Below are 72089 nucleotides of genomic sequence, written 5' to 3' on the forward strand. Positions count from 1 at the left end.
CTCTTTGAGTCTTAGCTGGGTTAGTGGTCAGAATCCTGGTAAGAAGCTGACAGAAAACTGATGATTAGAGGATGTGGGGAGAGGCAGGTGAATATGCATCATTGAGTGCGGATGAAGGGTCCCTGTGAAAGCTCCTGGAGGGTGAGCCAGGTGGGCGGGCTGGTCCAGTGGTCCTCCTTCTAGACCCACTTTTATCTTTACCCAGTGAGCTTGTGAACAATGTCACCATGGAGACAAGGATGGAAGCTCTGCCTTGGCTCACTCTTAGGCTTCCACTCCTCAGAGCTGACCCAGCTATAACCGCTACTGGGTGCCTAATCTGCCTACAGCCCTTGAGCTCCTATGTTGTTGGCACAGCTCCCAGAGAGGTCAGCCAGCTACTTGCAGACAAGTTGATTGCTCCGGGACTGCTTCTGTAATGGCTCTTTGTTCTTATTAGAATGGCCGCTTACCTTTCTCGCCTTCCTTCTTATAATGCTTCTAAGTGACTATGTGTGCCTTAGAGAATGGCACATCCTCTCTGGGACATTCTATACAGCAGTGTGTCTGACCAAAGAATTCATTGCATAGCCAATGTGGCTGCAGAAATGGGGAGCTTGTTGCATGGCAGGCAAGCACTCTACCAACTGAGCTATAAGCTAAGCCCTATGATTTGGCTTTCTGACGGGACCCTGTCTGATACTGCGGCTTTACAAACTAAGGAGTTTATTTCTTTCCCATAGTTTGAAAGAGAACAATCCAGGTGGCCAACACCACCCTGCTCCATCTTCATGGACTCAAGTTTCCTTTGCTGGGATGTAACATTATCCCAGGATACTGCCATTACCCACCTGGTCAAAGCTGAGTCTGCACACCTGCATTTCAGCCAGCTGAAAGAAACAAGAAGGATATAGAGGGTAGACCCCCAAGTCTAGACCCAGGCCTGGAAATGACATGTCACTTCTGTTCACATTCTAGAGGTTTAAAAAAAAAAATCACAGGAAAGACTTAGAGATAAATTCTCATGAGGTAGGCATCTTCTTGTTCCATCCAGGAACAAAGACCCTTTGAATATCTACTTACTTCTAGGATGTGTGTGTGTGTGTGTGTGTGTGTGTGTGTGTGTGTGTGTGTGTATGCATATATGTGTGTATATATACTTAATATATAATTATACTTAATATATAAAATATTTGCATGTATGGGGATAGATAGTCTAGGGTTTTGGTTTGTTTGCTTGCTTGTTTAAGTGTAAGTGTGTGTGCAAGAATGTATGTACACACCATATGCATGTAGGTGCTTACAGGGACCAGCAGAGGGCATTGGATGCCCTGGGAGTGGAGTTACAAGTGGTTGTAAGCTGGCTGGGAACTGAACCCAGGTCCTCTGCAAGAGTAGAAAGTACTCTTAACCACTGAGAATCTCTCCAGCCCTGAGAGTAGTTTCACTAGTATGAATATTATTCTATGTGGTATGTAATAGTAAAGCATATACATTATCTAGCTGCATACAACCATATGTAACATTCTATTATAGGATATTTACAGAATTAAAGCTAGTCTATAAATCATATATATAAGTATACACATTACATAGACATAGTACACACACTCTTAAATGCTATATTACTGACAGCAAGTCCTAAAAAATAACTCAAGAGAACTACTGAGTGTGAGCATGGTTACTCTGCAAACCAGAGTTAGAGCAGACCTGGGCTATGGAAAGTTTAATTGAATGCTTCCAGATTTGAGATGCTTTGTGCACATAAATAAATAAATAAACCACTCCTAAAACAACAAGCCCAGAAACTTTCCCAATGAAAAAAAAAACATAATTGATCACAAGCTGTTGCCTCCTGTATCCAGTTACGCTCTGCCTTTACCAAATGAATGCCTCGGTAGTAAGAGAGATTGCGTTTGAGATTAGCGTGGTTTAAATAGCCTAGGACACACCCACCCAAGACTGAACCCAAGAGAGGAGATTTGGTTCAACTGCTCCTTCTCAGCATGTCAGGAAATGTTTGCTCCAATTAAGTAATCTCATTTTAGAGTTAAGCCTGTGCCAAGGAAATAAACAATGTATCTTTCATGCACACATCCACTCTGTTGTATAAAAACTTCTATTTTCTGGGAGGCTGCTCTTGGAATTTGTACATCTAATGAGATCAGAGCTGGAAAAATCCTGGCTTTTTTTTTTTTAAGCATCTAGCAGCTTTGGGAACTATAGGGAAGCCATGTGACACAGTATAATGAGTTCTGTGATACGTAGATAGCAAAGATCTAGAGATCACACCCCCAAAGCTCCCGTTCTACAGGGAGACTGCATTAAAGACAGTAGGAGGTTTCAACTCAGCCTCGAGCTGTGCAAAATTGACTTGCAAGAGACTCTGTTGCCCGTCGCGAAGCGAGCACTATTATGCTTTCAACACATACAAGATCAGGTGGGACGATCCAAATTGCTGGCGGGCTGACGGATGGCAGTGAAGAAGACTGGTGGACCCCACCTCGGAAGACTCCACCCTACCCTACTCCCAGGTGCAGCGCTGGGGTAGAAGTTAGGTTGTCCTGCGCTGCCTCTCACTGTGCCAACACCCTCACCGTGCTCCAGCCACACCAATGGCTCCACTTCCAAAGACCCAAGCAAAGCTGCTTCCCTTGTAACGTTGTTTGCCCATAATCCTGGGCATTTGAATGCTTGGTTCTCAGATGCAGGTGCTGTTTGGGGAGCTGCAGGTGCTGTTTGGGGAACTGCAGGGAGTGTGTGCTTCATGGGGAAGTGTGAACCCTGGGGGGGTTGGCTTTGAGAGTGTAAGGTCTCCCCCTCCCTTCAGTTTGAGCTCTCTGCTTTGGCCTCGGAGCTCAAGACCTGAGCTCTCAGGATCCTGCTGTGCTGTCCTATCGTTATGGACTCTAACTCTCTGTAACTGTAAACCAAATAAACCCTATCTTCTCTAAGCTGCTTTTGGCTATGACATCTCATCACAGCCACAAAGTACTAATTTATGCTCTTCTTCTCTCCCAGATGTTACATGTGCTGTCCACCCCCAAGTCCTCTGCTGTCCCCGAGGCCCAATTCCAGGACCCATCGTTCCTTCCTTAAAGATCAGAGAGGTTTTTGTTTGATTGGTTTTATTTCTTGCTCTTTCTCCTACTGGGATTTTTTTTTTTCTCTGAGACATGGTTTCTCTGTGTAGCCTTGGCTGTCCTGGACTCTCTTTGTAGACCAGGCTGGCTTCAAACTCACAATGATCCACCTGCCTCTGCCTCCCTAGTTGCTGGGATTAAAGGCATGCGCCACCGCCGCCTGGCTTGCTGGGATTCTTAAAAGCAAAACTTTTTCCTGTTATTTTTTTTTTCTTACCCTCTTATTACCTCACACAGATCAAGACATGAATATGTGCATGCTATGTGTCTGTGAGATGAACAAATAAGTGTAAGATCCAAAGAAGGCATTGCGTGGAAATACGGTTGGCCAACGTGAGGCTTCCTTTCAGTCAAGGGAAGTTCGCTAGGAAAGGAGGCATGGGAAACTGTTGGCTCTCCTTTCCGGGTGCCCCTGAAATCTGGGTCTGGGACAACGAAGATGCAGTTAGTTAGTTAGATCTCAGCTGACAGAAGAGTGTATTGACTTCCCTTGCTCGCCAGTGGGATACACCATCATCCCCACAACTGCCCTATGGCCTCTCCACCATGCAGAGACCAAGACCCACGTCCAGAAGCAAAGAACACTGTGGTCAGAACCAGGAGGCCTGTGCCAAAGTCCTGGCTTTGCCACTATTTGTGTGACCTTCTGCCTTCCCCTTCATCAGCTTGGGCCTGTCTCATCACCCACTTCCCATCAGTCTGCCGTGTGCACTGCTGGGCTCGGAAGACAACGGTTCCTACAGGATCTTTTATGAGAGTACAAGCACCACTCCAACCCGTGGCTTTCCTCACACCACTCCCTTGCAGAGTACCCTTCCTGTTGGTTCGCTGCGTTTTAACTGGTCTCTGAACTCTCCCTGTACCCTACAGCTTCTATACACGGACCGTTCAGCTCAGTAGCAGCAGTGACGGACGTGGGGCGTGGGGCCCCTGACATGCAATAAGAAGGACAGAAGCGATGATCTTCTCCAAACCCGGAACTGCAGTTGAGCCATGAGAAGACATCAGATGACTCCAGGTGAAGGAACATTTTACAGTATATCTGGCCCCCAAGACAGTCAACACCACCGAAATAAGACAAAAAACTGTCGTAGACAAGAGACTACAGAGCCATGGCAACGGATGGTGTTACAGTTGCTTGTACTGGATCCAGGAAGAGAGATGGGAAAACTGAACAGCACTGGCAAAACTACTTTTCCTGTGGTGACACCGGAAAAGCCAATAGAGCGCTAGAGAGATAGCTCAGCAGTTAAGAGCACTGGCTGCTCTTCCAGAGGACCAGGGTTTAATTCCCAGCACCCGCATGGCACCTCACAACCATCTGTAGATCCAGCCCCAGATGGTCTTCTGCCCTCTTCTGGTATTCAAGACCACCAGGTACACACGTGGTGTAGACATACAGACAGACATATAGTACATACAAATTAACAAAATAAAATTAAAAAAATTTTAAATGAAAAGGGTCAGAGTGTAAGTTATAAAACCGAGCCGATGTTGGTTTCTTTGCTTTGACAAATGTGCAGTGAAAATGTAAGATGGTAAGAAACAGGGGTGGAGGGGGCAGTGAGTAAGGCAAACACAGCTAGCCAGCACTTGGAAGGCAGAGGCAGGAAGATCAGGAGTTCAAGGTCATCCTTTACCCCTGGTGAGTTCAAGGCTGGTTGTGTGAGAGCCTGTCTTAAGCAAAAACAAAAACCGCATTAAGTTAGGGGATATGTGGTGTCCTTTACAATAGTCTTATAAGTTGCTGTCTATTTAAACTTGCTCCAATTTTTAAAAATTATTTTTGTTTTTACTTATTAAGAATTTCATATATTTTGATTGTAGTCTTCTCAAGAGGTAGAAGAGACTACCTCCCTACTCACCCAACCTCATGTTCTTCCTCTCTCTTCTCTCTCTCTAAAAAAAAAAAAAAAAAAAAGCACACAAGCCGGGTGTTGTGGCGCACACCTGTAATCCCAGCACTTGGGAGGCAGAGGCAGGTGGATGTCTGTGAGTTCGAGGCCAGCCAGCTCTCCAAAGTGAGTCCAGGACAGGCCGAACTATAAGCGAAACCCATGCCTCAAAAAAAAAAAAAATCAAAAATAAATAAATAAATAAAATAATTTTCTGCTTCCCCTTCAAGCTTCATCGAAACGTGCCTCTCGTGGCAGGAGATTGAGGTGTCCACCAGGTTCTGAGCTTGCTTTCTCCCAGGCTTTCCCAGCTCTTCGCTTCCTCCTCCTCCTCCTCCTCCTCCTCCTCCTCCTCCTCCTCCTCCTCCTCCGCCATCTACCACTTCATCCCCCAGCCGCAGATGTTAGCAGCCCAGAAGTGAGAGGATTTTTTTTTTTAAATCTACAGGACCTAGCAGAGTTCCTGGCACCTGATAAATATCTAGCAATGCTTCCGAACCAATGGATGGATAAATTGCAGCAGCCCGGGCTGTCAAGTATGGAATCGGTACAGCGTGTTCAGTCTATCCAGGCTTAGCTAGAGAAGACAGCTCCCCCGAAGAAAATTTATTCTGTGGGCTAACACAACGTCTGTTACTAAAAGCACGGTCATATATTTGAAAAACGCTTTCCATTCGAGGACATATAAAGCTATTTAGAAACCACAGCTTATTAATCTGCAGACGCCATCCCCATCACATAAAGTGTTCCTGATAAAACTTACTAAACCAAACTATACATACCACAGGGGCTTTGGGGCTACCTAATTAAAGATACAGTGCTCTGCTCACCGCACCCCAGGCTTATGGCCGCTGACGTTAGTGAGCATCTGGACGCAGGAGGGAAAGAGTCGAGGCATTTTTATAGCTGAGGATTGTAAGGGATTTGGGATATCAGTGCTTTAGGCTTCCATGAGGAAAAACAGGTTGAAAAATCAGGGGTAAATCAGACACTGGGAACCCAACCAGAACATCAGAGTTAGCAAAGAAAGTGGGAGAAACCGCCTATTTAAGGGTGAGAGGAGGCTACTTGGGGTACTAGTGTTATTAAGTGTTATTGCCTTAGCCTCATGTTCCTTAAAAAGCAGAGCTGAGAGTTGGGATCGCATGCAGCCAGGTGTCTCAGCTCCTTTTCTGTTACTGTGATAAAACACCGTGACCAAAGCAACTTATAGAAGGGGGGGAAAAAAGGGCAAGGTTTATTTGGGCTTACAGTTCTAGTGGGATATGAGTCCACTGTGCCTGGCACAACAGTATGTTTGTAACTGACATTATTTTCATTCTTAAGCCAACTGAGAGGGACCCTCAGAAACACAGTAATGATGGCTTAGCACCTTGTCCGTGGGCAGCATTCTTTGTCCTCCCAGACTCCTGTCAAGCTGCTGCCTCAAGGAAGCTGAAATGCAGCAGAGCTGTTCCCTGAGGTACGGCCCCTTCCTCTGGGTTTCATCCCAGACAGAAACATACTAAGGAACGTGTGGCTCCTTCGACCAACAGGAAGTCCAGCAGCAGAAACAGAACTTGCGGAGAGAGCAAGTCTGGGCCTCGGGTAGGCCCTGTGAGGCTACTATCTGTGTCTCCGGTTATGAAGCCCTGGCCTCTCTAAGTGGCTCAGGGTCAACAACTCTGTCCCTCTTTCACCTCCACCCTCATGAACCAATGTGCGGACCATTTGAGACAGGTACTTGGGGTGAGTCCTCTGTTGCTTTCATGTCAGCCAAAGCCCAAGCCAACTTAAACACGTAATCCCAATATATGTGCCTTGACCACCGATGCCCTAGGTCAAGGTCACTGTACCTCAGTGTTCAACACAAACTGACCTCATCTTCCCAGAAGTTCTGCTCAGTGATCATATTCCCAGACTCCATATTCCATGAAAGAAAAAAACAAACAAAAACAAAAAAACAAGCGAAACACCAACTTGGATTCCAGAGGCCCACTTTTGCTTCCAACTGGCCAACTGACCACCACAGCCTGCTTAGCCCTCAGTTTCTTCACATGTAAACTTTAGGTGAAGCTGGGGGTGGCAGTACGTGCCTCCAGAGCCAGCACTTGGGAGGCTGAGGCAGGGGAGACCCTAAGTTCAAGACAAAGATAGGTGAACAGTGATTAGTGTCTCTGAGCTCCGCCATGCTGAGATATGAAACGCTGCCAAGATCAATGTCTCAAGAGGGTTTCCTTGTATTATTTCTACTCTCTGCTTATCTCTGCCTGACCCTCACGTGTCAAACATCCGATGCCTCACCCTTCCACACCCTCGCCAGGTACTTAAGAAAATCCCAAATATCTCTTATACAGAAGAGTGTGAGCCCCATTCTCCACGCATTGTCTCCTCCTGACTAGGAGATCCCTGTCACCCCCTCAAACAGGAAGGCATGAGCAGGGCACCAGGAAGACAGAGGATGTTTTCCAGGCTCCTTGAGTGTGACAGTGCATTTCTTTGTCCCAGATATCTTTTACTTTGTGAACCAGCTAACAGTGATTTAGCTATTCACCTCTGGCTCGAACTAAGGAAATTGCTAGTTAAATATTACTCATAGGAAGAAATGTGGGGGGAGGGGAGGGCTCCCTGGATTTTTCTGATCCTCCAGAATTTCAGTGTGCTGTGTATGCATGGAATTGTGGACTTACTTATTAATACGTATTTTTTAAATGTTGTTTATCATCAGAGAACTTCGGCAAGTGTGCTGAGGTATAGTGGTTAAAGGCAGACTTTCTATTCCCATCTTAAAGTTAAACTGTTTAATATGCTTTGCTCCATCTATGGTCCACCAAAAATTGAGCCCTGACAATACTGTGCCTAAAGACACAGTAGACTGAAAATGATTAGCTGTGCGTTTGGCTCCTTTCAGAAACCATAGGCAGCCACATGATTCAGGTCTAGCATGTAGTATTGCTTGTTGTACAGCTGAACAGGACTGGCCTTCGTTGTCTTTCTGACTTTGCAAAAAAAAGAACACACACCATTCTCAAAATTAACCCATTTCCCCTGGGGCAGCAGTGGTCAGGAACAGAGTGGGACAGTCAGCTGTCCATGGTGTTAGAAGAACCATTCAGCTTGCCCCTCCGCTCAGCGATCCTGACCACAGGGCTCTTTGGGTGACATGATGATGGGACAACGCCAACATTCCCAAACCTCTGGGACCAAGGAAACTCAATATGACGGCCCATGGTTTTTAGATGTGTCCTAAAAATAAATCAGTGTGAGGTCTGCTTCAAATCCAGTTATGTCCAGAAGTTTCTTCCAAATGCTTTCCTTGGCTCATTTGTGATGCTGTAAATGTTCCTGTTCGGTGTGTGTGGGAAGGCATTTTCTCCTTGTTCAGACCCTTTAAACTTGATCCCGGTTGCAATTTTGACCTAGAGGATCCAGACTCTGTCCTTGGCTGGGCTTCTGCAGGCAAGTTCTTTATTCTCCCCGGACCTTATTTTTCTCATCTAAAAGAAGTAAGTTTAGAACTGATCATGTTTGCAGAACTGTCACATAATATGCAGGCCCCAGGGCCAAATAAAATGATATGGCCTGATTAAAAGAAAATGTCAAGAATTTTTAAGACAGCAACATTAGGTTCCAGGTGTGGGGGAGACCGTCTGAGTTCAGTTCCCTGCTCAACAGCACAGGCCACAGGTACAGGTGGCGTGATGGCCTGGTCTCCACCCTTTGTCTATCACAAACAGGCTTCTTCTTGCTCTCACATAACCAGTTCTCGTGCAAAAAGCAAGCACAAACAAAAGCAAACACTAGAGTTCTGTTTTCTGCACAGAATCTCTCCCTCTCCCTGGCCCTTTGACCACAGACTGCGCCTTCGCCCTTCCTGACTCGGATCCTCTAAGATGGATTTTCTTCTTTTTCTCTCTGAAACATCCAAGTGACCTTTGCTTAGGGCTTTCTCTAAATCGCCATATGTTAGATAATTGTGCCCTAAGGAATTGCTTCCAGAGTGGTCCAAACACAAAAGAAAAACACACAGCCAACTCTCTCTCTCTAGAGGACTGCAAACGTTTCCTTAAGCCCAAGTGTCTCAAGAGGGGAAAACGACAGAATAAACCTTTCACCCAGAGAGTCCATCCTGTGTGCCTTTTTTTTACATCCCTGATTTATCTACTGTTTGACAATAAAAACAGTCATGGTCTTTGATTTAGGTTTTTCCACATTGGAAAAGTGGCCAGAAAAATGACTCAGTTGAGTGTTTTATTAACGTAAAAAAAGTGATGTGCATATAACGCTGCGAGCTCACTGCCCTTTCTCTGCTGTGTTATGTCGTTCTATGGCACCCACCTGAGGAGCAGGGGCCTGCAGCTCAATGCCAGAGAATTGACAGCCTTCTAGAAGTCTAGCTCTCTAAAGACTGAACAATCAAAACAAAAGTTTATTAGTTGTACCTTAGCAATAACAACTGGTACCCGCCCCCCTCCCAGAAGAATGGGATTTTTCGCCAGATGTGGTGGCGCATGTCTATAATCCCAGCACGGGGGAGGCAGAGGCAGTGGAATCGCTGTGAGTTCAAGGCCAGCCTGGTCTACAAAGTGAGTCCAGGACAGCCAAGGCTACACAGAGAGACCCTGTCTCAAAAAGACCAAAAAAGAAAAACTTATATAAATAAATAAATAAATAAAAGAATGGGATCTTCTCTTACAATGCTTTATAAGGAATTTCATCTATGAAATTTTCACCTGGGTCTAATTTTAGGAGATAAACTTCCTGTACAAAAACATCACAATCACTCCAAACCAATGGAAAAACTATTTACATTTTAAGAGGAAAGAGTGACTGCAAATGAATTCACAATTAACAACAAATTTATGTTCAGTTATTTTAAAAAATTGTATGTTCTGTTTAATATTAAAAATAAGTATACTTACTTTTATAATCTCATGAAAGTTAAATTCCCATCTGAGTCAAATATTTGGAAACAGACATGATTTGGTTATATTTTGTATATATGTATGAGAGTGGGATCCTAGCACCTCATGCATGCTAAACAGGTGCTGTACGTCTGTACAGGCCACATGTGATCAATTTTTAGGGACATTTTAAGAAAAGGATATTATGAATAGTAATAAACCACTTATCTAGTTTAATACCCACATTCTTTAAAAAATAAGGAAATAACAGCCAGGGATGGTGGCACATGTTTTTAATCTCAGCACTCGGGAGGCAGAGGCAGACAGCTCTCTGAATTAGAGGTCAGCCTGGCCTACAGAGTAAATTCCAAGACAGCCAGGGCTACAGAGAGAAATCCTGTCTCAGGAAAAAAAAAATAAGTTAAGCACATGGACCTATAGAAGAATAGAAGCTGACACTGAGACCTTAGGCACTTCTTTGTTGCAGGATCATAGCGAAAGACCAAGAATTAGTTTCCTAAAGCTGCCATAACAGAGCACCATAAACTGGATGGTGCCAGGTGAAATGCATTCTGTCACGGCTCTGGAAGCTGCAAGCCTCTAATCAAGCTGTCAGCAAGGCTGTGATCCTCTCCGAATGCTCAAGGGGAGAATCTTTCCTTGATTCTCCACAGCTCCCTATGGCCGCCAGCACTCCTTGGTTCATAAGATGCATCTCACAGCCTCAGCTGTCACGTGGCCCATCCTACCCCAGTATGACTTCATTTTAACTAGGTGGTGTGGAATTGTGTCCTCCAGGCATGTCATGGCTACTGCCATCTTGAAAACCAGAAGCAGCCGTGCATCCCTTTGCAGAACCTTCCCAAATCTGGGCCCACTATAATCCCTGACGGAAGGAATGGGACCAGAGTCATCAAACCCACACCTGTGGTTACAGCCAAAGTGACATCCAAGACAGGGCTGGGGTTTCCAAGAAACAATTTCTTTGGGGGAGGGGGGGTCACCCACACTCCCCATAACCTATGTACCAGTAATTAAAATCAGCAAACTCATTGGCTCAACGCCCGGACTTGAACTCTCTTCTTTGGTCCGCCATATTGGTGCTATATCTGGGGTGACTAGGCATTTGCTCACATCTCCCCGAGAAAAGTTCTGCAACACGGAGTCTATCGCCAATGACCTGTTTCCAAGTGGTATCATTGTATGAGGTTCTGGGGAAGCTGTGAATTTGAATGCATCGCTCCATGATGCTATTCAGTCCAATACGTTGACGGGTTCTCCTATGGTAAAATGAAATAGAATGAAAGTCATGATGAAATCTAGAGAAGAGAAGCGCGGTCGATCCTGGGAGGGTCCAATCCAGTCCATTTACTTCAGTGGTTCTCACTGATGGATCTAGGAACCCATCAATGGGGGATTTGGGGCTAGAACTCCAGATGCACTGGGTCAAAACCACTAAGTTGAGAAGCCAGGAACCTGCATTTCAAACATGCATGGGGGGAGCCGATACACACGGAAATTTGAGAAGCACTGGTCTGCAGTGTCAGGCAGGTCTGCCTTATAGCTCCCTACGGGGCCTCTCAAATCCATTGCTCATTTTCCCTTCTTTACAGGTGAAATTGAGAACAGCTGGTCAACAAATTTCCCCATAGTTGAGCCTGATTATAGAGGTGCTCCACATTTCTTTTCTCCCTCTAGGCCCAGGCCACATAAATTCAGATAATATTAATTCTTTAGTCCCGACAGGATATATTTTCTAATCAGTAAATCGTTTACCCACTCGGTTAAACGCTCATCTCCAAGACTATAGACAACCCTTTAGTCACGGAAAGGGGTGGCCCTGTGTCACACTGCAGGTTAGAAACGCCTGAGTCCTGAAGAGGTCACATGGAAGCCGGCTACATCAGAACAGCCCAGAGACCAAGATCAGGAGCGTGCAGACTGGGAAGTCCCATGGTCTGAAGTTAGAAGCCCAGAAAAACTGGCAAGACAGAATACAGTCTCAGATTAAAGAACCAAGAACTGGGGTGTGTGGGGGGCGATAAAGCTCAAGGAAGAAAAATATTAACACCCCAGCTCGTGAACGCAGACAAGAAAAGGTACGTTTTTCCTTCCACCTACTGCTCTATTCAGGCCCCCAAGACAGGACGATGCCCACCCCGCTTTCCTGAGAGTCCACCAATTCCAATACAAATCTCCTCCAGTAACATCCTCAAAGACACACCTCAAAGCACCCTTAATCCGACACCCCCTCAGGTCAAATTGATACGGAATTAGCCATAATCCCATCCTCAGTGAGGTTCCTTACAGCCCTGACAAAAGCACACATGCTTCTGTGTTGACAGCTTACCAGCCAGTGGCTGCCTCTCCTGCCTCCTTCCTTCCTGTCAGCCCTTTGTGTAAAATGTTATCAGTGAGGAAACTAACCTGCCACTTCCTGGCTGGGGTGTGATCCCTGTTGAACCACAGTGGGACATGAAGGAGATAGCTCAGGGGTGTGGGATATTTATGGGCAAGCCAAGACTTCTTTTCATCTGAACTGAAGTTTTTTGCAAGTCTGAGATCCAGCTGTCTCCTTCTGAGCAATTTTTAAATGACAGTGAGTGAGACCCTACACTAGGCATCACACTGCTCAAGCCAGAGGATATGAAAAACCTGCTGCTGCTGCTGCTGCTGCTATTTCTCAGCCTTTACTCTTGCGTGCTTTCTCGCTCTTGTTCTCTCTCTCTCTCTCTCTCTCTCTCTCTCTCTCTCTCTCTCTCTCTCTCTCTCTCTCTCTCTCTCTCTCGTCATGCCTGTCAGTTACATATAGTCACCATACATTCCTGCCAATATCTTTTGAGTACTCACAATCTAACCACAGAAGTAACCATAAGAAATAAAACCACTATGAATGAGAGAATTCTTGAACAGAAGGCTTTGATGAGGTGGGAAAGGACAAAAACAGGAAGACCTGTTTTGTTGATGCTCTTTTTTCAGACCTCTATTTTATTTGAGGTACTTGCTGCCTCCACCAAGCCCTTAACCCTGGGTAAGAGAAAAAAGGTTGGTGGGCAGAAAGGGCACAGATCTTTTTACCTCCCCAGGCTGTGTGGGTCAATGGGTTCTTTTGGGGCAATACCAGTCTCTGTCAACAGCAAATGCAGCAAGCAGTCTCCTCTGATCCGCTGTGTTGAACTGTTTAGCGGCTGGCTGATACCAGCTGGCAAAGGCCACGGCCCGCATGAGACAACTATCAGCTGTGGACAAACTAAAGCCCAAACTAAAACCCCACATAACTTATATAACACAACTGAATTTGCAAAGAAACCAAAACTTCCATTACACTGTTTAGTTCTAGAAACATGTGAAGAAAAATGACTCAAGGAAGCCACTTTGTGTGCAAATGCAAGGGAGAGTAACAGAGTGTAAGAGTTAGGTTGGCTGGACCAGGCCCATCATGCTTTTCTCACAGGTAAACAAGCAAGCTAGCAAGGAGTCACACATTCGTGGTAGCTCCCACTCTCGACACAACTGGGTGGTTTTACTGCCTGCCTTTTAAAAATTCAGACAAGGAAAAGATAACTATTCTGATGGTTTCTTCAAGTCAGAAGCCATCAATCTAATAGCCACTATTAGCAGAACTTTAAACACTGTTATTAAGAGTTAGGAGTCTGAGGAGATAACTCCGCCAGGGAAGTTCTTACTGTACAAACATGAGGACCTGAGTTCGGTCCCCAGCACCCACGTAAAAAGCTGGGCATTCCTCAGCAGTTAAGAGCCATCTTTGCTCTTGCAGAGGACTTGGGCTCAATTCCCAGCACTCACCTGGTGGCTCACCACTCTTTCTAACTCTAGTTCCAGAAGATCTGGCATCCTCCTCTGGCCTCCACAGGCGCTTTACACACATGGTGCCCAGACACACATGCAGGCGAAACACCCATACGCGGTGCAATAAAAGAAATCTTAAAAAAAAGAAAAGGCTAAGTACGGAGGCACATGCTGTAAACCCAGGTCTGGGAAGAGTGAGACAGGAGGATCCTGGGAACTTGCTGGGCCACCAGACCAGCCAAGTAGGTGAGCCTCAGGTGTCAGTGAGACACTCTGTCCCCCAAAATGAAATAAATAGCATTCATGAGGGACAACACTCAAGACTGGCTTCAACATGCATGCACATACATGCATTCATACATGCATGCACGTACACACACACACACACACACACACACACACACGCATGCACACTCATCCATCTACATACACATAATAATCACCCTTGTTTTCACCCCTGTGGAAATTTTTACAATTTATTTAGGAAAGACATTTGTACTGTTAGATAATGCAGTACAGTTGATCAGTGAGTAAAGAAGAGTCTAGAATTGAGTCTTGAATATAGGATAACATTGATAAAAGGCAGCGACAAGACTTAATAGAGGGGGAAATGTGTGTGTTAAATTGTATACATATCTTTACACACACACATATGTGTATATATATATATATATATATATACATGTATATATATATTCTTCTGAGTCCACCAATTCCAATATTAATCTCCTCTAGTATCATCCTCAAAGACACACCTCAAATCATCCTTAATCTGACACCCCCTTAGGCCCATCAAGTTGATAGGAAATTAGCCATAATCCCATCTTCTTGTGGGTTGAGCTGCAAATATAATAATCACAGAGCTGTTGGCTTCCCCTGTGACAGTTTACGCCCCTATTGTACCAACAGGCCAATCTTGCCTGGGAGGTTGCTACTGCAGTTTATAAGGTTCGTAGCTGGGTAAGACCACTGATGCCTTTTACCCTCAGAAGGCTAATCTACGCCCTCCCCTGCTGTGAGAGCTAGAAGGAGGGAGAAAGCTTCCTGCTCAGTTACAGCTGGATTTCTCTATATTCTGCAACCACAGTGTGTGGTGTCTCCAAGAACTCAGGGTTTATCATCTAACCCTGGGGGGTAAGCAGGATGAATAGCACTAGCCTTATCGGTTTAGGAGCCTCTCTGACTGGGACTTTTTGTTCAAGAATTCGTGGCTTTTAGGAACAACCTTGCCTAGCCTGACAATATCTATTTTCTAACTTTTTTAAAGCTACATTTTTTTTAAAGTTGGCTTATAGAGTAGATTTTTCATTATGTATTTTAAATTTTTATTTATTTTTATTTTATGTGCATTGGTGTTTTGCCTGCATGTGTGTCTGTGTGAGGGTGTCAGGACCCCTGGAACTGGAGTTACAGACAGCTGTGAGTTGCAGTGTGGGTGCTGGGAATTGAACCAGGGTCCTCTGGAAGAGCAGCTGGAGTTCTTAACTGCTGAGCCAGCCCTCTATGCCTTCATATGGCTTTTTCACACACTGCTTGTTTTGGTTACCCCTCCCCCCTTGCCCCTTCATCTTCCTATCTCTCTACCCCTTTCCTGCTTCAACCTTTTCACTTCTAGTAATCCCTTTCTGTCTTGTCTTGTCACCTATACTGTGCTATCCCCTTTCCGTTAAGACATCCCTCGGTGTTTTTGTTTTCTTTTATTTCAATAGAAACTGGGATATGCACGTATATTTATTAATATTTGTATTTTAAATTATTCTTTATTGTATGCTATGATTCATAAAGTCTCTCTCTCAGTTTTTTGAGACAAGGTTTCTCTGTGGAGCCTTGGCTGTCCTGGACTCACTTTGTAGACCAGGCTGGCCTCGAATGCACAGCTATCAGCCTGCTTCTGTCTCCCGAGTGCTGGGATTACAGATGTGCATCACCACGCCCGGCCAGGCATGCCTTATGGAAAAGATGCATAAGAGCAGGGCAGAACTTCCTCTACTGATTTGCTCTGGCATCCTTACAATGTCACCTTCACTACTGTGTACCCTTGTGCCAACACACACAGACACACACACACACACTGCCAAGAATGGCAGCATCTATGTAAGCATTCGTTTAGAAGACTTACACATTTCCACTTATCTCCAATTGACCAAATCTTGGCCACTTAACCAAACCTACCTGCAAAGGACCCTGGAAAATGTAGTTTGTAGAGGCAGACTTAAGCTCAGCTAATAAATTTCACTATTAGAAGGAAGCAAAGAACAGTAGCTATGAGGCAAACAACAGTCTCTGTCCTAATTGGATTCAGTGAGAAAGTCTTTTATGAAATTGTTTTGGAAAAGAAAGAAAACCCGTATTTTAAAATATCGGGTTTTCCAGAACTGCTGTTTATTTGTAAAGAGGGAGCATACAAGAAAATACCAAAACCCTTCTCCAAAACTGTGGTCCAGGCTCTGGATTGTGAACTAATAAATGCTCCTGGAAAGCCCTGAGTAATTATGTGAGCATATTAATTATCAAACCTTCGAACTGAACTACGTCTTTCCCTAAAGGGACCCACACTCACATCCTATCAGGCACTGCCATGGTTAGCCCCCCGAGAGGACCCAGCTCTTACTGGAAGCTTCAGGCCAGGCACTCATACCCCAACTTGATTTCACTTCCCTTTGTGCAGTAAATTTAAAAATGGCCTAAGAAAATATGAAAGAACACACACACACACACACACACACACACACACACACACACACGCCACACCGCAGCAGCCAGGTTTCGATGCACTGCATGGAGAGACGTCTGAGCTAGTGCTGACAACAGCAGTTGAATGTGGTGGCACACTCTCATCCTCAGACCCCTAATCTTCCTTGCCAAGTGGTCTCTGGCCACAGCTTGCCTCTCAGAGTATGGCCTGGACAATTCTGCCCCTAAATTAAGAGCAGACGTTCGACTACCAAATTGGGGTTCCTAGCAACTAACCCAAAGACAACAGAATCCTAAATCAGGAACTGGCTGTTCTTCCGTGTTGCTCCCACTCAGAGCTGGCATAGCAACTACCCAGGCTGAAGCACAGTACAGTATGTCTTAAGTCAAAATCCAAAATGCGGGGCTGGAGACGTGACTCAGCAGTTAAGAACACACGCTGCTCTTCCAGAGTATCAGAGTGCAGTCTTAGCAACAGGCAGCTCAGAAACTGTTGGAACTCCAGCTCCGGGAGACCCAACGCCCTCCTCTGGCCTGGGCATGCACACACACAGGCACGTACGCATGCACTCACGCACGTAAGTCTTTAAAACCCAAAGCTTTTCCCTATTCACATGATCTGAGCGATTCAAAATTTCCCCCACTTCATTCTGATTTGGGACCTGAAGCCCTTGCTCTCTTCAACCTGTTACGAATAGCATTATGAACACCCTGACTCATAGGTGCGAAAAGGCTCAGGTTATTTTCGCCACCCAACCCGTGGACGCGGAGATCAGCAGACCAACGACTTCATTTTGAAAGGAGAAGGTTGAAAGCCAGATAACCAGGTGATTTACCCAGGATCTTAGTAGCTTAGCAGCTGAGATGCACCTAGAGCCCCAAGCATCCCCTGGCCTCTCCCCTGGGTTTTGTCTCTTTGCAGCTGTCCCCGTGAGCTCGAAGAAGGTACAGGTGACTTGTGGCACTAACGGTTCCCTCCTGTCCCTTTCTTCAGAGTCTGTGGGGGGGTTGTCTTAGCCTCTTGAGACCCAAAAGATTTAGAAACAGAGACTTCTTGCTGTGATTTGAATGCCTGTCCCCTCAAAGGTCTACATACCAAGGGGTGCTTCTTGTAAGTGGCCGCCTATGCGAGGCAAGCCTGCAGGAGGTCCTTGGAGCGTGCCCTCACTGGGGACTTTGGGACCCTGGCCTCTTAGTCTCCTCCTTCCTGGCTTTAGATGTGACTGCTAGGTTTGACACATTCTCCCAGGATGATAGGCAGCTCGCATCAGACTCCCAAGTCCAGGGGTTCCCTAATCTCAAACTTGAGCCTCCCAGACCCATGAATTAAAATAAACCTCTTTGGTTTTGTAGTAACCCATGTCAGATATTATTGTTTTGTTTAGTTTAATTGTAAGCATTTTTATCAAATATTTGTTTCTCTGTTTAATGTATATATGTGTGTACCTGTGTAAGTTTATGTTCACCATGTGCATGTAGGTGTCCTTAGTGGCCAGAAGAGGGCATCAGAACCCACAGAACTGCCACTGCAGACAGTTGTGAGCTAGCTGCCTGACATGGGTACTGGGAATCAAGCTCAGATCCTTGTAACCACTGAACCATCTCTCCATTTTTATTTTTTTTTGGGGGGGGATAGGGTTTCACACTTGCTGGCCTAGAACTGTCTATGTAGAACAAGCCAGCTGTGAACTTGGCCATCCTCTGTTCTTAGCCTCCTGCACACTAGGGTCACCTGCAGGCACAGCAGGCCAGGGTTTAACTATCTTTTCTTTGGTCATGTTGTGGATTGGATCGAGGACCAAGCTATAAAACCCTAATCCTTAGGTGTTTCATTGTCTTGGCAAACAGCTGAGACATATAGTGCTCAAGCCTGGGCTCATATGTGGGGACCTATAGGAACCCGGAGAAGGCAGGTTTGTTTCCCTGGGGTCACAAATTGGACCATAGATAGGGAACCAGTCTGTTGAATAGAACATCGCACTGTTCTTTTTCAACCTGGTTTTTATGTGCGCACCCTGTTTGTCCTTTATCTATCTGCCTACCTATCTCTCTTTGTGTTTCTTTGTTTTGTTTTGTTTTGGGTTTGAGACAGAGTTTCTCTGTGTAGCCTTGACTGTCCTGGTCTTGCTTTGTAGACCAGGCTGGCCTCGAACTAACAGCGATCCACCTGCCTCTGCCTCCTAAGTGCTGGGATTAAAGGTATGCGCCACCATGTCCAGCAACCTATCTCTCTTTGAATAAACTGCAGACCAACTCTGAGTTCTAGGGATCCCTGACCCCCAGTTTCAGGCAGATAAGTAGAAAATGCCTGTGCTCCACACTCCAAGTCTTGAGGTTTCCTTCACTCAGTGTGAGTCCCAATAAGTCGAAACTGAAACATTCCACAAGAGGGAAAGCTTATTCAAAAATAACCTTTTATTTTTCAAGACAGGGTTTCTCTGTGTAGCCTCAGCTGTCCTGAACTCGATTTGTAGGCCATGCTGGCCCTGAACTCACATTGATCCAATCTGCCTGCCTCTGCCTCTTGAGTGTTGGGATTAAAGGCATGTGCCACCATGCCCGGCTCTCAAAAACCTTTTAAACATTTACTTTACTTGGCTCTAGGAATAGCATACATTCTTAGACTAAAATTTGAAGTGAAAAGCAGAGGCATGTAAAGAACATTTTATTTATTTATTTATTTGGATTTTTCCGAGACAGGGTTGCTTTGTGTAGCCTTGGCTGTCCTGGACTCGCTTTGTAGATCAGGCTGGCCTCGAACTCATAGCAATCCACCTACTTCTGCCTCCCGAGTGCTGGGATTAAAGGTGTGAGCCACCACCGCCTGGCCATAAAGAACCTTTTAGGAGTACAATTTCCTCATCATTAATAATGATATTTTGGGTATATTTCTTTTCTGCCATTTTTTTCAGTATATACACAGCGAATTACACATATCATTCATGTAGGAAATCAAAATAATGAGTTTTGTTTGAGAGAGGGGGAGGGAGAAAGTGTGTGTCGGAGGGGTGTACACTATGGATGTGAGGCGTGTATGTATGTGAATGTCAGAGTACAACTTTGGATGCTGGTCCTTGGGACCCATCCCCCTTTGTCTTGAGACATGTACAATATGCACATTATAGACTGAGTTACCTTTGCATCCCTTTTTAAAATGTTTGGTTTTTCAATGAAGTCTTAGGTCTGAGCAAATAAAGAAAAGTCTTACATATCCCAGGAACTGTTACAGATGGCACACTTACAGTAAGAGAATCAAGGAACGCTTCACTTTTAAATATGGCAATCACACGTGTTATTGTGGTTACAACTCTTTCCAGTAAGGAAAATGTAAGAATTAAAAATGATTTGTGTGTTTTGCCACATGGTAACTCTACACACATAGACATACACATAGTATGGCATTTCAGTGTGTGCATTCAATGGGAAAGATAACAAACATTAAGCACTCTCCTGGTCAGAATTTGACTGTCTGCTGCAGCCCTCCCTACAGTCCGTGTTTTCTCGTGTCCGAAGCAGAAAGAACTAGCATGCCTGTGGAATGGGGCTGTGGCAAATCGGAAAGGCAGTGTGCTCTCTCTGTAGCAACAGCAGCCTGGACAACCCGAGCACAGGAATCACATTGCAAGGGGAAGTGGCTGGCAGAAGTGTGTTAACCTTCCCTCCGTGTCATTGGGTTTAATATGTTAACTCTGTAGTCAAAGCTGCTCCTTTGAGCCGCCTCCCCCCACCCCCGCCCCGGGTTCATAAAAAAGTGTTACTGGTTCTTGCTGTTCCCAGTTGACGACGGTAAGAAAAACAGAACCCTGAAAGCTCATATTGATGGGAGCAAAGCTGGAGCTGGGGGTCAGCCCAGCACCCCAGCTCCTCCCCAGCCTGACAGAACTGAACAGCTATTCATGGCTGCTGGAAGAGTTCCAAACTGGGGGGTGGGGGTGGGGGGGGTGTAAATTTGCGTGTATCATCTTTGCAGAGAGGAACTGCGTAGTCCCCAGTGCCTCCTGCTTGATTCGGATCGACTGTTTATTTGTTTAGTCCTGTAATGATATTATCCACAGGGCTAGAGCCACACAGGGAGGATGAGGAATTCCTGAAGGAGAGGGCCTGGGAGTGTTTATTGCCCTGTCAGCCCTTCACGACAAAAGACAAAAGTTGCTGTGATGTGTGTTCCCACACAGGCATCCACATGGACAAGATTTGACTATAGGTGCTGATGAAGAAAAAAGGCTCCCCCAGAATTCAGGGTGCCAGCTGCCTGGCTGAGAACGTGGAGATAGGCTCTCCTGGGGAGCCTCTGATTAAACCCCACCATGCAGAGCTGGCAGGAATTCTGAGATGTTATCCACACCAGAGGTAACAGGAAAGCCCAGTTCTGGCTGCTTCAGGCCTTCTGCTTCTTTGGGCCTTGTGCCTCTTTTTTTTTTTTTTTTTTTTTTCCCTTTCAGACCCAGTGGTTTCTGTTGCCTTAGCAGAAGAATCTAGGTTTCTGGTGGCAGTGCATAGTTGGAGGGGAGTCCTGATTTCCTTTCTCCTCGGCACGTCTATTTATAACTCCGTTTTGAGGTTGTTCTTAACTATGCCTGTATTAGGTTCTAGCTCATCTCCTCAGAATCTGCTACCAGCTAAAATGTGCTGCCAATTGGTTTCTGATTATTTTTCTGGAAGCTTGCACCCTGGAAGCATTTTTCTAGCTCAGGAACATACCATCCATCCAAGAAATACACAGCTGGAAAGAACCAGCCGAGCCAAAGGAACCAACAGAGCCGGCATGTCACTCCAATGGCTGGGACACGGGGTTCTCTACCCATAGACAGTTGTGCCCCTGACTGTAGGTCTGCTATGGGTGTACCCCCATGAATGCTGCCATCACACAGCTTGATCAGTGCCACCTGCAAGTCTCACACAGTTCACCAACGCCAAGGCAGCAAAGGGCACTGGAAAGTAAATATGAGCCGGTTGGATAGCTCCTATGGGCTTTGAGAAACAGCACTGGGGGCACACCCAAACCACCCCCAACAACATAAGAGCGCGGTGCCAGAAGCCAAGGAAGAAAGATAGGCTAGCCAGGAACTTCAAATGCCCTGGGCTTATTTTGAGTAGTGAGTCAAGGTGACCATGGTGGGGCCGAGAATAGCATTATCTCAGAAAACAGCCACTCCTGGTTCCCAGACAATGGCGGTGTCTTGAGGATGAGGGCCATAGAAAGGAATCTGAAGAGCCCTTTTCGAACCCACACAGATCCCTCCAACCTCTATGTAGTGAAAAGCTGAACTGCCTAAATGTTATTATCGTTTGAATAATGGGATACAGATGGAAAACCCTTAGCGAGTGAACTGGGGGCCCATTTATAATCCTCCTCCGATGCTCTGAACTGCTGGGAGAGGCAGCGGTGGTGGTGGAGGGGCAGAGGTTGCTGTGATTAAGTCGTGGGCTCAGGCTGGTCCCCACCGGTCTCTGAGTTGTCTTCTCAGTTTATCTAAGTGGAAAAGAGAAATCTAGAAAAAATTCCTTCGCACTGCTTACTGAGCATGGTTAGGAGGCAGAGATGGACCATATACAAAGGAGCTGTTGGAAAAGCAATCTATAGACAGCCTGGGTGTTTTTCCATACCTGGGCTAGTGCGCTCTGGACAAACCCAAATAGCTCCCCCCACCCCACCCGCAAAAAGGTAGAAATCTTCCAACCATGAATGAGTTCCCTGCCAGCCTCCTCCTAAGGGTGTCTAGCCCTGCCAACAAATCATTTACAAATAAAGAACTCTCAGAAATGTGCCCTACCTTCGGCCAAAGAGGAGAACCTCTTTTCCAATAAATATTTGGCCAGGAAAGGGGAAGAGAGGCCAAGAGTCACAGAGGGAGGGGGGCAGCGGCCTGGGTTTGTTTGCATTGCCTGGCCAGAGCGGGAGCAACCCAGCGCAGCTGACCACGGGTACAGATAGGTTAATTTCCACATGGAGCTGCAGAAACCCTATCCGCGGGTTGCGAAGCGTGGGTCAGCCAAGGCATGTTAATCTGTTTAGCATGTGCGCCGCACGGAGGAGCCAGACCACCGGGGCGCAGGAGGCGCGGCCGAAGCCGCAACCGCAGCCGCAGCCGCGCTCCTCCGGGGGGAGTTAATAAAGAGCTTAAGGCAAGTAAGTGTATAGAGCTTGCGCGCGCGGCTCCGGCCCGGCGGCCTTGGGGAGGGTGAGGCTCCTTGCGGCTGGCCAGCCAGTCCCGCAGCCCTAGGAACTGCGCTCACAGCGAGCCCGGCGCCCGAGTCTCCCGGGCGCCCAGGGGCCGGGGCTCCCATCGAGCGGGCCGGGTCGGGAAGCGCCGCGGCGGGGGAGGAGAGGAGCGAGGGCCCAGCCATCTCGAACATTTTTAACTAATCAAAATATTTGCTGATGAGTATTTATTTTTACAAGAAGTCGGTTTGGCTGGAGACCTCCCGAGCAACAATATGGGCTGCCGTATTAGGTTTGTGTCCCAGCCAAGTGCGGTTGGGCTTATTGAATCTGTGCGCATGGAGATCACTCACTCCGGAGATGTTTCTGTGTTTTTTGGGGGGAAGGAGCTTTTTTCCCCCAAGACCATATTTCTGCAGATGTCCCTTAGAACACAACCACATGTCTCCGTAAGCACTGGAGGCTTCCTGTATTATGTTTGGGCTGAATGAAAAAGATCGCACGCCCTTTCCTGTCCAAGTCAACAAAAGAAACGAAAAAGAGAAAAAAAATATTTTAAGAAAGGAGGCCGGAGCTAAGATGTCCCAGCATAAGCACAAACAGCGCGGGATTGATACAGACCAACACACTCTACACACCCCCTTGATCCTGTTAAGCGTTTCCTTCCCCTAGCCTCTCCGCTCTCAAAACTCACCCAAGAAAACCTCATTTCAACTTTCCCCCAGTAAAGTTTGAGTTCGGTCCAAGAGCGATTAAACAGCGATTGCACTGAGTCACTGCAAAGCCAGTGGCCACTGTCTACGAAAACCCCAAGGCAGCTTAAGTCAAAGAATGTCGGAAGATGGGCAAACGATGGTTCTGAGTAAACAGTCTTGATCTGTCGAGATGCCTGGGGAATACTAGGCCATAACTCTGTTCTGGTTAAAAACTGAGAACTGGGTGAAAATATCCTGGCTAGTGATGGCATCATTAAGAAAATGGTTCTGGGTTGGTGTGATGGCTCAGAAGGCAAAGTCATTAGCCACCAAACCTGCGACCCCACGTTGTAGGAGAGAACCAGTTGTCCTTTGGCTTCCACATGTGCACCGGAGAGAGAGAGAGAGACAGAGAGGAGCGGGGAATGGTACTACTGGGGCTAGGGTAGGTCCCCCACTGTCACCCTCCTACACCCTCAGCTGTGTCTACTAAAGTTAGCTTTTCAGTGGTGCGGTCTTGGGGGAAAATAAGGTTGAGCCAGGCTGACTTGGTGAGGAGACCACTGCCAGGAAGTGCCCACAGAAAATGTGAATGAGCCAGTATTTAAACTATCAAGTTGGGTCTCAGGGAGGAGCAAGTGAACTTACCCATTATGAAAAGACTTCCCCCAGTGCAGGATGAGACAGATCACTTCAGATAACGGGGGTGGGGGGTGGGGGGTGGGGGCGTCTGCAGCCACAGAGAACCTAAGGGCAATGCAAGGTGGCAGCTTCCAAAAGCAAGCAGAGTGGAGGAACTGTAAGGTAAATGAACGATTACAAACCAACCGTGAAGCCAGGCGTGGTGGCGCACGCCTATAATCCCAGCACTCGGGAGGCAGAGGCAGGTGGATCCCTGTGAGTTCGAGGCCAGCCTGGTCTACAAAGCGGGTCCAGGACAGCCAAGGCTGCATAGAGAAACCCTATCTCAAAAAAAAAAAAACAAAAACAAAAACAAAAAAACAAAAAAAACAAAAACAAAAAAAAAAACAACCATGAATCCAGGTCTCCCTTTACCCTCCCTCAGAGGTTGTTCATACAGCCTGGGATCCTCAAGTGAAGACATATAAAGTAAATCTCTCCCTCATCAGATAGACCCTTCTGTTGCCTGGTTCATGCTAATTTTGATAGCACCAACTTTCATGACTGTTGCCACCTGTCTGATGTTGGTCCATATATGCTCCCAACTCAAAGCCAAATTGTCTATGACTCTGGGGTACATGAAGGGAGTATGGCTTCTTCTTTCACTGAGAGAGACCCGTGGCCTTGAGTTTAAAATAGAAAAGGAAAGACCTAAGGAAAATAGCTTGCATTACTGTTATTTTGAAAGTGGCTGGCAGAGGATGGGGGAACTAAGGAGAGTCAAAACTTTCAGAGCAGCCCAAAAATCATAGCTGTGGAATTTAATGTTTTTGGAATCGACCAAGAGAATAGCTTTGATATTTCATACTCAGATTTCTGTGAGTCAGCAACCTCTGGTCCTGCCACTCAAAAAGAAAGACAGAAGTAGCGTCTGGTGTCCAGAGGACCTGTGTAAGTGCTTGCTTGGAGGGTGGCATCTTTGTGTGCTGGGCGCAAGGATCCATCTCCTGGGAGAGCATCTTAGTTGGCCCCAGGTGCCTATAATGCAATAGCACAGGCTGGGTAATGCAAATCTCAGATGCTCACTTCTACAACTCTACAAAGTCCAGAAATCCAAAGTCAGGGGTGGAAAGATTTCGTGCCTAGTGAGGACTCTCTTCTGCCTTGCAAAAGCCACCTTCTTGCTGTGTCCCCATGCAGCAGACCAAGTGAACTCTATGAGAAAGTCACTAATCCCATCACTGGGCCCTGACCACATGAGTTCATCCAAGCCTTATTCCCTCCCAAAGGCCTTGCCTCTAAACTTCATCATATGAAGGATCAGATGGTAATATATGAATTTAGGAATGGGAAAGATGAGCCTGGCTCGGTGGTGCACGCCTTTAATCCCAGCACTAGAGAGGCAGAGGCAGGAGGATCTCAGAGTTCAAGGCTACTCTCTGTGTCTACAGAATAACCAGGGCTACACAGAGAATCTCTGTCTTGGAAGGAAAAAAAAAAACAAGGATGGGGAAGATGCAAACATTCTATTTACACGAAAGGGGCCCTCCTGTGATACCGTGTGATACAGTCATGGAACTGAAGACAAAGGACAAGTTTCATCCCATCTTCAGGGCTCAGACTGAGGCCCTGCAAAAGGATCGCCTCGGCTGTGAAACCTTGTTCTTTTTTCTTGTGTCCCCTTAGTCCCTGGGACAATTTTTACAGCCTGTACTTTACCATCCTAACTTCTAATGTGCTGTGGCAACAATGGTGTGTATTAGGCTGCTATGTGTTGCTGTAACAAAACAGCTAAGATTGAGTGACTCACAAGAACAGGGCGTCATCTCCCCCACAGTTCTAGAGGCTGAGGAGTCCAAGATCAAAGCACCTGCATTGGGTGCTGGTACCACGCCCCAGGAAAGAGGCAAAAACAAATCTGACTTTGTTAGGAGCCTATTCCGTTGACAACTAGCCCACTCCTGCTGTTGCAGCTTCAGCTTATGTGTGAGGGCAGAGCCGCCATGATGTCATTCCCATTAAGGGTTCACCCCTCCACACTGTTCCACTGGGGGTCTAAGAATCCAGTGCATTGGGGCTGGAGAGATTGCTCAGTGATTAAGAGCCCTTGTTGCTCTTGCTGAGGACCTGGGATCTCAACACCCACAAGGCCACTCACAATCAATCACCTGTGACTCCAGGTCTAAAGGCTACGACGCCTCCTTCTGCCTTTCATGAGCACTCCTCATGCATCTGGAGCACTGACATGCATGCAGGCAAAACACTCATGCACATAAAGAAAAATTAATAAATCTTGAATACATAAAAGGAAAAAAAAGACTCCAGTGCTTATTTGGATAGGGACACCTTTTTTAAAAATCACAGCCAGTGATGATTATAAGACGATGTTGACCAAAGCACTGATTTAGCCTGTATCTCCTGCCATTGCTTTGTTTCCACAGTGTTATACGGTTGTCAAAATACACCTCTGAAGTAAATGTTTTTATTTTATTTTATTTTTTTGCCCACTTTACACATGAGAATACTAAGGCTCAAGGAGGCTAAATAGTTCCTTTACTGAGTTAATTAGTGGCAGAACTGGTACCTTTGTACTCTCAAGATTGTGATCTTCTTGTGTCATATGGGCCCCCTTTAAGTACAAAGAGTCCCCCACCCCCCCACAGTGTCTGTGAATGATGATAATGTAAAATTTCCATTTTATTGCCTCTGGAGTCAACAGTCTTTTAATAGAAACCCTAGTGTTTGGGGTATCAACATGTTTCTTACTATGTGGAACTGTATTCCCCATGTCTCTTGAATATGTCACTCTTGTGTCCCCTTTCTTTTCTTTTCTCTCCCTTCCTCCCTTCCTTTCTTCCTTGCTTGCTTGCTTTCTATATTATATACACTGAGCAAATGTTGTACCTCTGAGCAACATCCCTAGCCCTCTCTTTACTTTGTTATCTCTTGAGATAGTATCCTGCTAAGTTTTATAGCCTTAGACTCACTTGGTAGCCCAGGTAAGCTCTGAATTTACAATCCTCCTGTTCCAGCCTTGTATTATAGGCCTGTGCCATAGGCCTGGCATTTCCCCCTTTCTCTTAAACCCAGGTCTCTTTCCACCCTTTCTGCTTATATTCTGTTGTGTGCCTGTCCAAGCTGGGTAGTTCTCATTGCTGCAAAGGTGCGACTGATAGCTTTCCTTTTCATAGGCTTAGGTTTCAAGCACATGAAATGCCAGGCTAGGTGTCTTGGTTGCTTTTCCATCGCTGTACAGATACCATGACCAAGGCAAGTTATAGAAGGCAGAGTTTCTTTGGACTTACAGTTTCAGAGTATTAGAGTCCATGATTATTATGCCTGGGAACATGGGGGCAGGCTGGTCAGCAGGGTTCTAGAGCACAGTCGAGCGCTTACATCCTGATCCATAAGCCTGAGGCAGAGATGGAGAGCTAACTGGGAATGGCGTGGGCTTTTAAAGCTTTAAAGCCCAACCCCCAGTGACACGCCTCCTCCAACAAGACCACACCTCCTAATCCTTCCCAAACGGTTTCACCAACTGGGGACCAAGCATTCAAATATTTGAGCCTATGGGACCCTGTTCTCATTCAAAGCACCACACTAGGAAAACGTGGGTGTCTGATTTGTGGCTCTAAACAACCTAAAACCCTCACTGAGAGTGCAGTTCAGTTGGCTTGCCCAACATAAGGGGCCTCAGCTCAACTCTCAGCACCACTGAGTAACTAAATATTGAAATTAAGTTAAATGTGAAATGAAAACGGTGTGCGTGTTTTCATGTTATGCGTATGATGCCCGCACCCCCACCCTGTGGATGCTCATCACTGAACTCTGAAAGCACAGCCAGTGCTCTTAACAACTGAGCCATTTCTCCGGCCCTGAAGATGATTAAAAACAAAAAAAACCTAGACTTACACAAAACTATGTTTCTCGGGCCCCTTGGCGAGTAGAATTGGACAGAAAGGGAACATGATGGGACCTCTCTGAAGAGTCTCAGAGAGGAAAGAGCAAAAATTCAGAGCGCTAATGGCTCTGACTCCACCCTTTGGTGATCCTTCAGGTAATGAAGAAGACACCAGAGCAGAACAAGCAGGTGGGACATTTTGGTTACTTTGGTGGCTTCAGGCATGAGATGGATGGAGCTGGTAGTTCCTGCTGCCAGGGTGAATGTGGTTGGATACTTTGAGGGCCTCCCAGGAGGCAGCTCAAAAAGAATGCCTTTTGTTTTTTTCTTTTTCTTTTTGTTTTCTTTCTTTCTTTCTTCCTCCCTCCCTTCCTTTCTCCTTTCTCCTCTCTCTTCTCTTCTCTCCTCTCTCTCTCTCTCTCTCTCTCTCTCTCTCTCTCTCTCTCCTTATTGACATATGAGTATATGTATTTGCAGGGTAACATTTTGGTGGTAATCTGTGTTTTTTTTAATTATTTATTTATTATGGATACAATATTCTTCCAGGGTGCATGCCTACACGCCAGAAGAGGGCCCCGGATCTCATTATAGATGAGCCACCATGTAGTTGCTGGGACTTGAACTCAGGACCTTTGGAAGGATAGTTCATCCTCTTAACCTCTGAGCCATCATCTCTCCCGGCCCCTTGGTGGTAATTTGTAGGGTGATTTTTTTGTTACACATTATTTATTTATTGAGGGCCACTTACATGCTGTGTACAGCATGTGAAGGCCAGTGGGACATTTCTTTTCACCATGTGGATGCTGGGGTCAAACTCAGGCCATTAGTCTTGGAGCAAGTGCATCTCCCCACTGAGCCATCTTGCTGGCCCTACAAATAATCATCTGAAACATGGAATCAATGCCCAATGATTAAACCAGAGTGATCTACATTTCCCTTCCTTTTTTTCTCCCTCTTTTTATCTTTTCATTTTATTGTATTTTTTGAGACAGAGGCTGGCTATGTATGTAGCCCGGGCTGGCCAGGAACTCCCTATGACACTACAGCTGCCCTTCAAACTTGAATCCTCTTACATCTGCCTCCCAAATGCTAGGGGTTTTTTCCCCATCTTAAACATTTATCATTTCTGTGTACTTGAACCTCCAAACTTCTCTCTCCTAGCTCTTTGTAAATATATGATAAGTTGGTGAGAATTATAGCCACAGCCATTTGCTGTGAGACAGTAAAGAGGCTTCTTCTTCCACTGCCTAGCCAGAAAGGATTTTTTTTCCCCCAAATAACTCAACCAATGGACCAAATAGCTTTCAGAGCCCAGTAGCCTCATGTCGTTTAGATAAGCCATTTGTCTGGTGTTCCAGATGGAGAAGAAGATCAACTGCCCCACCATTTCTTAAACAGCAGGTGCCCTTGCGTGGGCCAGACTTGCCTAGAAGAGAGACCAGAGTGATGCATCCCAATGGGTCCCCCAGGCTCCCCAATCGAAAAATGTCCCATTAAATGAGTCCAAGCAGTTGCTTCTGAAGCCATAAATTCCAGAAGACAGTGAAAGTTGCAATCACACGGGGTAATAGAAGCCAAACACATTAGGAACATGTTCCTGGGGCAAACAGCATAATCCCGGACACGCGGGAACACATGGTTTGCCTCAATCATGTTTCATTTAGTCATCACACTGAGCGCGCAGTATTTCTCTTTGGGTGCAAGAGTGATTGATTTCCTTGGGAGAATTGTTTGTGAGAACATGAAAGTTGCCAAGGCAAACACATTGGAGGGACGTGTGGAGAAGGGGAGTGAGACAATTTGGAGTAGATCTGGACTGGGGAAGTTCACGCAGGGGTGAGACAGTGAGATGTAGAACAAATAAAAACATTCTGCACACTTCATCTACATAAATTATGTCCAGAAATTCACTCCATGTAGACATTAGCTGTGCAGCTACAAGCCTCCCCGGTGCATGGCTAGAATGTGGGCACAGAGCCAGCTTTTAAGTGAATGATTTGTAACTTTCCCTCCATATAAATTAATCTGTTCATATTTAGGTAACTCAGATTTTAATCCACAAAGGTCGTGTAGTCTTTGAAGAAAGAAAGAAGAAGAAAAAAACCCAATCATCTATTTGTTTTTATGATACAATCCTATTACTGACAAATAAATAGTTTCATTTTGAGATAAGTTGATGGAATACAAAGCGTTAGGTGTGTTGCCCGTGGTCTTTTTCTCTACTACTACTACAAAAAAAAAAAAGAAAGAAAGGAAGGAAGAAAAAGAAAAAGAAAGAAAGAAAGAAAGAAAGAAAAAGAAAGAAACCTCTCCAAATAGCATACAGCAAGATTGTCAGGCTTGTAAATTTAAAACATCTCTTTTGGTCATTTACATGTTAAAGTTAAGTTCTGTTTAGTTCTTATCTGCCTAAAGGTATCAGCTTCTAAGAGAAGCAAATTACCATAAAGCACTTGTGATGCTTAGATACTTTGATGCATTTGTGTGTGTGGTTCGGTTTTGTTGTTTTGGTTTGGGTTTGAGACAGGGTCACCCTATGGAGCCCAGGCTGAGATAACAGGCATTTGCTAGGAGAATACTTCCATACCAGCATCACAGACCAACAAATGGAGCTTTGTTTATTCTATTTGTGTTTTGCTTTGCCTATAGCTATTCTTGGGTGGGGAGAAGGAGAACGTCTGACAATCGGCTATTGGGTATCTGAAAAAGCATCTCCATTGAAGGGTTGTCTAGAAGGGCTGGAGAGACGGTTCCCTGCCTGAGAGTACATGCTGCTCTAGCAGAGGACCAGAGTCTGGCACCCAGCACCCAAGTTGGGTGACTCTCAATGCCTGTAACTCCAGCTCCAGAGAAGCCACACTTTCTTATAAATTCCAGAGGCACCTGCACACACACACACAGACACACACACACACACACACACACACACGGGGGGGGGGGTGGCATGCGTGTGCAAACACAGTTAAAAACAAAGAAGCAAAAGGTTTAAAAGATAATTCTAAGACAAAATAAGCAATGTAAAGCTAGATTAGCCAAAGACTGAACTGACTGTGTACTATGCCAGCATGGAATTGTTGAGCACTCACTCCAACACAGATCCAATTCCTTATTATGCCATTATGAGCTAGTGCCTGACAGAAGGGAAGCATGTTTGTATCAGCTATCTTTGCTATGTAACAAACTGACCCAAACCCAGAAATTCAGAGCAACATTTACTTCCTTGAAGTAAATGCTCAGTAGTCAGGGTGCAGTTTGGCTAGATCTCGGTGTCACAAAAGTCTCCTAAGGGTTGACAAGGATAAATTAACACCCAAGCTCATTTGTATGTTTTCTAGAAGAATTCAGTTCCTCCCTGGCCAGTGGACTGAGACTTCATTTCTTCCAGGGCAGTTGGCCACCCTCCATTTCTTCCCATGGGGGTCTCTAAGCAGAGGCCAGCATGTCAGCCAACTGCATCACCAAGAGGGCAGGACGATGGTCACTCTGCAGCTGGTCACACGCCGTTACTATTTTCTTTTTCCTAATTGACATACATTCATTGTGCATAGTGATGGTTTGATGGTTTTCACAGAAACAACTTCATACAAATACATCATATATTTTGACTATAGTTAGCCCCATACTTTCTTTTTCCCTTTCCCTACTCTTTATTGGAAGCAGGTGACTAAGGTATGGTTCAGCCAGCCTTACACACACCTTTAATCCAAGAGCTCTCTGTACACAGGATTTAATAAAATTAACCCTAGGTCAAGAGGCAGCGTAAGAAACCAGCTGACATGGATTAAAAAGAGTAGGAGGGACTTCGAGTTGAGTTGAGAGATATTTAAGACATAGTGTAGAAGTAGAAGGTCCTTGGCAATTTTAGCTTTAGGCTTCCTTAGCTTGGCTGTTAGCTCTCTACCTCTTGAGCCCCTGGCTCCTTGGCCTTTGGCTTTTCTGGCTTTGAACTAGCAAGGCTTTTTAGCCTTGGCTTTTTTGTTGTTGTTGTTGTTCATTTGTTTGTTTTGGTTTTTTTGGTTTTGTTTTTTTTTTCTTTTTCCTCCTGGGTTGCCTGCTCAGCTAGTAAGCCTTTTGGGGCCTCCTCTATTGGAACGTGAGCTGAGTAGGAAGTTCAGCTGGGTGCTTTCTCTGCCTCTCTGAGCTAGCAGGGTTTTCACCACATTGTCCAGCCCCAGAGTCTTTATTGGTAAAATAGAACAATCTGGGATTTTCAATTAAAACAACAATCAAGGAAACTGAAATTAAAACTGCTCTCTCTCTCTCTCTCTCTCTCTCTCTCTCTCTCTCTCTCTCTCTCTCTCTCTCTCTCCCTCCCTCCCTCCCTCTCCTCTCTCCTCTCTCCTCTCTCCTCTCTCCCCATTCTACCCCCTCTTTACTTTCTCTTCTCTCTCTCTGGGGTACTTCTCCTCCTTTCCTTCTCCCCTCACGCTCACTTAATAAACCTCATATAATAAAATAAATAAATAAAACTACACCAAGATTCCATCTCACCCTAGTGGAAATGTCAACTGGTCCAACAACTTTGGAACTCATTATGGGGGCCCCTTAAGACTAAAATGACAACTATTATATGCTCTCCCACCACTTTGGCTGCATTGCCTTTGATGGAAGCAATCCATTGAGCCTGGATCACACTCAGAAGGAAGGGAAAGTGCTCAAAGGTTGGTAATACCAGGAAGTGTGGCTGAGTGGGGGCTGTGCTAGGAGCTGCCTCCTTTGCACTGATGACTGTAACTTTCTGTCATTTGATGGAGACATGTCCCCCACAGGCTCACACATCTTAACGCTTAGTTACCAGACGGTGGTGCTGGTTGCAAAGGTTGCAGAACCTTTAAGAGGTGGAGCCTTGTTGATGAAAGTGGGTCTCTGGCAGGGCCGACCATCGACCATCGAGTCTCATAGCCAGACCACACTTCCTGTTTCTTTTCGGCTTCCTGAGGATGCAGGGTGACCACCCAGCCTTCGGTTCCTGCCACTGAGCCTTCTGCACCATTTGGTCAAAATAAATCCTTCCACCTTGAGTTGCTGCTTGCCAGGATTTTTTGTCACAGCCATGAAAAAAAGTAATTAACACACTTCCTTGGGGTTTTTTGTTTGTTTGTTTCACGACCGGGTTTTTCTGTGTACCCTTGACTGTCCTGGAACTTACTCTATAGACCAGACTGGTGTCAAACTCAAGAGATCCGACTGCCTCTGCCTCCCTAGTGCTGGGATTAAAGGCGTGCGCCACCAGGCCTATCATCTGCTCTAGGATAGTCATTTTTATAGTGGATCAACAGCGTCACTGGGAGACTTGATAGAGTTGCACATTGCCAGGCCCACTCTAGATTTTTTTGAATCCTGTCTACTGGATCCCAGCATGCTGTGTTTTAGTTTTTGTTTGTTTGTTTTATTGGTTTTTGCTTTTTGTGTGTTTTTTGGTTTGTTTGTTTGTTTGGGTTGGTTTGGTTTTTTGAGACAGGGTTTCTCTGTTTAGCCTTGACTGTTCTGGGCTTGCTTTGTAGACCAGGCTGGCCTCGACCTCACAGCGATCCACCTGCTTCTGCCTCTGCCTCCCAAGGGCTGAGATTGAAGGTGTGTGCCAACCACCCCCAGCCTGTGTTTTAATTAGTCCTCCAAGTGATTTTCTGAGCATGCTGAGTTTTAGGAGGAGGTGGAGGTACTGCCTTGGAGACAAAGGGAGCCGACTTCACTCGGCCTCCCACCTCTCCCCTTGGAAGACTAGCATACCTGTCGGGGAGGTCTATCTACCCACATTTTCAGCATCCTCAGCTGCTAGTGCTTTTAATGTTGATGACCATAATGGTTTGAATAGGAACAGTCTCTTTGGCGCCTGTATTTTAATGCCTGGTTGTTAGGGAGTGGTGCTGCTTAACAGGGATTAGGAGGTGAGGCCTGGTTGGAGTAGGTGTGGCGTAGATGTGGTGGAACAGTGTCACTGTGGCGTGGGCTCTGGGGCTTCAGAAGGTCAAGCCAGGCCCAGTGGCTCTCTCTTTTCCGGCTGCCTGTGGATCTGGATACAGACCTCTCAGCTCCTTCTCCAGCACCACGTCTGCCTGCGGGCCGCCATGCTTCCTGCCGTGCTGATCATGGACTAAACCTCTGCAGGTGTAAGCCAGCCCCAGTTAAATATTTTCCTTTTTAAGAGTTGCCGTGATCGCGGTGTCTCTTCTTCACAGCAACAGAACACTGACTAAGACAATGACTTGTAATTAAAACCAGGAGACGTCATATAATAGCACTCCTATGGCACATCTAGATGAGGTTGCTGTCCATATGGGCCCCCCCTCCCCGTCCCCACCACCCCCAACCCTCTCCCAACCCTCCCCAACCCAGGACTCAGAGTTTAATCTGGAGTCTCTTGCGTGTGCTCTGCCACTGAGCTACGTCACCAGCTCTCATATATTCGTTTTGCTTTGTTTTGTGAATCTTTACCTTGAATTTCAGTTTTTAAAGTCTAGCAGATCTCGGGCATCTAAGCCCACATGGTGATACTTTGTAGATTGTGAGGCCAAATGGAATTGGGTTCACTTGAATAAAACTTCAGAAAAGCTGATCAATAGAGGGAAAAATGCACTCAGCTGTCTCCATGTTACATTTGTTTATAAGTCTTAATTTCCTAGAAAAGTTCCTAAACTCTATCCACCCTCAGGTGGGGCTGTAGAGGTGGCTCAGCAGCTAAGAACACTTATCGCTCTTGCCATCGCATCCAGGTTTGGTTCCTAGCACCCACGGGGCTGTTCATAATAGCCATTAATTATGGTTTCAAGGGAGCCAACACCCCCTTCTGGACTCCCCAGGCTCCTGGGCCCATGTGGTGCACATAAACTCAAGAAGACTCACACATGCACAGAAAAAAAAAATAATAATTTTTAAAATGTTAATTGTCTCGAAAACCTAAAAAAAAAAAAAGTTAATTGTCACAAGTATATTCTCTAAGGTATGAGGTGGCTTATACCTTATACCAATACAATACAAAAGTTCTTGCCACGCAGTAGCTGCTGCACAAACGTTTCATTCTTACTTTTTTTTTTTACACTCCACCTAGGGTTTAGCATGCTGTCTGTACAGCTTAGGTCAGGCAAAAATGTTAGGGCTTGCAAACGTGTGTCCAGAGACTAGCTGGATTTGGGGCAGCAGACAGTGGACTCTACACTACAACAAACAAATTTTCTAATTAGTAGTTCATGCAGGGGACATGGAATCCCACCCTTCCCATCTCAAAATCTCATTAGGGAGATTTGTTCTTGTTCATAGGATGTATTAACTGCTGCTCTGAGCAGGTGATAGACTCTGTGTTATCGATGCTACACCCACAGTACCAGATAGTTAATATATCTGATGACACTTCATTGCTGAAGACCCCAACTGCCCCTTTGGGCACAGATGATGGCTATGAGAAACGCATTGCATTGTTGTAATCAGTCAGCTCTTTCTTGGATTTCTGTTGTTATACCCAATAGAGAGTTCATTCACTTTGCTCTGACAACTTTATGATCGGTGAAAGAAGTCGTTCATAACAACTGTCTAGCCTTCCTACTGGCTGACTGCGTCTTACTTGCTTCTGTAAAATAAGGGCATGCCAAAGTCAGCAGTTCAAAGAGAAATAGGCCCCTGGTTCAGTTTAATAATGCATTGTAATTTTTAAAACAATCTTATGGTACCAATTCCTTGCTTTATTTTTTTTTTTTAGGCTGATTTTTTTCAAGATTTATTATGTATAAAGTACTCTGCCTGCAGGCCAGAAGAGGGCGCCAGATCTCATTATCGATGGTTGTGAGCCACCATGTGGTTGCTGGAAATTGAACTCAGGACCTTTGGAAGAGCAGGCAGTGCTCTTAACCTCTGAGCCATCTCTCCAGCCCCAATTCCTTGCTTTTTAAAGTACAATTATATATAATATAATAACCGGGATGTATTTTGAGAAATGTATTGTTGCTGGGTGGTTTTGACTTTGTATCAGCATGAGTATTTTACAGTTGTGCAAACCAAGACAGTCATGGTTCATAAGTAGGTGGCTTGGTCTAATGGGCCATATCACTTTTAAAAATATTTTTATTTAATTTTAATTTATGTGCATTGATGTGAGGGTGTCAGATCTTGGAGTTACAGACAGTTGTGAGCTGCCATGTGGGTGCTGGGAATTGAACCTGGGTCCTTTCGAAGAGCAGGCAGTGCTCTTAACCACCGAGCTATCTCTCCAGCCTTGGGCCATATCATTTTGTGACACATATGGTACCCCAAGGTGTATATGGAATGGTCATGATTTTTTGCTTGTTTGTTTGTTCTGTTTTCATCATCTTATTTTATGTATGGGTGTTAGGCCTATTCACATGTTTGTGCATCATGTGCAGGCAGGGCAGATGGAGGCCACAAGAGGACAACAGATGCCCTGGGACTAGAGTTACCAATGGTTGCGAGCTGCCATGGAGTGCTGGAAATCGAACATGGGTCCTCCAGATGTGCAGCCAGTCCCCTTAACCACCGTTTCACCGCTCCAGCCAGGGACTGGTTGTCTTTTAATTATAAATTGTTGAGTAGGTGTATCTTTTGCTCATAAAATACAAATCAAATTTAGGCCAAACAAGTACATGAAAATATAAAGAAAATGTGTTGTTTTGAATGGAAAGACCTTTTAAGTATGGTGCCCATGATACTTGGAGATTACAGATATCACTCTATGAGCTCTGGTCAGGCCAAGCAATAGTTAGCACAACGATGAGATATAAGCCACCACACCCTCCCTGTGCTGGGTGGACTCCTGATTTCATTAGGCCTAGGTAGATGGTTAGGACGGTTTCTTATCTTTACTGTTTGGCCTTTGGATAAGTAGACAAAAACAGTCTTCTCTGAATCATACCCACATTGTTCATCTGCCAGATTGGCCGATTTATTCAATAGTCAGAAAGTAATTTCATAGATTTACTGACCTTATTTTCTGTGTATGGGTGGTTTGCATGCATGTGTGTATATGTATCATGTGCATGCTTGGAGCCCATAGAGGTCAGAAGAGGGCATCAGATCCCCTGGAACGGAAGTTACAGATGGCTGTGAACTACCATGTGAGTGCTAGGAACCAAACCCGTGTCCTCTGCAAGAGCAACCAATGCTCTTAACCACTGAGCCATCTCTTCAGTCCCCAGAAAAAAAATGTGTGTATATATACACACATATATATATACATATATATGAATACATACACACACAAATATATACATACAAATGAATATATGTATATGTGTATATGTGTGTATATATATGTATAGGATTTCTCTGTGTAGCCCCGGCTGCTGTCCTGGACTCACTTTGTAGACCAGGCTGGCCTCAAACTCACAGAAATCCACCTGCCTCTGCCTCCCAACTGCTGGGATTATAGGCATGCTCCACCACACCCTACTCTCTGAAAATATTTTAATGCCAATTTCATATGAGAAAAAAAAGAATTATAATGTGTGGCCTTACATTTAAGTAGATTAAACTAGGATAGGAAATTCATAGTAAATACAGTCAAAACGCGGCTCACAAGAGTCCATAATAGAATCATGTCAAGTAGGTGGGACACAAAATAAATCATCAAGAATGAGGGTGCACATCCCCACTGAGGACAGATACTGAGGACAGATGACAGCGATGAAGCCGGGGCTCTCCTGGGCCTGAGACCACATGGGGCTGGAGAGCCTGCATGGTAGCTCATCTGCTCACTTGATAGTGACCAGCTGCTGAAGCTCTCCAAGTTCCAGGTTCCCATTTGAAAACTGTGTATGGTCAGGTGTGGTGGCGCACGCCTTTAATCCCAGCGCTTGGGAGGCAGAGGCAGGCCGATCTCTGTGAGTTTGAGGCCAGCCTGGTCTACAAAAATGAGTCCAGGACAGCCAAGGATAAACAGAGAAACCCTGTCTCGAAAAACCTAAAAAGAAAAAAGAAAATTGGGTGTGCCAGGTAAGACACCTGTAAGAGTCAAATGACATAATTTCTATAACCTAATTCACACATAGTCTCCCCAGAAGTGTTGAATACACTTTCACTATTATAGTGATATGCTCATGGCGCAACAGTGTTTCCAAAGAAAATCTCAGCCAGAGCTTATGTAATGGCAACTACAGAGATAAGAGGAAGAGACATTCTAGGTATAGACAGTGAACATCAGTAGTGCCAAATACAGGGTGTTTGCAGAGCCCACTTAGACAGTAAGTTTGTTATAAAGACCCAGATTAGCAGGGTAGTGGTGGCACACGCCTTTAATGCCAGCACTCAGGAGGCAGAGGCAGGCGGATCACTGAGTTTGAGGCCAGCCTGGTCTACAGAGGGAGTTCCAGGACGGGCAGGGCTACACAGAGAAGCCCTGTCTTGATTTAAAAAACAAACAAACAAGCCAGGCATGGTGGCGCACGCCTTTAACCCCAGCCCTCGGGAGGCAGAGGCAGGCGGATCGCTGTGAGTTCAAGGCCAGCCTGGTCTACAAAGCGAGCCTAGGACAGCCAAGGCTACACAGAGAGATCTTGTCTCAAAAAAAACAAACCAAAACAACAACAACAAAAACAAGCAAACAAACAAACAAACAAATGCATGCTCAGATTAGAACTGAACAATTTATAGCAACTAGGAAGTTGCTTTCAGCTCTTGAGCAGAAGTGTGACAAGACAGGGAACTTTCTAGAGGACAGACAGGGAGGCATACAGCCAAAGCCTAGCTCTGGAGGGGTGAAGGCAAGAGGACCAAGAGCTTGAGGTCCTCTCTCACTACATGGTGAGACCTGGTTCTGGAAAGTTCCTTTGTATCATGCACAGGTCAGTGAGCGGACTGAGATTGAGACTAGAAGAGATAAAAAGTTCAGTGGCACCCAGTACCTGATGACATCAGGGACCTGATTTCGTATGGCAGCAGTGTGAGTGAAGAGGAAAGTAGACGAAGCAAGCTTCTGCACAACTTACTTGGTTATAAGAATCCACATGATGGGCTGGAGAGATGGCTCTGAGGTTAAGAGCACTGGCTGTGCTCCCAAAGGTCCTGAGTTCAATTCCCAGCAGCCACAGGGTGGCTCACAACTCTATAATGAGATCTGGTGCCCTCTTCTGGCCTGCTGGCTCACGTGCAGGCGGAATACTGCATAAATAATAAATACATCTTTAAAAACAAAAGAATACACATGACAAACTCTTTTCTTTTCTCTCTCTCTCTCTTTCTTTGCTTTGCTTTGTTTTGCTTCGTTGGTTGGTTATTTTTGAGACAGGGTTTCTCTGTGTAACTTTGGCTGTCCTGGAATTTACTCTGTAGACCAGGCTGGCCTTAAACTCAGAGTTATACCTGCCTAAGCAGTTAAGAGCACTGGCTGCTCTTCCAAAGGACCCAGGTTCAATTCCCAACACCCACATGACAACACATAATTGTCTGTAACTCCAGTTCCAGGGGATACAGACACACATGCAGGCAAAAACACCTATGCATATAAAATAAAAAAAAAATAAACAAAAAGAGCCCACATGAGTCGGGCAGTGGTGGTGGCACACTACTTTAATCCCAAGTGCTCGGGAGACAGAGCCAGGAGGAACTCTCTGGGTTTGAAGCAAGACTGGTCTACAGAGCCAGTTCTGGGACGGCCAGGGCTACAAAAAGAAACCCTGTCTTGGAAAACAGAGAGAGAGAGAGAGAGAGACAGACAGACAGACAGACAGACAGACAGACAGACAGAGACAGAGACACAGAGACACACAGAGAGAGACAGAGACACAGACACAGAGAGAGAGAGAGAGAGAGAGAGAGACAGAGAGACAGAGAGACAGAGACACAGAGACACAGACACAGACAGAGAGAGAGAGAGACAGAGAGAGACAGAGAGACAGAGAGACAGAGAGACAGAGAGAGACAGAGACAGAGACGCAGACAGAGAGAGAAACACACAGAGACACACAGAAAGAGATTGATTCTGAAAAGGTTAAGCTGGATGACTAAATGGCATATTAGCCAAGAAGGGACCTCAGATAGGTGCTTGTCTTGGGACTGTTATGGCAGGACCAGAGGTCGCAGGGTTTAGAGATGTTCGATCATCTGAGTACAGAACGCTTTTGATGCTGTCTATGGCTGTGCGGGCACCATAGGGAGTCATTCGAATCTGTTCTCCTGCCAGGCCCCACCTGTCTCTTTCTACTCTACTGGCCCCAGACATCTCAACCCTGCGTGTCCTGTGTCTTCCCACCACTCTACTCATCAGGAAAGTTATTCCAGACATCGAGAGGCAGAGGCGGATATCTTTAAATTTGAAGCCAGCCTGGCTTAAATAGAACACTCCAGGCCAAACAAGGTTGACAATATTGTAAGATTCTGTCAAAAAACAAACAAAAACAAAAATTTTCAATAGAACACTCCAGGCCAAACAAGGTTGACAATATTGTAAGATTCTGTCAAAAAACAAACAAAAACAAAAATTTTCAAACCCACTAGAGGTGATGGAAGGGGGGGTCGCTGAGAGCTAGCCCTAAAATTACCCTTTTTCTCACATTCAAACAATTACGTTTCTCACAGGACTTTCCCACTTAGGAGTCAATATGACAGGAATGTGTTTAGAGAACTAAATATACTTCAACAGTTAACCACACGCTTGACTGACAGGCCCCAGTCCACCCTGTCCCCATGGCTCACACGCAAGTTACGACTCCGTGCTGCTAAAGAAACTCTGGACTGTATCAGACTAGAGGAGCCCACTGCTCGTTTGTACGCTGAGACTCCAGCGTTGCCTCCCCGCACCCCTTCATGCTGAAAGCACCCTGCGCCCTTCAGTGTTTTGTTTCCATATGTAAGTTCTGTTCCTTTCCAAAATTCATCACAGACACTGTATCCTCTGAGAAGCCTTCGCTGGGCCTCCCAGATAGCAACTTCTTTCACTGTGATCTTTTACTAATCAGTTCATATTTATATTGACGTACTTTGTATAATATTTTAATTAGCATGCGTGTCTCCTCGCCCCCACCCGCAGCCAGATGTTCTGCCTTTGTTTGTATCCACAGCAACACCCATCGTGCCTGGCATACAATAGGTGCTCACTAAGTGTAAGCAAGATGAATCAGTGAGAATAAATAGAAAACTAAATATATGTCTTTGATTTCCCTCAATGTGTTTTACTTACAGTGTACCTATTTTGATGTGATCTTTATTTGTATTTTTTTTTCAATTCTTATGCTATTTTGTGTGCATCGTGTTATGTAGACCTAAGATTAGGGTAACAATTCCCCAGGTTTGTCACTCCTTATAAGCATTTTTCATGCATTTTATTGATTTTTAAAAGCAAAAGTGCTCTTTTTTTTTCCCCTGCCAAGAATTAATTTCTTTAGAGGTTTTACAGAGCGAAGTCATACATTCTAAGTCGCCTTAATTTTTCCACGAGCTGTTTCCAGCAAATCAAGAACTGAAAAACAAAGCAATCTAGTTACTAGAGGGTTTTGTATAGCCCCTGCCGCCCCCCCCCCCGCCCCCAAACCCAGATACCATGATCCAACTCTTCTGCTCAAATTTCTTAGAGTCTGTGTGGTCCTTTCTGAACTCTAAACAGACAGGGCTCTGTCTGTGTGAGCAGGTAGATGAATGGGAAGGAGAAAAGAGGCCTGTCACTTTTCCTCCCACGTCTGCAAAATTAATAGGACACATGTGTGCAAAAGTGGTAAACCACTAATAATATTTAGAACTCCGCAATTCCTGGTGGAAATAAAATAATACAACAGTCAAGGAAAAGAACAAGCCTGATCGTTACAACGCTGGCACCAGCTTTAAAATGTCCGAAACCCAGTCACTTGTAATTTGGACTTCTTACAGTAGCTCAGGTTGTTCATATGCCATGACCCACGTACAGGTAGACAGGCCAGATTGTAAGGGAAGGATCCAAATGAAAACTGTTCCATAATTGTACACCTCCTGAACTCATAATCAAGGCAAAGTCTTACCTGATTAACTAATTCTTGTTGAGTCAGCCTTTCAAAGAGGGATTACAGAAGTTAAAGCCACAACTAGAGTTCATAAAACTTTCACACGTAAGACTTTATAAACCAGGTAAGGGAGTGTGCACTGCCTTGTCTTAGAAAAACAAAAGGAAAGTGCTAAACTCTGCCACCTAAACTAGTGGCTCTCAACCTTTGGAATGCTGTGACCTTTTCATACCGTTCCTGGTGCTGTGGGGACCGCCCCCAACCATAAAATTATTGTTGTTTCTGCTTCACAACTGTAATTTTCCACTGTTATGAATCATAACATAGATATCTGTGTTTTCCAATGGTCTTAGGCAACAACCCCTGTGGGTTAGTTGACCATCATGGGGTCGCGACCCACAGGTTGAGAACACTGCCTTAAGCACTTGCTACTTTGTTTAAGAAACTGTTTCTACTAGCCAGGCATGGTGGTACACAGGGCAATACTGACTCTCAGGAGGCTGAGGCAAGAGAATAGCAAGTTCAGCACCGAACTAGATTGTATAGTAAGCTCCAGGCGGGTTTGTGCTATATAGCAAGACATTATCTCATATAATAATTATGATAGCATTTCTAAAACAAGCATCCAAACTTCCAAGAACCATTTTTCAAGTAAAGATCTAGAAACGAGGCAAAGTGTGTCAAACCTTCACCAGAGCCCATGCCCACAAACTGCTTTCCCCTCTAAGTGTCGTCCTGGGCATAGACCAATACCAAAGTCTTTCTGGGGCGTTTTGAGATCTCTCCCTTTGTAACCAGTTCCTAAATTGCATGTGTGAGAAATCTTCTAGGACCCTTCAGTTTTGAAAGAAAGAAAGGAAGAAAGAAAGAAAGAAAGAAAGAAAGAAAGAAAGAAAGAAAGTTCTTACTCAACTTGATCATCTGCCTAATTTACCATAGTTGACACTTGGTGGTGTTGGTGATTCACAAAGCTATATGTACCGCCAAAGAATGATGACTTTCAGATGAATGGACAATGTTTCTGATAGTCCAGAGTCTTTTCATTTTCAGTATTGGAACTATTCATAGGAAACATGATGGAAAATTATCAAATGTAATATTAACAAAACTATTACAAACATTGCCTGTGAAACTGTATATTGCTCTTATTAATTATTTAAAAATCTACTAAGGAAAGCTCTTGTCATCAGCAGAAAGTTTTATCAATAGACACTAATCCAAGAATTTTTATTCTTTTGAAATGGTTACAGATTTACAATAAGTTGGACAAAAGAGTCCCATGTGCCCTTCCATCTCCTTTACCCAATGGTGACATAGTATATAGCTGTAGTGCAATAGCAAATTTAGGACACTGGTGTTTGTGCAGCACCATTAAGTACCTTATATATTTTGCTCATTTTTATGTGCAGTCCTATGGGGGAGTCAGTTCCGCACAGCTATAGCATATTGGCTGAGACTGGGAAACTTATAAAGAGCAATTTCTCACGATTCTAGAGATTGGGATGCCGCCAATATATGCAAAATATGATAGTGGCCTTCCTCCCCTTCCTCCTCCTCCTCTTCCTCCTCTTTTGGATTTTTTTTTTTTTTTGAGACAAGGTCTATAATTCTGTAGCTGGATTTGAACTTAAAACAATCTTTGTGCCTCAACCTCCCGAGTACAAAGACTAGAACACAGAAAGGCATGAGCCTCATATGGTGGCTTATGTCCTGACAGGGCAAAGGACTGAGGAGAACCCTGCCACACTCACCTGCCCTTTTAATAGTGAACTCAGTCAGCAGACGAGGTTCCCCATTAAGGTCAACTTCTGAACACAGATGCACTGGCGGTGACGTTTCCAATGCATGTGTCTGGGGAACACATCAAACCATAGCAGAGAGAGACAGAGAGAGAGAGAGACAGAGAGAGAGAGAGAGAGAGAGAGAGAGAGAGAGAGAGAGAGAGAGGAAGTGGGGGGTTCTCTATATGCAACTTTATCCCTTGTGTAGATTCATGCAACAGCCCCAGATTAAAGTGCAGGAAACCCCCTTTCTACTCTTTTACACTCATACCTTCCTCCTCTTCCCTGTTTCTTGTATAATTAACCTGCCCTTTTTTCTGTGGTCTTGTCACTTCAAATGATGCTTAAGTGATAAGTCACTTAAGAACACTCTCTACTCTTCTAGAAGACCCAGGTTCAATTCCTAGCACCCACATGACAGCTCAAAACTGTGACTCCAGTCCCAGGGAATCCAGTGCCCTTTCCTGGCCTCTGTCTGCATTACACACACAACATGCAGGCCAAACACCGTTCACATTTTTAAAAATTAATAATTAAAAAAAAAAGAATGTTATACAAGTGGAATCATGCGGTACCTTACTTTTCTGGCTTCAAAGGCATTATGATTTGAAACCAAGTATGTCAAGCCCATAGTGTACTCCTTGGTGTTACATGGATTGTTTTGTATGACTATTCCAGTTTTACCCGTTGCATGACTCTGATATTTCTCTCTCTCTCTCTCTCTCTCTCTCTCTCTCTCTCTCTCTCTCTCCTTTTGCCTTTTTTCCTTTCACAAATGAATCTGCTACAGACATTTGAACACATGTTTTTTTTTTCTGTAAACACATATTTTCATTTCTCTGGTACAGAGGCCCTGGTCTAGAGTGTAACTGTTGGGCAGTGTGGCAAGTGTACTTTTACTTTTATAAGTATCTTTCAGGGTGACTTTACACTCATGCCAACAATGTGCAAAAGATCAGTGTCTCAACATCTCCAGTATTGGGGTTGCATTGCTATTTTTATGTAATCACCACAATAGGTATATAGTTTTCTTGTTTGTTTACAGTGTGTGGAAAATACAAAGGTCGGAGGATACCTTACGGGAGTCAGTTCTCTCCTTCCACCATGTGGGTCCTGGGGAATCTAACTCTGGTCATCAGACTTCACTGCAAACACCTTTATACACTGAGCAATCTTGGGGTTTGGAGAGGTGGCTCAGAGGAGGGTTTCCAGATGACCCAGGTTCAATTCCTAGCACTCACATGGCCGCTTACGACTGTCTGTAACTCCAGTTCCAGGGACACTCTCACACAGACATACATGCAGGCAAAACACCCATCAATGCTCATAGCATAAGAATAAATACATTGTTTTAAAAACAAAAAATAGCCGGGTGTGGTGGTGCACGCCTTTAATCCCAGCACTCGGGAGGCAGAGGCAGGCGGATTGCTGTGAGTTCGAAGCCAGCCTGGTCTACAAAGTGAGTCCAGGATGGCCAAGGCTACACAGAGAAACCCTGTCTCGAAAAAGAAAAATAAAAAAAACAAAAAACAAAAAATAAAAAATAAAAACAAAAAATAAACTATGCAATCTTACCTGGCCCTTGATATTTTGAAATAAGTGATTCAATTTATTTGTCTGATATTATGACAACTCAGTGTATTTTATTCTTATCCCATACTGCCTTCCTCAGTGTGAAGTTTATACCTTATTGTAGGTTTACATTAATCTTTGGATTTAAGATTATAAAACAGAATGTTTCTAACTTCAAACTTACCAATGTTCAATATAAGCAACCAGATATATATTCTGTGTTCTTCTAAATGTTCTCATTTGTCCTGTGACACAAACAAACTGATTCTTAAAAACATTATTTTTCCTGAAGGAAAGGTCCTCGGGCTGCCCGCTCCTGTGCCTATTGAGAGGAGAGAGGGCTGGTGCCTCTGCCTGGCCATCTACAGCACAACCTCAGGAAAAGGCTGACGTCAAGCCTCATGCGTAGGTTGCCGAGGAGCAGCAAGGAGCAGGGCAACCATTGTAATTCTGCAGGTTTGCCTGTGCTTTTCTCTGTTTGAAGTTAACTGGTCTGTGTGGTGACCCACAGGCAGGGTAACTGTGTTAGTTGCAAATTGAACACTTTACTTTCAAACAGAATTCAAAGCACACTTGACAGGCGGTTGCATTAAGTACTTACGTGTCTGAGACAGAACAAACTGGATGCAATTTACTTTCCCCCTCAAGTTCATGCCATTCTTTGTGAAGAGGCCCAGAGTACTTACTACTAGTCTTAGGGGGGATGGAACAGCAAGTAGGAAATAGAATCCAATTACAAAAGCAGCTTGTGGCTTCTGCTCTCCTTACAGCTACCCACAATTGCATCTTTAAAATGATGCAACCCACAGTTGCTGTGTGTGGATAAACTATTCCTGTTTACTCACTTGTCTTTGGGTTGGTTACCTTTTCGGCTTGATAATGAAACATTGGGAGGGGGGGGATCTAAACTAAAGCTTTGCACTGTTTGTTTCTCATTTGTACCTGCATAAATTATTTACACCCTACATTGGTTTACAGATAGGGCTTCAAGCAAATGACTCTTGCAAACGTGGTGGTGAAGAAAAGAAACAGAAAATACACACCAAACGATTCCGTTTATATGAAATTCAAGAAAGTGTGAGACCCATCTGTGGGTATAAAAACAAGACTAGTGGGTCGAAAGAGGTGATGTTTGTTATGAAACAATGGGGATGGGCGAGGGGTGGGTGATGGGGGGGGGCTGGTGTTCTTTTTGTCTTGTTTTCTTTTTAATCGTGATCTAAGTACCCTTATATAGGTGCATATCTGCCAACCTGCATCTTAGGGGTTGCACACTTGACTATATATGTTGTTAATCTTTAATTAAATTCAAATTAGCCACTGAAATAAAAAATAAGAAAATAAGAGGTTTTGTGATAAAATCACAGACGGTATAGATTAGGGGTTTCTATTTAAAAGTTTCCAGGAACTTGAAATGTTTGCAAGTCATCATTTTCTCCAATGCAAATGAGCCGTCTTTTTTTTTTTTTTCCTTTTATTTCTTTCCTCTTCTCTGCTCCTCCCAGTTTCTTAACAGGCTGGATTTATGTTCCAATGTCATGCATATTGTAACTTTTAAATTAAAATATTGTGAGGTAGGGTGTGGAAGCAATAAAACTCTATTAAGATCAGTTTAGGCCTTTAAAAAAATTCCACGATTCCTTTCACTCACATGACATCTTTCATTTCTGTTTTTGAAGTTTGGATCCAAGGAATTCTGCGCACTGTGGGTTGACATTTAGTTAATAGCATCTTCCATCGAGGTCCCATTTTCTAAATTAACATGATCAAGAACAGTGACCTGATGATATTTCCTTGCACATCTGGCTCTTTTCCAAGAAAAGGGGGAGGAGGAGGCATTTAAAGTAAAAAAAGAGGAAAGAAAGCAAGAAATAAAATCTTCTAGGTCACCTTCGTTTTAGGACAAAGTCTTGAAGTTTTTTGTTTGTTTGTTTTGTTTTTTGTTTTGTTTTTGTTTTTTGTAAAAATACCTAACACTACCTTCTCACCAAGATGAACCAACAACTTTCGTTCTACATAAAATCTGTATTTACAAATGACTTCTGTTTCTCTGTTCTCTCTTACTTCCCTAAGAGCCTGTGTCTAGGATTCTTCTATTAAGCAGTGGGGAAGATAGATAGAAATATGTTGACATAAACAACCATAGAAAGAGACTGGATGGTTTGATGGAGGAATCAAGTCAGGTTTTAGTTAGGACGTTAATTGAAGGTGGCCTAAGAAGGAACAAAAAAGGCTGAGGGGTGTGCTAAGACTGTCCAGGCACATAGTAGGTGCTTAAGACATTTTTCTAAGAAGGAAGGAAGGAAGGAAGGAAGGAAGGAAGGAAGGAAGGAAGGATGGGCTAATGACAAAATGTATAAATTATTTCTGCAGTAAGGAACCACAGGAGACCAGAGGAGTACGCCAGATCGAGCAGCACCCGACCCACTTCCGGCCGTTCACAAATGCTTTCCCTCAAAATTTCACGTTAAAGGGGGTGTGGGTTGTGGAGAAGGAACAAGATATGTAGGAAGTAAGAAATAAGGAAGAGAAAGGAGGAAAAGAACGAAGAGATACTTCTGAGAGCTGAAAGAGGGAAGTAGGCGCCTAGCTCTCCACTCCGACGCCCCAGGATCCTGGCTTACAGAGCGTTCGCTCCAGCGCAGTTGGCTGGGCCTTCAGCTTGGGCAAGGACTGGGGTTCTGAATGGAAGGGAAAGCAAGGGCTGGGCAACAGGTGGGAAGGTGGCGGACTTTTGTCTCCCGAAAGGAAACCCGCTGCACTGAAAGGGCGGAAAGCAGCGGCGTGTCTGCAGGGTCTCCGAACTCTCGCCATCGTCCCCGGTCCCTCTAATTAGAGGAGAGATGCGGGGTGGCATTAGTTCCCAAACGTTTTAATCGAGCCTCTTTTCAATGTCTGGGGATAAATGTAGCCACTGTTACTCTGTGGTGAATGAGTCGCAAAGGCCCCCGCCCGGCCCCCAGCGTAGCCATTCAGGGCTCTTTTCACAACCCGTAAGCAGTTCAGTCCCTGGGCCTAGCGACACTGCAGAGTGCTCCTAATTAGTCTAATTAGAAAGGTGGATTGATAGATGGAAAGAAGACAGAGCCGGGTTAGGAAGATGCTCAATGCTGCCAATCTCCGCTTGGCCTGCCGTTTATTCTCTCTGGAAAGAAAAGGCCGCCAGGGAGGAGGTTGGAGCCGAGGCTGGGCCGGCGGCGGCTCCCGGGCTGGGCGGTCTGTGACCTCGCGCCTCCCGCCCACAGCCACGGTCCCCATCAGGAGCCACTGCTACCGCCAAGGCCGCGCGCGGGAGGTCCACGCGGGACCGCCGTGCGCACGTGGTTCCTCCGTGCGTCCCGACAGCGGCTAGTCCCCTTCCCTCCCCGTGGCCTTCGAGGGCTTGCGGCTGGGGGTTGTGGAGCTGGAGGCCTGGCAGCCTTGGCTGCGGAAGCCCCCGCGTGGTGACTGCGCTGTCGCCCGCGCATTCCTGGCCGGGAGGGAAGGGAGCGGCCTGGGTGGAAGGCAGAGCACTGAGCCTTTAATTAGGCTATAAATCAGGCGGAGGAGTGCGGGGGAGTCTATGCAGGTGTAAAAACACCCGGGAGAGCCCGGGCGGAGCAGCCGCAGCTCCCCGGCAGGTCAGAACCTCTAGCCAAAAACATCTCCAAAGTCCGCTGACAACCAAATAAACAGCCGAGGACCGGCGCGGCGCAGCTTGCTCAGTGCGCTAGGAGGCGGCTCGCCCTCCCGGCTCCGCCGCGCGGCTGGATCCGAGAGAGCGGTAAATTCCTTCCCCCTTTCCTTCCTCGCCCAACCTGCGCAGCTTTCCACTGCGTGCAATGTTGTACCCTAAATATTGGTGACCACCACCACGCTCTGGGGCTGCTGGCGACCCCGGGTCAGGCCTGTGCGCAGCCGGTCGCGGCCCTTGCGGAGCCAGGAATGAAGTCCCTCTGTCACTGGGTAGGCCCAGGAGACACAAACCGCCTCCTGGCCGGAAAAGATAACCGCGCAGAAAGGACGCTAAATAAGAATTCGGTGCACGGCTCGGGAGCAGAACACTCAAAAACCCAAAGGGGATGTTGGCCTGAGAGGCAGACCGATTCACATACAAAGGAAAACAATACGATTCTCGTTAGATCATTTTTCTAGACATTGTTTAAGTCTGAAAGGAACCAAATCGTTTCAAAATGTTGCCAGTAAAAATTATCCTATGTGGAATGCAACTAATCCTTTTAGGTTCCTGTCAACTGTTTCCACAAAAGGAATCCGATTTTTCAAATCAAAGATCCAAAAGTCTTTGGGGAGAGATTTATTACATGCCAGAGCTTTAGTTACAGAATAGAGTTACAATAACAACCGTCACCCACCAACTCCCTAGAACACCGGGTCCCATCCCACATAATTCTAAAGACGTGTGGGAGACGGTGTTTCTGGAGCCCTGCTATGTGTGCAGCTGGAGGGGGTCGAAGGAAAGCAAAGAAATATTAAATTCCTTAAATAGAAAAACACAGCACCGCGTCCCCCCTCCCCCACTGCCCCTACCCCCCCCCCCCCCCCCCCGGCGCTTTACCCTCTTCAGTCCTGTGACTTCTGAAGAAACAAGATCCAAACTGGGTGACTTGGACCAAGTTCCTTGGCGATGACAACTTTAAAGGTAAGGTAAATGCTTGAGTTGCATTTCAAAATGGTGTGTGTGTGGGGGGGGTGTGATTCTTGGCGGGCTGTGCACCCTCAGTAGTCCAAAACCTGGCCCTTTCTGACCGCGTTTGCGAATTGCATGTTAAATGTATCAAGTAGTTTTTTTTTTAAATTTATTAAAATTATGTCTGAAAATATTTTGCTCGTTTTAAATTTTCTCTTATCTGTAATTTTAAAAAAAATGTTTGAACGTGGGAAGAAAAAAAAAGTGCCTTTGGATTTCACAACTCTGTCCCCAATGTGTAACTCTTCCCAGACCCATGTGGCTATAACCTCAGTTGGTGCAGGTCACGGTCTTGGTTCACAGTACAGCCTGATAGCCATAGCCATTCCCTACCCCCTTTTTCATTTATTCCCAGGGAAGAACTGGAAGACAGAGACAAAGCGTGGCCCATGAGAAGACACCTTCTAAACCGAGGAGGAAGCCCAGACTTACAACTCTCTGGTTGAAGGAGTTTGAAGTTGTGATACCTCAGTACCCCAGAGCTGCTTTCATGTGGGTATTTTGTGAGTTAAGTGGCTACCTGGCAAAGATGCTATCAAAACAATGTCATCAGTTTGGGTTACATACTACTGAATTTTTTAGTAATTATTTTTTTAAAAAAGGTGTTTTAATGGAGAATGAGAGAATTACCTGCCTAGCCTTCCCCTATCCCATAGTTTCCTGCTAAAATGGCCTGTCTCCCCTCTTCACTCAGTGGGCTTGGCTTGTTTCCTATATTCCTGCGTTTTTCCATTTAAGGAATTTGCAGTATAGCAGGTGCTTCATAAACAGTGCGGGCTAATCCTACTTTTCAAAGCCCAAGGGTTAAAGAGATGACCAGTACATGAGCAAGTAGAGGGGAGAAACAGAGCAAGGGGCAGGAAGAGCGCGTTCAAAACATTATCCATTTGTTTATTTTAGCAGAGGCAAGAAAGTTATCAGTCCAAATATACATCTGAGTGAAGTAAGGGGAAACTGCCATCTTTTTATCTCCGTTATTTCTAGAAAGGACTAAGTAATAACTGGTTTCATAGAAAGACAGGAATTTCGAAGAACAGTGAGTGTGCAGACTTTTATACCTCAGGGATTTAGTTTTATCCCAAAGTTTGAAATTTTTTCTTTTCCTTTCTTTTTTTTTTTTCTTCCTGAATGAACAAGCTGTAGAAAGAAGCCACAGAGAGACTATAATTCTTTACATTAGTGTTTTTTATATTTTCCAGAGCATTTTTGCATAAATTATTTTATTGTTATACATCATCTTCTAGTGGGGGAGAAGGAAAATATGAGAATAGAGGAAGAAACAAAGCTATCCACGAGAGTGGAAACTGACCTAATGGTTCATTCTAATGCAGCCTTGTTTTGCAGGTTTCAGAGATTGGTTGATTGTCCCCTCCCCATTTCCATGTCATCAATTATTTAATCTTGCAGGTATTTTCATGCACATAAAATCTTATAAAAAAATAAGGAAAAGTAGAGGACCGTTTAGTATTCCTTCACAAAAGTCCTTTCTTGTAGACTTTTCTCAAGATACATCACTTTTATTACTGAAAATATTTTTTTCTACTTTAACAGGAATTGTTAGTTAAGGTGTGCAAAGTAGGAATTCATCTCTGTCCTCCCCTCTTTTTGTTTGCCTATATGTGATTGATCAAGTTACAAGTTACAGAGAACTGGTGTTCTGTGCCTGGCTCCCTCTGGAGCAGTGAGACTCGGGCAAAATCTGAAGACCTCAAATTCATCTTCTACATCTTTGCCGCTGCTGCTCCCTGTGTCAGCTGTGCCCAGGGCACAATCATAGCTTGTATTTTACTTAACAGACTAAATGTGTGTGTGTGTGTGTGTGTGTTTACAATTCTACCACAAGAAAATACCCTATCTTGAAAAACACATCATTGTTACAAGTAGAAAATGTCCTTCCTCGCCATTTCCTAATTTCATATTCAGACATTCCAATTTGTTTAATTAAGTACACTAATGTTTGTGGACTGCCTTTATTGGGGAGTCAGCGGAGGGGGCTAGCTTACAAAGTGTAGAGTTAAAAATCATGTAAAAAAGGAAAACATTTCTGGAGTTTAAAAACAACCACTTCTTGTATTAAGCGTGGTCCCCTGGAAAGACTGTCATAAATTCTTGATTGAACTCTGCAGCTTACAGTTTGTCAAGCCTTGCGTATGCCTAGCCCAAGTGCTTGACCACTGAGTTGCATCCCTAGCTCTGGGTGGGATGTCTTTTTTTTTTTTTCTGACCCCAGCCCCTGCCTGAGAAAGCTGTCCTTTTCTGCATAGCAGTGGGCAAGGGTGGACTGGCAGGTAGTCTGGAGTTCACCCACCAGCGCTTTAGGGAGAACTTTGCCAAGGCAGTTTAGGTGCTACCATTAGGATCACTGCCCACAGGGATTAAAGTCACTGGCTACAGCACATTACCTACAGCTAGATGTGCAAAAGGAACAAACTCTTCAAGAGTGTGTATGGAGGGAAGAAGGGATACATTCTCACAACGAAAAAGAAAAAAAAAACCCACCTGTTTTCTCATTTAATTGCTGAATCAGCCTAACTCCTTATATTATCTTGCCTCTCAAAATAGGAAGGATGTAGCCTTAAGACATTTGTAAGACCTGCTTAGCAGTTTAGAAGTTTTCTCAGCTGGCAGACTTTGACCTTTAAAGATCTATAAGAGGGGGGCTAGAGAGACATATCAGTGGTTTTCAGCACTTGCTGCCCAGGTTCGATTCCCAGCACACAGCACCAGATGGTTCACTTCAGTGCCAGAGGAGCCAATGCATCCACAGGCATCAGGCCTGCGTGTGGTGCACAACATGCACCCAAGCAAAACATTCGTACGCATAAGATGATTTGTTGTACTCTACAAGAGAAATGGAAGACACAGGTAAAGAGTACAGCATGACCTGTTCGTGATGTAGCCAGACACAACCTCTCCTAGGGATATTTTAAAGAAGATTGCTGATGCCAGGAGGAGGAGGGGGAGGAGGAAGAGGAAAAGAAGAAGAAGAAGAAGAAGAAGAAGAAGAAGAAGAAGAGGAGGAGGAGGAGGAGGAGGAGGAGGAGGAGGAGGAGGAGGAAGAAGAAGACTGGAAAGGGGAATGCTAGAAAGGTGTCAGGTAGAACTAGGTAGAGGAAATTTGCAATAATTAGCTGTTAATTTTTTTAAAGATTTATTTATTATTGCGTATACAATGCTCTGCCTTCATGTACACCTGCAGCCCAGAAGAGGGCATCAGATCATGTTATAGATGGCTGTGAGCCACCATGTGGTTGCTGGGAATTGAACTCAGGACCTCTGGGAGAGCAGTCAGTGCTCTTAACCTCTGAGCCACCTCTCCAGCCCTTAGCTGTTAATTCTAAATGCATCTGGAACAACAGGCTTCTCGTGGGAGTGGTAAGGAAGAGAGCTTGGTGAGCTGAGCATGCAAAAATGAAAGAACTGCACAGCCAACAAATGACTCTTTCTCACCTTGACCTCTAAACATCTTGGCTACCACTTAACAAAGCACAGCGGTAGTAACAATGTGGTAATGTAGTCTTACTGGAATAAAGTGGGCTTTCCGTAGTGCAGCTCCAGTAGCTATGACCTTGGACAAGGCACGTATCCTCTTTTGAGCTTTGATATCTTATTTATAAAGCAGAGTCCAGAGTAATTTTTTTTTCACATTTCACAGTGAAACCTATTAGACTCCTTTTAAAAGACTACTGGTGGCCTGGTGGTGTAGCTCAGTGGTAGAGTCCTTGAGTAGCATACATGAGGCCCTGGGTTCAACATCTTGCAGTGCAAACAAATAACATTTTAAAAATTAAGAGATTATCACTGAAATATTAGTGAAGATCTTTCTTTTTTTAAAAAAAAAAATCTAGCCTTATGGTGGTGGTGCAGGTCTTTAATCTCAGCAGAGGTAGACAGATCTCTGAGTCTGAGGCCAGCCTGGTCTACAGAACAAGTTCCAGAACAGCCAGGGTTACATAGAGAAACATTGTCTTGAAAAAAAATAATAATGGGGGAGGAGGAGGGATCTAATGTTTGTTAAGGGTGCTTCCTGGATTAAGAAAGGGGATCCTGGAGTGCACATAACATCTGCTTCTTGATCAGCCATGAACTCCAGGGGTGTATTCAGTTGTAGTTGAAAGTTGCTGTGATTTCCACACTCTACTGGATGTCCAATATACTCTTAAACGTTAGAGTAGCTCAAAACAGGTGTGGTTTGGTTTTGAAACAGGGTGACGTGGTGTGGCTATTAGCTCAGGTTGGCCTCAGATTCCTGCCGCAGACTCTAACATGCTGGGGGAAAACACTTCTTACGGTTAGGTCCTTTCCAGCACATACTTTATAACCTCAGCTCCTCGCTGTCCAGTCACACCTAAAGCCTGAGGTCTCAGACGGGCTCACTGTTATTTTTCTCCTTGTGGACTTTGCCTGCTGGTGACTTAAGGGAGTTTCCTTGGTAAAGAAGCTGGAGGAATGGACCAGGAAGCTTCCAGAACTCCAAAAAGGTCCAGCAGTGAAAAAGCAGTACGTGGAGAGCTAGATGCGACCTGGGAGATATTATATGCAAAGAAACTAGCTGAAAAGAGACTTGAGTCGGGAAAGTGCAAGCCCCAACAGCCCCGAGCAGCTGGTTAGGATCAGAGGCTCCATCTTCCTGTCAAACACGAGGGTATCCGAGCTGGCAGCCTATTTATTGCTTAAGTCGAAGGGCTAGATTTTACGCTAAACATATTTACACATTCACATTCGTGGCCCTATAAACACACCACATTTCACTGGCCGTGACATCAAACACGTTTACCAACAAAAAACATATGCCTAATTGCAAAATCATAGGGGGGAAAGAGGCAAGTGGCAGCTGATGGGCAGTGGGTGGTGTGCATGCCTGTGTGCATGCGTGACTCAGCTGCACCACAAGGAAGCAGGCAGAGGCTTGAGTAAGGACAATGCTGCTCCCTAGGTCTGTCTGGTTCAGTTCTAAAGGGTGTTCTAAAGTGGGGGTGGGAAGTATTGATATTCCAATTAAATGCACACTGAAGCACCCCGACCAAGCCAATGGCTACAAGGGGTGTCTCTGGGAAGATTTCTGATTTGGGTTGAGTTTGACACTGATAACACCCTTTAAGTTGCCCGCCCCCCCCCCCCACGCATGACTTTGCTATGCCAGTAATAAAAGCAGGTGTGAATAGAACGTGTGGTTAGCAGAGAATTAAACACCATAACTTAGAGTCCTTGAGTCTTAGCTGTGGGCAGTAGGGTCACATCCCTACCCATCAGCAGCAGCAGGCCTTTAAAAAAAAATACCTTTAGCAGCTCCCAGCTTGGTCCTCCCCCCACCCCCCAAACAAGGAAAGCAGAGTGACCAGGGCCAGAGATAGAAAAACAAATCAGGCACAGCCTCAACCAGTGGCCTCAGCCAGCCTTTAATAAACCAACCAGGGGCTGCTATTCCATCAAAATAATCACCTTCCTGCAGAATGAACGCTCACCCAGGCTGCATGGGTGGGTGGGGGGCTGGGGGGGTTGGGGGGAGCACAGGAAGACATGTGGGCTTGTGAAAAAAAAAAAAGAATTTTTCCAAGTGGTGAAAGTCCTTTTCCTGAGATGCATGTCACTGTAAGAGCTCGGAGGGTGCATGTGTCCAGAATTCCAGGTCTGGCTGCAGAAAGTTTGGGCACAAGAGGCTGATGGGTAGGAAGGATTCGGAGAAGCATAGATGGGTATATATAAAGAAACTTCAGCAAGTAAAAGACGGGGAAAGTTCCTCACAGCCTTCCCCTCACTTCCTCGGTTTCTTTCTTTCTTCTTTCCTTTCTTTCTTCTTTCTTTTAATAGGAAAGGAAGGCGCCTCTTAAATGTGTGGGGTGGAACTGGAGAGGTTGTTGAGCAGAAGCACTGGCTCTTTTTTTTTTTTTAAAGACATAAAATAATTACCCGATAGAGAAAGAAATCAACCAAGAAGCAATCTGAGGTCATGACACCATGTGTGGTACAAGGAGCAATTCTACCCATAAGGGCTTCATTACCCCCGCAATAGATAACATTTGGCTAAATCTAGCTGCAGATTAAATCCCCGCAGCACAACAGAGCCTTGAATGGAGAGGCTCCTTTTTGTGTGGTCCTTCCTCGGGAGCTGCCTGAACCATTAGCCCCAATATATCCCTCTCCCCATTAACTGCAATTCCTCCCGACTGCGCTTCGGTCATTTGTCTCCGGGCTCTACGGGGGCGTTTGATGGGTAAAGAAACAAGGAGAAGGAGAGAAAGGCGTCGGGTTAATGAGTTGTAGCAAATCCACACTTTGTAGTCGGGAGGAGGAGAGCTGGTGGCCAATGTTTGTCCAACTGGTTTATTTTTCCGAGACCCAGCCTATTGAAGAAGGCTTGTTCGAGCAGCCTTCTTGCCTACAAACACACAAACATCCTTCTGTTTGCCTTCAAAGAAAAGGGGGGGGACCAGCGCTGGATTTGCATGCGAATGACGAGCCCCAGGAGGAGACATCCTTGCCCATCAAAGGCCTCGGTAGCCCCGCTGCCTTTGTTCCAACACCTGCTTGCTAGCACAGCCCGGCCGGCGGGACCGCAAGCCCCACACTCCTGGCTCACCCGCCCAAGGCCCAAGGACCACTCCTTGGTCTATATCCAGAGTCCACACTACGCTGAGCCGGTACCTTACGGCCCCTTACTATCCCCAGCATCAGCCTGCCGAGCAGGTCAGCTGAGTGAGTAAAGCTCACCGAAAATGACCAAATCTCAGAAACGAGGCTGAACCTGGTAAGGGTGCAACAGATAATAAAGCAAGCGGCCCTGGCTGCACCCTGCACTCGATCAAAAGCAGATTTGCCATCTTCTGGCTGCCAGCAAGGGTGGGAACTCAGCCCTGGGACCCAAGACCAGCCGGGTCTCCTCGAGCCTGCTGCGCTGACAGCTTGGGGGTGGGGCTGGGGGCTGGGGTAGGGAGCAGAACTACTTTTGGCACTTTTTAAAGACGTGTAAATCTTTCTGTTGTTGGTGGCTGTGTGTTTGTTTTTCGAGACAGGGTTTCTCTGTGTAGCCTTGCCTGTCCTGGATTCGCTTTGTAGACCAGGTTGACCTCGAACTCACAGCGATCTACCTGCCTCTGCCTCATGAGTAAGATATGTAACTCTTAAGACCTATCTGTGATTCCCTGCTTTCGGGGCATATGTACTTATCCTGAAAACAAGAATCAGACGGTTTTGTTCTTGGCTCTCTTCGCAATAACTTCCAAATTTAAAAGTCTCTTCTGTGAATTGCACAAGTCTACCTACAGGCTTACTGCTGTCATGTATGCCTTTGAATCCTGCCTGGGAAATCCTATGCACAGGATTTCCTCCTGGGATGCAGATGGTCTGGGATCCGTTGTCGGCTCTCCTTTAAAGCTATGTTAAAATACACGAAGCTTTTGAATATAAAATCTTCATTTACAATTTGCTATATATTTAGTAGTTTTCAGGTGTGATTTTTTTCTTTAACCCCTTATTTACCTTCCTGCACACATCTTTTGGGGGTGGGGGAGGGTTGGGGGTACCAGAACTTCATCTTGAGGTTTTAAGTCTTTTCCTTCTTCAGATGCCTCAGAAGGGACAACGCATCAAGTGTGGCCAACCCTACACAGTACTGACCAATAACGGAGATGTCATGAATTGAATAGGTTCAGTCTGTGGGTCTTCAAATACTATAGTGTATACACTTAGCCACATTTTAAAGAAACTGAATAAACAGATTAGATCTCCATGGCAACCTGCTGACCTGAAGCATTCAAATTATGTGTTGCATATGCATCCGCTATAAGCAGGGCCCCCAGGAGCATCTGCATTCATTGGCTTCTATAAGGAACTACAAGTCGAAGGAACTCAGCAATGAACGCCTTACCATTTGAAAAGGGATCCCCTAAATCACCTAAATGGTTTATTTAGCTCAGCAAACACCCAAGATACTTTCATCTTTAAACCTTTGAACGTTCACCTACTCTGCTGAAGGTAACAATTTCTCTTTCTCTTAGGTTATTCACTCAAGCTAAAATTTCAGTAAAATTGTCTTTGCACTGGGAACTCATTAGTGCAATGCCTGGACTCACTTTTATCTTAAGTGCTAGAACTTTCATATACAATTCATGTTACAAATGCAAGTATTTGTTTATCCAGGACTTTTAACACCTTTAAACAGATCGTCTACTCTTCTCTTTTTACTGCTAAATTTTTAAACTAGAAACTGCCTCTGCCTGTGTTGCTTCTATTACAGTTTAACATCACGATTGAGCATATTTTTTTTGGTACAAGGTTGTGCTGAAAAGTGAGCACAAATTAACTTGAGAATTTCAAAAAATAAAATTGGACACTCCTATTAAATTATTTTAGCGTGACTACAACTTCAACTTTAAAACGTCTCAGTGATCTTTAAGATGGACAAGGATTACACTTGGAAATATCTAATAAAGTAACATTTCATTTGCCATCATTAAAAAAAAAATCCTGATCTGCAATGGTTCTGACTCAGAAACTTAAATGAGAAACTGCTACCATGGTTTTGCTAGGCTTTCTTTGAAAGTAATGCTTACGTAGATGCTGTACTGAGTTCAGACTTATCTGTAAGACACTTCACCTAACAGAAAAGAAGCTAAGAAAGGGACAATTCAGCCAACTACTTAGGTGGCTTTTCTTTGAAAATTAAGCATTTTATTTCTGAAAAAAGGTGTAAAAATCTTACATTAGAATAGTACAATAATAATTGCCAGTAAAATTTACAATATTCCTTGTAAAGAATACGCAATAAGTACAAAATAAAAATTCCGAATGTCCATTATGGTACAAAACACAGGTTAAAATAAGAAATGGCAATTTTTGACTTGTTTCTTGTGTAAACATGTTAATCGCCTTTTTTTTTTCTTTCCATGAAGAAATACACCAAACAAGTGTGAGCAAATAAAGGCATTTCTTGGAGACCATTTCTGGTTTTGTATGAGCTTCATTTAAACATTACTGATTTTTTTTTTAAACGCCTGGACCTGAGACTCTCTATACTTTCTGATGGGTTGTGGTTGGTTTTTCTCAATTTGTCAAAAGTCAAGAAAGCCCCTAGTGCCAAGATAGGGCGACTCTCCCCAGCACCTTTCCTCCCACTCCACCACAAGTCAGGGTTGCAGCATAGGGCGATTTTGCATAAATAGAGGACCTGGCTGAGCCAACCTGCGCGCGGCCCAAGCCGTCGCCCAAAACAGTCTAGTCCGAGAATCCGAAGCGGCGAAAATGGGGGCGCGAGGTCGCCGAGGGCCAGGAGGGGCGAACAAAACCAACCACCCATCCGCAGAAAGGATCCGGGAGTCCTACCTTCTCTCTCTCCCGCGCGCTAACGGAGTTTCTAACAATTGGAAATCCTAGCAGTAAAGTTCTCCACACTGGACAGCGCAGTCCCTTGGTGCAGAGTCCCCAGCGCGGCTGACGACGACACTGAGGAGGCCGCAGCTGCAGCGGCGACCACCAGCGAGCGGGTGAGCGCGGCGGCCGGGCCCGCAGCCGCCTGCGCAGCGCAGCCTCCGCTCCCCGGTCCCGGTGCGGTCCCGCTAGCGGTCCCGGGCGAAGCTTGCACACCCGCGGCCGCGGGGCCCCGACTGCGCCCAATGAGGCTCTCGATGGAGAAGGGCGAGCGTGCCAGCGCCCCAGCGCCGGGGCCTCCCGCCTTGACCGCTGCTCCCTGCAACGGGCCGGGCAGGGCGGCGCCTAGCGCGTGCGGCCGGTAGCCGAAGGCGGTCCGCGCCAGCTCGGCAGCCGCACCGGGCGGCGGCGGCGGCGGCGGGGGCGAGTGCGGGTGGAAGGCTGCTGCGGCGGCAGCGGCGGCGGCGAAGAGCGCGGAGGGCGGAGCGCAGGGCGGCAGCTGCAGGCCGTAGGCGCAACCGTAGGCTCCGTAGCCGCAGGCGGGCGGCGGCGGTGGCGGAAAAAGCGCGGCTCCCGGATCTCCCGCGCCTCCCGCGGGCCCCGCGCCACGCAACAGCAGCGCCTCGGCCGCCGCGTGGGGCGCGAGCAGTGGCTGGCGCTTGAAGCGCTTGCGGCGCCGCAGGAAGCTGCCGTTGTCGAACATGTCTGCGGACTCCGGGTCGAGTGTCCAGTAGTTGCCCTTGCCCGGGTTGCCCGGTTCGCGCGGGATCTTGACGAAGCAGTCGTTGAGCGACAGGTTGTGGCGGATGCTGTTCTGCCAGGCGGGGAACTTCTCCCTGTAGTAGGGGAAGCGGCCGCTGATGAACTCGCAGATCTCGCTGAGCGTCAGGCGCTTCTTGGGGCTCTGCAGGATGGCCATGGTAATGAGCGCGATGTACGAGTAGGGCGGCTTCACCAGCGGGTTCTTGGCGCCCCCGCCCCCGCCCGAGCCGCCTCCTGCGCTGCCTCCCGCTCCGGAGCCGCTGCAGCCGCCCGATCCGGTTCCCGGTGCGGGCACAGGGCCCGGAGGCGCAGGGGACGCGGAGGGACGCGAGGCCAGCAGCAAGTCATCTTCGTCCTCCTCCTCCTCCAGGTCCTCGAGTTCGTCCTCCCCGGCGTAAGAGCGCCGCCGCCGCTGGGCCGAGCCGGGCAGCCGGGGCCTGCCACCACCCTCGTCGTCATCCTCCTCCTCCTCCTCGTCGTCTTCGCCCTCCCCCACCACGTCGATGTCTGTCTCCTCGGCGAGGCCGGAGGCATCGGACATCTCCGTGCTTAGGGTCATAGCTGGGGCGGCGCGGTGGCGCGGCGACGCATAGGGGCGCCGAACTCCCGGCTCCCTTGGCTCCCCAGGCCGACCCCGGAGCGGCGGGCCCGGAGCGGGGGCGCCACGCTGCGAAGCGAGGCTGCCGGAGATGCTGGGGCCGCTGCTGCGGAGCCCCGCGCCGGCCGCTACTTTGAGAGTGGGTGTGAGAGCAGTGTCTACGCTCCCCGACTCCGCCGGCACCGGGAGGCGACGGGAGCCTTTGATTTGAGCTTCTCTTCTGCGGTCCCTCTAGCCGGGTCAGTCGAGGAGGGGATGGCTGATCCCTGGCGGGCCAGTCGGTGTCGGGGGCCCAAGAGGGCGCGGGGCGTGTGAGAATCTAGGAACGGAGCTTGGCGAGGCCAGGGCTGAGTCCAGAAGAGGGCGGACCTTGTCTGGGCTTATAGCAGAAGGGGGGCTGTCACATGGTGTGCACGTCAGAGCGCGGCCCAGGGAAAGGAAAGAAAGGCGAGGGAATAGGCGTGCAGGAAGAGAAAGTTCACCCGCAGGAGGGGGAGCAGCAAGAGTTGGAGACTGGACCCCACTACTTCTTGCCACGGTCTCGGATATCATGAATCACGCCCTAGCCTGCGTGATCAGACCTGAGGGCTACACAAGCCCCAGCCTGCTTCTCCGGAATTAGCCCTCAGCCCTAACCTCAGAAGCACTCCGGGGACGCTTCGGTTGGACCTCTTGGTGGCACTGTAGGAGCCGTCGCACTGGGGGACAACTACTCTGTGTGTGAGGTGGTCCGTGGAATACCTAGGGGGGCGAAGGCAGAGTCTGATGGGGCGTCCTAGCTCCCCTGGATTGGGCCAGTCTCCGCCTGTGGAATCTGATGAGAAATGCCCCATTTTAAGCACGGTAATAATTGTTTATTGACCCTTTAACCCTTTCCCTTCGGTTCTTCTCCAAAGACGTTTGTTTTCCGCCATCTGTTAATAAAAATGCGGTTTGGGCTGCCGTTTTAGTCATTTATCTGCAATTGAATGCCCTAGAGTCCTGACAGCTAAACTAAGCCACTCTAATGAGAGGATCTCACAGATTCCATGGGAAGAGAGCAAAGTAATGGTTGAATGACGAAAAGAAATAGAAGGTTTTTTTTAAGCGAAAACTCAAACACACACACAGACATTGCACCTAGTAGTAACTCAAAAAACTCTTGCCACGTTAGGAAAAGGAGCGCTATGCTTTTCAATAAACGGTGCGTTCTAATGAGCATTTCACAGTACTCTCCACCACTGGAATTATTATAACACACACACAATGCAGGGCAAGCAGGATTGGTAGTGACGGCAATAGTAAAGATGAACTTTGAGGTCAATTTATTTATTTATTTTTTTGAAAACACACTCCGTATTTCTTACACTCTTTACAAAAAGAAACGAATTTTTTTACAAATACAGGATTCAACTTCACTCAGTTCATTTTTTTTTCCTTCAGGGTGGCCAGATAGTAGGAACAATTCAAATATGATACTGTCTTAAGGACACCTGTGTTTACCGCCAGCCAAATGTATTGTTCTAGCTGGGGGGAAACTAGGCAATTGTGTAACCCGAATTCATGTTGGTAGCCCAGCTTTCTGGATGTTTCAAAGAGGAAACTTTGACTTACAAGTTTAACTTTCTGATCAAAATGGCCATTTGCCAGGAACTGAATACAAATTCAACTGTTTTCTCTAGGAATGTTTCAAATGTTCTGTGTCTGTCACTGTATCAACCAAGCATTTCTCACTTCCTGAAACGACTTGTTCCAACTGGCATTCGTCATGGAGTCTCAAAAATAAACTGTTGCCCCATCTAAGATTTCTTTTCAAATCAGTTTTAGTTCCCTCCGATGGCTAACCACCAGTTCCACTTATAAATGGTCCGTAAAGTCTATTAGAGACCTCTGAAAGATCTATGAGAATGCCTTACCGTCTGAACGCGTTATTTTTCATTGCCTCTCGTTTGATGTATGGCTGGACCATCTAATTATTGTAATGGGCTCCGATTAACCTGCGCCAACATTAATCACCACTGTTAATCAGGCAGCGAATGCTTTGTTGATGCAGACAGGCGTCCTTACCAAGGAGTCCGTTTTTACATCCAAAGTTTAAGTTTTATAAGTGCTCGGCCGATAGCTAAATAAACACCATGGTTTTCGCCGCGCTGAGGGTAGCTGTGTGGCAACGTATTTGAAGATGTAATACAGGAAGAAGTGTTCTCGGGCTATTAATAACGTTAGACAAGAAGTTACAACCATCTTTCTACTCATGATTTGCAGCGTGGAAGACTTTGTCTTAGAGGGGTCCGGGAAATGAGAGTTTGCCTTCCGTTTGTAATACTGTCCTTAAGTCTGTCCTCAAAGGGTTAAAAGGGCTCTTTCCTGGAAATGTTTGAAAAAGCGTGGCAAATTACCGTAAAGCGACTGGGAAAATGTGGGGATTTGCCGGGCTTCAGAACGCCTCAACTCACAGGGATCATTGTAGGGACGAAACTCGTTAACAGATTTGTGTGCACGTCACTAAAAGCCCGCCTTTGAGTGCTCCACTTGTTTTGTTTGTTTTAGTTAAGGCATCTATTACCCCGCACCCCTTAGCTGCTTCGTCCTGAAACTTCCCAGCTTGGAAACCTAGCTCGCGCCTTGCTCTACCTATTTCTGCCTGCCTGGTCTCTGGGTCTGCAGGCTCCCTGGCTTTTCTCTGTCCTCAGGGCTGGAAAATCTCCATCCCATCCCCTCCAGCTAGTACTGGGGGCAGAAATCTTTCCCAGAGGTGGACAAGACACCCACTTGGTATGAAGGGCGGCCCCCTCACCCGCCCCACACACCCCATGTCCTGCGCGCACGAACCAAGAAAGCGATGGGTGTCCTTGCTCTGTGGGAGCGCGGCAGAGCTGCCCCCTGGCGGTGGTGTAGCTGTCCCTCCGGTTGGCCCAGGCTCCAGGACCTCCTTGGGAGCAAAAAGTGTTAAGTGAGGTCTCTCTTACACCATCCTCTGAGGGAAACAGCTGTTTCCTTGGATTTCGAGTTTATCTGTTTTATTCCCACTGGCTGTTTGGGCCAGTTGGCCTAAACCCCAGAGCTGAGGTCACAGGATTTGGCACCACCTTAGAGAAGGAGGCTCTGCCTCAACTCTTTGTCTCTGCCACAGGCCCCGAGAACTTCATTAAGGAGAAACGTGGGCATATAAATTCAGAAGGCAGGAATCTAAATGTGCTGGCTAGTTTTATGTCAACTTGTCGGCAGCTAGAGACATTTGGGAGAGGGAACCTCAACTGAGAAATTGCCCTTACCAGACTGGCCTGTGAACACAGCACCTGAGCTGCATTTTCCTCATTGATGGATGTGACAGGGCCAGGCTCACTGTGGGTGATGCTGCACCTGGACTGATGGTCCTGGGTGCTATGAGCAATCAGACTAAGCAAGCCTGCAGAGCAAGCCAGTAAGCAGCACTTCTCCATGGCTTCTATCTCAGTTCCTGCCGTGGCTTCCTGCCTTGAGTTCCTGCCCTGACATCCTTCAGTGATGGACTGTGATGTTAAACTGTAAGGTGAGCTAGACCCTTTCTTTTCCAAGTGGCTTTTGGTCACGTATTTTACCACAGCAATAGAAACCCTAAGACATGAAAGGACTTCCTAGTTTATCCATGAGCCAGAACATGCCCCTTTCTTAAACTTTGGGGACACCTGAGACAGTGTCCCTCCTTTGAAGAGTCATTCTGTAGGCCCGCATTATGACATCACTTTGCACCCTAGAGTGGTGGTGGTGGTGGCCGTTAACCCCAGCACTGGGAAGACAGAGGCAGGGGAGTCTTTGTGAGTTTGAAGCCTACTCAATAGTCTCCTAGTGAGTACCAGGACAGCCAGGTCTGCACAGAGAAACCGTGCCACAAAACAACAATGATATTGCTTTGTGACTTGGAGAGATGGCTCAGCGCTTAAGGGCACTGGCTGCTCTTCTTGAAGTCTTGAGTTCAATTCCCAGAAACCACATGATGGCTCACAACCATCTGTAATGAAACCTGGAGCCCTCTTCTGGCCTCTTCTGTACATGCAAGTGAAACACTACACATAATAAATACATTTTTTTAAAGCACTTGTTGCTAAAAAATAAAAATAAAAAACACTGCTTTGTGCCTGGCAGTCTCACAGCGAGCCGTTAGTCCTGAAGCTGAAGGTTTTCTCTCCACTGCAGCCAAATGTGATGGAGGGGCACCTGAGGACTCCTTTGGTGCACTCAAGTTTCCCATCCTGGCCTTCCTGCAGCTGCATCATCTTCACTTCTCTCTACTTCGGAGGTCAAGTCCTGAGCTCTTTTGCTATTGGCTTGTTGTGGTTTCCAGGAGGAATAAAATACACAAAAGCTTTTTTGTTGTAGCCATTTTAAAAGTATCTTTCCAGAAGCATTAGAGTTTGTGTTGCTAAGCAACCATCACCACAACCTATTTCCAGAACATTGCCATCATTGCAAACAGAAATCTCTACCCATGAAAGGAACTCTCCATTCCCCCTACACACACACACACACACACACACACACACACACACACAGAGAGAGAGAGAGAGAGAGAGAGAGAGAGAGACAGAGACAGAGACAGAGACAGAGACACAGAAAGAGAGAGAGAGAGAGAGAGAGAGAGAGAGAGAGAGAGAGACAGACAGACAGACAGACAGACAGACAGACAGACAGACAGTCACCAGCCCTTGACAGTCACTGTTCTTTCCATCCGTGTGACTCTGGATGCTCCAGATACATCCCAGAAGTAAAATCACTAACAATCTTCCTTTGTGTCTGACTGACTTCACTCATCAAAATGTTTCATCCATCGCAATGTCTTTGAGGTTCATCATAGGAGATGTGGGAGCACAGATGAGGATCTCTTACTGCTGATCGATATTCCACTGCGCACATAGACCACATACCCTGTTCGTCCCTTCATTTGTTGGTGGGTACTGGAGGTGTTGCCTCCTTTTCTGGCTGTGTTTCTAACCTTCACTCTGCTCTTTGAAACACTCTGCACGTGGCAGACCGCTAATAAACTTTTTGACGTCTTCATTTGCCCACATCTTGTTCCTTCCTGAAGTTCTCAGAGGAAGCCCACAGTGTCAACAGTGCACACCGCTAGCTTCTGTTTTATGTACTCATTAATACTCACCTCTGTGGGTTTGCAAGCTCAGCTTATTCACAATTTTGAGACCTGGAGACTCAACATTCTTTACACCATCTTCAGTAAAAGATACGTTTAAGATTTCTCCAGACTCTCTTTCAGCAAATCTGCGAACATCCATCCCCAGTATATCCCGTTTTACACCTTCTTGCCTGCTCTATTCCTCGGGGGATCCGATGACCCTGACTTTTTCTCCTGGCCTTCTGGGGCCTCCCTCCACCTCATTCTTTAGGTGTAATAGCACACTTCACACTAAGCTAATCCCAGCCCATGGCAACCTCTCTGTGATGAGCAAATGCTCTATGGGAGCTGCTAGCTCTCAGGTGAGGGAAGTGGGCCAGATCCACTCCCAGCTACTTCTTCAGAGCAAGTTAAGTTCAAAGCAAGGCCAAGTGGTCAGTGCAGAAGTGCTCAGTATCTCCCCAGAGTAGGTGTGTTTTAACCTGGAACATTTCGTGGACACAATGCACTAAGCCAGATTCTAGCACAGGGCCTTTCGGTGTGCTAGAGGAAGGGTGAGCTTTCTTTCTGCTCCCCGTGTGTCTTAGTGGTCTCCAGGCCTCACACCAGGTGGGTCTTGCTTGCATAAGAGCTTCTTAAACAAGCATTCCACAGCCCAGAGCTGGACTCAGAAATCCGCAAGAATTCAGGATGTCAGCAAAGGTCTAAATCTGTGTTTTATAACAGAGAAATTATTTACACTGACTCAGGAATTTTCACTACCACAGTGGAGTTGGACTAGCCCTCCCTTCTGAACTCAGTACACAGGTGTGCTTGGTGGCTCACCGTGACACTCATTTGCATTTTGTGCCCCAAAGGCAGACATTCACATGCTATTTACTTTATCATTTTTAAAAACAATTTTATTATACTTCTATTTATCTTGTGTATATGTGTGTGTGTGTGTGTGTGTGTGTGTGTGTATGTATATGTATATATGTGTGTATGTGTGTGATGGCATACGTGTAGAGACAAGTTCAGAAGTCAGGTCTTGCCTTCCATCTTGTAGGTCTTGGGGAATGAAATTGGATCTTCAGTCTTGGCATTGGTGCCTTCATCCACTGAGCCATCTCACTGGCAACTACATGCTATTTTCATCATGAGTTGAATTCAAAGCCTGTACTCATCCTACAGGAGACTCTTCATTCAAAGGGCTGCCTTTAAGGAAAACCCTTCCAGAACACACAGCTGAAGCTCTGTTGTCATGTGCTACCTCATTACATTATTTAATATGTCATTTTCCTGGAAGCAGACTGAATATCTTTCGTTCTAACATAAAAAGAATTGAGAAATTAGATTACAGGTGGACTCCACATGCTTGTCCCATGACCTCAGGCACCTGCCCATGTGAGCACGCATAATAATAATAATAATAATAATAATAATGATGATGATGATGATAAAAATTTTTTAAGATTTATTTATTTTATGTGCATTGGTGTTTTGCCTGAGTGTATGTCTAGACGAGGTTGTCAGAGCCCCTGGGACTAGAGCTCCAGCTGGAAACTGCTACAAGGGTGCTGTAAATTGAATCCTGGTCCTCTGGAAAAACAGCCAGTGCTCTTAACCACTGAGCTATTTCTCCAGACCCAACAAATTTTTTTTTTAAATAGATGGCAGGATGAGTAACTTTTTTCTAAAATCCTTGGGATCAGGAGTCTTTCAGATTCCAATTTTTTAATGTTTTGGGATATTTGTGTATGCTAAATAAAATATCTTGAGGCTAGGAACCAAGCTTAAACACAAAATCCATCTGTGTTTCTCATCCACCTATGCAGCTGGGAAGTCGACTTATGCAGTGGTTTTAGTTTGCTTGTGTTTTGACTGTGACCTGCCACAAAAAGGTCAGGTGTGGAATTTTCCATTTGCTGCGGCAAGTGAGTGGTCCAACGTGGCTCAAATGTTTGAGCATTTCAGATTTTGTATTTCTGGATTTAGACTACTTGGCCTGTGCTATGTCTAGAAAGGGTGGGTTTATTTATTTCCCATGTATAGTTCACCCAGAAGCTCTGAAGAGAAAGTTTTCTACTTGGAAAGGACAAGGCTTTTTAATGTGATTTAGGGGTTCCATTTGTGTAGAAGACATACTGAAAATGAAAAGGGTGTTTATGAAGCCACGATAAAGCCTTTCCTGATATTAGATGATAGAAAATAGATAGATAGATAGATAGATAGATAGATAGATAGATAGATGATACATAAATAGATGATAGACAGATGCATGTATTTAAAATGTACTGGTATGTCCTCCATCCCATTGTTCAGCCTCACTATAACCTCTATGTCTACCTTCAAGACAGCACTTCACTGGCTGGAGGGATGGCTGAGCTGTTAAGAGCACTGGCTGCTCTTGCAGAGGTCCTGAGTTCAATTCCCAGCAATCATATGGTGGCTCACAACTATGTATAATGTGACCTAATGTCTTCTTCCAGAGTGCAGGCATACATGCAGGCAGAGCACTGTATACATTAAAAAAAAAAAGACAGCACCTATGCCATAATTATTATGGACTATAACATCAAAATAGACTATTATGGACACATGGACATAATTAGACTGTGAACTAAAATGAGCCCTTTCTCCCTTGTGTTGCTTATTTCAGGGCATTTTTATCACAGCAACAGAAAAATAAACTAAAACAAACCCCAAAACAAAACAAAACAAACAAAAACCAAAGATCCATAGTAAGTGAATAGATAAACTCCAGGGTGTTTCTATACAGGGCACTGCTATTTGCCAACCAGAAGGAATGAATTATCAGTACATGTTACAACATGAATGGAGCTCACTTATTTTGCCCAGTGAAAGATGCCAGACAGCAGGGAGGTGGTGGCACACCCCTTTAATCCCAGCACTCAGGAGGCAGAGATAGGCAGACCTCTGACTTCGAGGCCATCCTGGTCTACTGAGTGAGTTCCAGGACAGCCAAGACTACACAGAGAAAAAAAAAGAAAAGAAAAGAAAAGAGAGAAAGAAAGAAACCAGATAAAGATGAATGCTGTGGTAGTTTGAGTGAGAATACGCCCCCCTCCAAAGCTATATATTTGAATGATCCCCAGAGCCACTGAAGCCAAAAGTGTGGCAAAGGAGTCTTTGGAAAGGCTGTCTTGTGAAGTTGTGAAAGTGAGCCCTGGAGCACCAGAGACCCCAAGATGCTGGAGATGCTGGAGATGCTGGAGGAGATGCTAGAGATGCTGGAGATGCTGGAGATGCTGGAGGAGATGCTGGAGGAGATGCTGGAGATGCTGGAGGAGATGCTGGAGGAGATGCTGGAGGAGATGCTGGAGGAGATGCTGGAGGAGATGCTGGAGATGCTGGAGCTGTGAGATGTCTGTCAAGGGAGAGCTGCGAGCAGGAAGCAGAACCAGCCTAAGAAGTGTGTTGCAGGCAGCAAGGGTAAAAGGGAAGAGCCATCTAAGCCCTTTGACATTGGGCATGGACTTACAGGATTTGGAGTTTGTCCTACCGGGTTTCTGTCTTGCTTTGGTCCAGTATTTCCTCACTATGCCCCCCTTTCTTTCTTTTAAAACCAATAATGTGGGCTGGAGAGATGGCTCAGGGGTTAACAGCATTGGCTGCTCTTCCAAAGGGCCTGAGTTCAACTCCCAGCAACCACATGGTGGCTCACAACTATCTGTAATGACATCGGGTATCCTCTTCTGGTGTGCAGCTGTACATGCAGAAAGACTAATGTATAAATACTAAATAAATAAATCTTTTTTAAAAACGGTAATGTATATTCCGTGCCATTGTCTGTTGTAAGTATATCCTTTTATTTTTTTATTTTTTATTTTATTTTATTTTTTTATTTTTTTGCTTTTACAGGTGCTGCAATTAAGAGATTGCTTTGCCTGACCCTAGAGGCATTGCAGGTGTGGCTGCTGTATCACATATGTGTCAGTAGGTGGCGAGAGAGGCTATGTCTATGCTCAGTGTTCTGACCGACAAACTCTCGAATGATTAGAAGCCTAACATTCCCTGAAAAAACAAACAACAACAACCAAAACAAAAACCAGCAAGCCTGAGACCACCAGAACCAGGCAGGCCCAGAGAGGCTCCCAGGATGGGGAGCAAGCTGGAGACTAGGAGAACCCCACCTGCCACTGCTGGTGAGAGTGAGCCTGAGATAGACCACCCTTTCAAAGGGCCCCTCAGTCAGGCCAAGCAAGAAGGGAGCCCAAGATGACCACCAGACTGGTGCCATGGGACCTGGACAGAGAGCTAGCCTGAGACAACCACCAGTCTGGTGCTTTGCAGGCCTGGAGGGTCATACCATGGCCGAGATGACCCCTGCTCATCACCATAATGCTGGAGCAGGGCAGAGTACTCCTGAGACCACGCCTGGGACAACCCCAGGCACTCAGACACCTTGGACATCACTAAGAGGAGCAAGTAAGTGGTGGAGAAGGAGAAGAGAAACAGAAGAGGACGGATGTGGGCACTGTGAAGAGAGGCAGACCTGGAGACTTGAGAATAGTGAGGAAGAGGCTGATGTGACTAGCCGGTGACGACACCTAGGACCATGGTGGGGTCCTTACCTGTGCTGCCACCGGGGACCACATCTGGGTCCATGGCCCTGCAGCAGCAAGGGGTCTGTTCCCACCCAAGGTCCCTGGTCAGGGCTGCCACTAGGGGACATTTTGATGTCTGAGAGTGTGCAGGAGTGGCCCCACCCCTCGCCTCACCTGGGTTTTGTGAAAGAGCAGGCCCTAGAGGCATGAGAGCAAGAGAGCTGCCCCCCCCCCACACACACACACAATTAGCCAGCTGCAATACTCAGGAAAATCGGCCCTGCACGTTACAGGAGTTTCAGGGGTGCCTGCCCGGAGGATCCGAGCACGAGACAGCTGGCCCCACCACTCGGTGGTGTGAGGTAGCGTGGATGAGGGAGAGATTACCCTCCTCCTTGCTTGCCCCTCACCACCTGAGGCAGATGGAAGACGGCCCCTGGGGTCATGAGAACAGAGAGCCAGCCCTGCACCTCATCAGCGGTAGTAATTGCGAGAGCGGGCCCTGCATCTCACCTGAGCAGCACAGAAGAGCTGACCGTGGTGGAGGGGGTTCAGGTGAGTTGGCCCTGAGGGTGTGATCTTGAGAGAGCCGCCCCCCTCCCTGCCACTTGTCTGCTGTGCAGCGACATAGGCAGGAGAGAGAGATGCCCCTCCTCACCCCTTGCCACCTATGGCAGGCAAGAAATCTGACTCTGAGGTTATCAGAGCAGGAGAGCTGTCCCTGCTCCTCATTGGCTGCAGTACTCCAGAGTGGGCTCTGGGCGGCAGCACACCTGGGCAGCACAGTAGAGCTGGCCTTGGATGTGGGTGTTGCATGTTAGCTGGACCAAAGGAGTGAGTGTGGGAGAGCTGGTCCTGCAACTTGTCTGCCATGCCGCAGCATGGGCAAAGGAGAGATGCCCTCCCCCACCCTCGCCCTTTGCCACCAGGGTGGGAGAGCCAGCCATGAGAGCAGGAGAGCTGTCCCTGCCTCTTACCTGCTGCAATACTCAGGATAGCGGGTCCTGCCACCTTGCCTGGGCAGCAGAGTAGAAGAGGTGGCCCTGGTTGCAGGGTGGGGGGTTGGGGATGGGGGGGGTGGTTCTTGGTGAGCCAGCACCTTTCTCAAAAAACAGACAAACAAAACATATCCTATTCCCCTAACAGGATCATAGAAATTGCTGGAGAACATGATTTAACCCATAAATTAGACCTAAGTCTCAAGGGGGGGGGGGGGAATACCAAAATCACTATGTAAAAAAATGCATGTGGGAGACATTTTACTGACATTTTGGGAAAACATTAAAAGCTGAGTGATGAGACTCTACGACAGTCTATATTGTTTGTTTCATATATATCAGCTTTCAACATAAAGGATATACTTTGGAGAAAACCCAGCTTTTATAGGTTTCCTATTTTTTGTGTGGGCCAAGAGAGCTCAAATACCAACTATATGATTCCCAACAAGGCCGATGGGAAACCTATGGCTGACTCCTTCCCAAGGCAATGAAAGGCCGTGCTTGTAAGGCCAGCGCTTCCTAGCAGAACTTCCTGAGAGCTATTATTTCTGGCTCAGGGATTCGGTCTACTTTACACCCCTTTGCTGATTTGCTTATTTGCAGTAGACATTGACTATTAGTGGCTGTCATCCAGCCTTGACCAATTTTGTCTTCACTCAGACAAATCTCTGCCCATCAGTTTTCTGGGCAAAGTAATTTAAACGTTTATTATTACCAAATGGTAGAAGCAACCGATGCAAAAAAGCACTTGTGATAGCACTAAATATGACCACACTTCATGAATTGTTCCTGTCCTTGTCACTACTTGAGATGAATGTTATATACACATGGGTGGGGCTCTGAGCTAAGCTGGGAAAGGCATTGGCAACTCTCACTGTCCAATGTACACCAGCAAACCATCTCCCACCCTAGGCACTACAATTGTCCTCCTTATTTAAATGCAAGCAGGTCTGTGCAGGCCTGGTGAGCTCTGGCTATAACCTTGATAC

General features: G+C 45.9%; 1 protein-coding gene and 1 long non-coding RNA gene across 2 annotated transcripts; one reads left to right on the plus strand and one right to left on the minus strand.

Moving 5' to 3' along the window:
- Window positions 1-22299: 22299 nt before the first annotated feature.
- LOC311608263 lies at window positions 22300-46186 on the plus strand. Its single transcript, XR_014782879.1, has 3 exons — window positions 22300-22534; window positions 45343-45506; window positions 46029-46186. It is a non-coding gene; the product is annotated as an uncharacterized lncRNA (long non-coding RNA).
- Window positions 46187-58381: 12195 nt separating this feature from the next.
- On the minus strand, window positions 58382-61440 carry FOXD1 (forkhead box D1). Its single transcript, XM_084802300.1, has one exon. It carries the CDS (start codon window positions 60422-60424, stop codon window positions 59090-59092), a length of 1335 nt encoding a protein of 444 aa, XP_084658426.1. The 5' UTR covers window positions 60425-61440; the 3' UTR covers window positions 58382-59089.
- Between the last annotated feature and the right edge of the window lie 10649 nt (window positions 61441-72089).

The sequence above is a fragment of the Acomys minous genome (genome assembly GCF_964271855.1).
Source record: "Acomys minous genome assembly, chromosome: 11".
NCBI lineage: Eukaryota > Metazoa > Chordata > Mammalia > Rodentia > Muridae > Acomys > Acomys minous.

Bases quoted from the DNA above. Each gene is read 5' to 3' on its own strand.
- FOXD1 (XM_084802300.1), bottom strand. From the start codon at position 60,424: ATGACCCTAAGCACGGAGATGTCCGATGCCTCCGGCCTCGCCGAGGAG.